At 41.0% G+C, this 71,575-nt stretch overlaps 4 protein-coding genes and 3 long non-coding RNA genes across 10 annotated transcripts in view; 3 read left to right on the top strand and 4 right to left on the bottom strand.

Annotated features, from left to right (window-relative positions):
- LOC131234997 (uncharacterized) overlaps positions 1–1,535 on the bottom strand; it is a 4,852-nt gene extending 3,317 nt beyond the window's left edge. The window contains exon 1 of the long non-coding RNA XR_009165877.1: positions 1,197–1,535. This is a non-coding gene — a long non-coding RNA (uncharacterized LOC131234997). The remainder of the gene's footprint in view (positions 1–1,196) is intronic.
- A 3,424-nt stretch (positions 1,536–4,959) lies between these two features.
- LOC131235249 (germin-like protein 9-3) lies at positions 4,960–6,438 on the bottom strand. The gene has a single exon (XM_058232389.1). It carries the CDS (start codon positions 5,903–5,905, stop codon positions 5,069–5,071), a length of 837 nt encoding a protein of 278 aa, XP_058088372.1. The 5' UTR covers positions 5,906–6,438; the 3' UTR covers positions 4,960–5,068.
- Positions 6,439–21,221: 14,783 nt separating this feature from the next.
- LOC131234555 (uncharacterized) lies at positions 21,222–21,830 on the bottom strand. The gene has a single exon (XM_058231492.1). The coding sequence runs from the start codon at positions 21,828–21,830 to the stop codon at positions 21,222–21,224; it is 609 nt and encodes a 202-aa protein (XP_058087475.1).
- Positions 21,831–28,711: 6,881 nt separating this feature from the next.
- LOC131234975 (uncharacterized) lies at positions 28,712–32,409 on the bottom strand. 3 transcript variants are annotated; one of them, XR_009165867.1, is made up of 6 exons: positions 32,256–32,409; positions 30,378–30,425; positions 30,163–30,259; positions 29,929–29,995; positions 29,454–29,569; positions 28,712–28,898 (listed from the first exon to the last, which is right to left on the bottom strand). It is a non-coding gene; the product is annotated as an uncharacterized LOC131234975 (long non-coding RNA). The 3 variants fall into 3 exon arrangements; XR_009165865.1 differs by having other exon boundaries at positions 28,716–28,898; positions 29,860–29,995; XR_009165866.1 differs by having other exon boundaries at positions 29,454–29,995.
- Positions 32,410–40,862: 8,453 nt separating this feature from the next.
- LOC131234920 (germin-like protein 9-3) lies at positions 40,863–41,790 on the top strand. The gene has a single exon (XM_058231922.1). The coding sequence runs from the start codon at positions 40,951–40,953 to the stop codon at positions 41,584–41,586; it is 636 nt and encodes a 211-aa protein (XP_058087905.1). The 5' UTR covers positions 40,863–40,950; the 3' UTR covers positions 41,587–41,790.
- Positions 41,791–46,577: 4,787 nt separating this feature from the next.
- On the top strand, positions 46,578–47,890 carry LOC131234947 (uncharacterized). 2 transcript variants are annotated; one of them, XR_009165849.1, is made up of 5 exons: positions 46,578–46,819; positions 46,923–46,970; positions 47,104–47,346; positions 47,433–47,619; positions 47,734–47,890. XR_009165849.1 is itself a non-coding variant. In XM_058231958.1 (4 exons), exons 1-4 carry the CDS (start codon positions 46,622–46,624, stop codon positions 47,436–47,438), a joined length of 495 nt encoding a protein of 164 aa, XP_058087941.1. In that variant the 5' UTR covers positions 46,578–46,621; the 3' UTR covers positions 47,439–47,890. The 2 variants fall into 2 exon arrangements, 1 of the variants encoding a protein (XP_058087941.1); XM_058231958.1 differs by having other exon boundaries at positions 47,433–47,890.
- A 196-nt stretch (positions 47,891–48,086) lies between these two features.
- On the top strand, positions 48,087–49,257 carry LOC131234297 (uncharacterized). The gene is made up of 4 exons (XR_009165665.1): positions 48,087–48,159; positions 48,262–48,340; positions 48,496–48,623; positions 49,181–49,257. It is a non-coding gene; the product is annotated as an uncharacterized LOC131234297 (long non-coding RNA).
- The last annotated feature ends 22,318 nt before the right edge of the window (positions 49,258–71,575 follow it).

Here is a 71,575-nt window from a genome sequence, read left to right as displayed (position 1 = left end):
CAAAATCTGCATTTAAAAAAGGAGGAGCCAAGCTAACATTGCAAGGCCCATCACATTTTCACATTTTTTTTTTTACTGAAATTTCTATCCAAGCTGTCCCTAAATCATGTGGTTGGAAAAACTTTTAGGAAACAAGTCATCCATGGGCCTTATAATAGGAACATTTCATAAAGAACTCACATTCAACAAAAAAAAAAAAAGAAGCAAAAAAAGAAAAGCCTATAAAATAGTGGCATGGCTCTGGATCATTTGGGTTTTATGATTTCGGACATATGGAGTATCCACAGTTAGGTATAATAGATGAACGGTTTGGATCTCATACATATGTGTCTTCCGTACTTGACATAACTAAGATATTAGCATCTAGCACTGGATACTTGATGATTCATACAACAATGAAGCACTTTGGCATCTGCAAAAAACAAAATGACAAGTGGAATTCTGCATATTACTGGTTTGCATTGGAACAAATAACCAACCAAATGGACTATACAATGAAAATTAAAGAATAAAACACATTGAAAGAATAAATTTTCATTAGTCAAAGGTTAAAACTTACAATTTCCCAAACAATCTTAATTTGAGGCCCTGCCCCATCTAAAGATGGGCCCCCATGGTTTGAGTTTGGATCAATACATGTATGCCCATGATTTGAGCCTGACTTGTCTTAGGCTGAAGTGTCCTGTTACCTGTTACAAGTGTGGCCAGTAGTTGTGAGATATAAACTTTAATTTGATAAGCTCTGTCAAAGAATATAGAATATAAATATCAATTGTTTAGGAAAAAGATGGACAGTGATTAGATGGTAAGGTACACCCAATTAGATTTGGTTGGGTTATGGCAAAAAGAGAACTTATAAATTCCTAGATGGCCAAAGAGAACTTAGATGGTAAGCTCAATCAGTTTCTCATAAAGAATTTGTTTCTAGAAAATAAATTCTTTAGCAACTTATAAATTCCTAGTTTCCAAACAACCCAAAATACAGATTCGTTACATCACATATGGATAAGGAATAGAAGATTATAACCAACTTATTTGGAAGTGTAAACAAACAGATGCATATGAGTTCTACTGTGTGGTTGTAAGTAATCAGATTACATGCAAAATCATTCATGTTGATAGCTTCCAACATTCTCAATCTGCAAAATCATTCATGTTGATAACTTCCAACATTCTCAATATGATCTAACATGAACCTTGCATGTATTTGGGGTTCTTTCGGAATGGGTCTACTTCCATGTGTGGAATATGTCCATCCAACTGTACGTTAGAGCCATAAATCTAGTAGTAGTGATTTCATACTTGTGTTTTTGTTGCAGCATTTGTATCTAAATCAAATGAATAATACCCCTCATTACTGTTTAAGAAAGAACAGATTTTCACCACTTACAGATGAAAAGTAAGAGGACTCAATAGGAAAGTTTCAGCCCTCAGAAAAGGAGTTCTTAAGACAGAAAAGTATATGCATATATAGTTAAAGCTTTGGAAAAATCTGATCTATAAAATACTATTTTTCAAAATGTATAAGGAATTGAATAAAATGATCCCTCTATGCAGGAGACATGTTTGTGTTCCCCCAAGGGACTAGTGCACTACCAATTCAACTCCAATACTAATGATTCCTCTCAAACGCTTGCAATCTCTGCCTTTGGAAGCGCGAATGCCGGGACGGTGTCGCTTCCGGCAACCATCTTTGCGACGGGCATCGATGATACAATCCTTGCTACATCATTCAAGATGGATGTCACGACTATTCAAAAGCTCAAGGCTGGACTTGCACCCAAACCCTAAAATGATTATGGATATTGGCGTGTTGTTTTTAAGTAAGGGAAGAGAATAAAATTCAATTTGATTTGGTTATGGTAGGCTTAGTTCCTATCTATTTATTGTTATCTTGTGATTTTTATTTTTATTTATTTATTTATTTTTAATTCAAAATCAAGTTTATGCATGTGTTTGGTTGCACCAATCGTGATATTTTGACGTTATGAAACAATTGTTTGTATGAGCATGCATGTTTGGTTCAATATAAACAATTCTATTTCTATTTGCAAATCGAATGGTGTTCTGTGGAATTATAAACTCTTATTTAGAAGAAAATTACTGGGATTATTAGAAAGATTCACCATTTATGGCCTCCCTTTTATGATTGAGTAGATAGAACCACCCATAAAAATTGGGGCTAGATTTTCCGATATGAAATATGTATATGTTTTCCAGTAAAATGATCCAGTGATGATTGTACCTGGTGGAATTATTACGTGTACACACACACACACACACACGCACACTATCCCATCCAAAAATAAAAATATGCTCTGAAATTCAAGTTAAATGCTAGGTCCTGGTGGGGGTAGTACCCAATCTGCAGCCTGTTTCAACACACTCCTTTTTTCTTGTTTTTTTTTTTTTTCACACACACTCACACCCACACACACCACAGTGGGTATTCTAGCCCGTTAGTCTACCATTGAGCCATGAGTAGGGACCCAGCACACCTATCCTTGTCTACTAAGCTGTTGTTTGTCGCCATCTCAATTTATACCGATTGTGGTAACTGTCAGCTCATGTTGCAACCCTGTTACAACACCTTGCTAGTCATTGTTACTAGCTGTCGTTCTTCAAGACTTCACAAATTAAAGAAAATATCATCTTTGTTTATGAGATTTTGAATAAATACACACAGACCTTTCAAGCTCAAGTTATTCTCTCACACCTAGTCGTTGTTCAAGACATTGCGCAAGAAAGTATCTTTATCATTTGTCCTTGGGATTTAACTTTTTTTTTTTTTTTTTAATTATTATTATTTTAATGTGAGATATATTCAACGAAAAAGATGCCGCAAGCGGCTTACAGCTCATGATTCGGGGTGGGCCGATAGCAAAAAGAAAAGAGCCCCCCTATCATATGACTATACAGCTCGAAAACAAAGGAAACAAAGGCTAGGACATCTGCAGATTTCCTAAGCCCATTTTGTCGAGAAAGAGGATGCCCCGGATCGTGGGCGGAAGGGCCTCCCAAGAACGGAAGTCGCGGTCTTTCTAACATTCACTACCTAGCCTGGCCAAGCTATCTGCCACTGAATTAGCCTCTCTGGGCGTATGAGCAATTTGGATCTCCAAGGATTTTTTATTTTTTATTTAAAAAAAAAAAAAAAAAAAAAAAAAAAAAACAGAAGCTTCATTCAGATGAGGAAAATTACAGGGACTGTACTTCGGGTGATCCCGAGTCCACCAAAACAAGGACTGTGACCACCCGCTGGACTCAATTCTCATCATCCAATACCAGATGGACCAGCAGGATCTCTTACTGTTGGATAGGGCCCGAAGATATGACATGATGCCCCCCCTATCAAAGGGTTAGGATTGTCCTATGAGAGACAATTTTAGCCTTTGTCCATATATAGTATAGAACTACAACGGTACAAATTACTTATCTCTGACAAGTTGGAGATGTTATTGTCTTGTGATATTGGAGCAGATTATATGAGACCCGGCCTCACTCAAGATGGTGCAGCCCTTACTGTGGGGCCCATCTTAATGTATCTGTTCTATATACACACCGTCCATTCTTTTTTCTTTTTCTTTTTTCAGATCATTTTAGGGCATGATACAAAAATGAAGCAGATCCAATTATCAGGTGGACCATACCGTAGGAAACAATGATGATTAACCACTAATAAGCCACAAAAGTTTTGGATAAAGCTGATATTTTCTTTCTCCCTCCTCGGAGCTTATGTGACCTTATCAATGGATTGGATGGCAAATAAACACTACCTAAAAATTAAGGTGCACCCTAAGAAGTTTTAAATTGTAGGGCATTCAATAACCACTGTTTCCTAGAGTATGGTCCACATGAAATTTTGATCTTCTTCATTTTAGGATCGTACCATAAAATGATATGGAAAAATGGATGGACGGCATGGATATAGAATAGATGCATCAATGTGGAGTGATATAGAAGAGATGCATCAATGCGGGCCCCAATGTAAGGGTCGCACGTCGAGTCTTGGGTGAGGCCGGGGTCTCACCTAAGCCACTCCCATTTCACATATGAGGTGTTAAGTCCAGCGTATGGAATACAAGTTAAGGTCCACCCAGCTGATAATTTATGATTTATCATCTATATATGTGCAACATCTTTTTATTAGGTTGGTCTCACCATGAAACTTGCCTAGTACAAAAATCAGCCCCATCTACTTATCAAATGAGCCACATTATTGAAAATAATGTATAGCCATTAATGAACAGCACAATACAAGTGTGGTCCACTTGATAAGCGGATGTGTCCGAATTTTGCATGAGCTGATTCTCATTATGAGGCAAACTTATTAGACGGGCTAATTGTCTCACACGCCTGAAGCATATATTGGTAGTTATTTGATGGTAGATCATGACTTGTGGTCCAACCGATTATACTTTAGACCCTTTCTTTATATGTTTATCCTATTTAATAATTTTAAATATTTATAAACATTTCAAATATTTTTCATTTATGCATGACTAGTTTATATCGCAGGTGCAAATGATATCATGGATAGTGACGGTAGAAAGGGAAATGAGTCGAAAATAAACTCCTCAATGTATGTGTAACGTCTACTCCATCTGTTGGTTGGGTTTGATATGTTAGGATTCAAAACTAACTTCACAGGAAACTGTTTTTGAGCCTCCCAAACTTTTGGAGCAACCTCTTATGTTTGTTCCCTTCGTCCTATTGTGACATACCTTATGATAGACAGGATGGTGTATATACCTTGGTAACACATGTGCTGACATGGTACATGTGAGATATGGTCAACCCATGAAATGGTTTTGAAACTCAGGATCGAGACCGTTTATCATTAAGCTTAAGCACTTTTAAGGGATCCCTTTGCATCTTTGTATCATCGAAGCCCAATGTATCTACTCGATCCCATGATCTTTTTTGAAGTATGTATGCAAGCGTTTTGTGGTCCTAAACTTGGAACAATGACCGTTGATCATGTTCCAATAAGATTCATTATTCAATGTAAATAAATAGGTTTATTGTGCTCATAATACAAACATAATGTAAGTAGCCAACTTCAATCTTAGGCCTTGGGTGGTGCAAGTCCAGCCTTGAGCTTTTGAACGGTTGGAATGTCAGTCTTGAAAGCCGTGGCGAGGATCCCATCGTCGATGCCAGTGGCGAAGATGGTGCTAGGGACAGACACTGTCCCAGCATTGGCACTTCCAAAGGCAGAGAGAGCAGTGGCTGGGTCATTGGGGTTGGCATTGTACTGGTAGTGCACTAGTCCTTTGGGGAAGACAAACATGTCCAGCGTGTTGAGTGTTTGGGTGTAGAGCATGTTGGTTGTGTCGATGAATCCCACCTCAAGGCTGCCTTCGATGACGAGAAGTAGTTCGGCTGCGCGGGGATGCGTGTGGGGGGGATTTATGGATAGGGATGGATACTGGAGGAAGGCGTACGAGACGCTCTGGCCATTGAGGGCTGGAAACTGGGCCATGCTTGCTTTTGTGACGTTGAAGGCTTCGGGCCAGTCCACTTGGAATGGAGCACGCATGCCGGAGAAGGTGAAGAAGGTTCCGTCAACGGTACTCTTGTTCTCTGGGATGATGAAATCGGATGTGATGTCTGGGTCACTTGCATGGGAGATGTGATATGTCGCCATGGTGATTACTAGCAAGAACAAGGTGTGATTAAGAATGTTTGAAGCCATGGTTTGATGATCTGATGTGGTATTGTAGTGTGTGATTGAAGGTGGGAGAGAAGGGTGCTTGTGTTGGATTTGTTGCATGGCTATGCATTTTATATTGTTGGTGTGGACGAGCTTTGTGTTTGATGTGGGGCCCATTTTAAACAAGGTAGAGGGCTGGGGTTGAAATTCACTAGGCTGTTTTTGTGTTTTGTTCTTCCTTGGTTTCATGCCGGCCAAATCCACTCACGAGGTTTACAATTGCTATGCGTGGGGTCCACCATGATGTTTGTGTGACATCTAATCCGTCCATCATGTGGACTCCCTCATGTCTTCTTGATGCCCAAAAATCAGGGCGATCCTAAACTTGGGTTTCCATACCACAATAAAATCATGCCCAGCACCTCTGAAGTCATGTGGTGTGGCCCATTGGGTTTTCCAATGGCCGGAGTTTTTGGTTTCCCTTCTGGGTCGATTGATCGGCATATACAAAGATGGTGGGGCCCACTTATCTAAAAGTTGTTTTTTTATGGTGGGAATCTCCTCCACAACTGCTCCGTGTGATGAGGCCCACTTGACTTTTCCACGTGACTCCATTGCATGCCGGCTGGTGGCATCGAGTTTCCCGAGAGGAGGTTGATGTGGACCGTACGTGCTTGCAGATCTATTCTTGACGTAGCGCATAGTGCTACGGCCAAGAGATTTTACAGTACATTTTGGATTTAAGCTCGTGAAGTATTGCCTGGTTTTGGTTAATAATTGTATACGAGTCGAGCTGTTAGCTCCGTCAGCTTGAATAGCCTCAGTTTGAAATTGGATTCAAACTGAATTGAGCTGATTTTTGGAGGTTGAAAAAATTTCGAGCTGTGTTCGAGCTTGAACGTGCTCGACTCAACTCAGACCGAGCAACGACTCAAATTGACTCGAATTGAATCAGCTTAGTTATTTTGATATTGATGCTGCTCACCGGGTGTTTGATAAAATGACTCAAGAACTATTGTTTCAGGGTGGGTACATTCTCCACGAGATCAGTTGGTGGCGAGGAAGGAATGAATACAAAACAAACCACAGGGTGTGTACTTTTCCATGGGATTAGTTAGTGGCAAGGAAGGAATGAATACAAAACAAACTACAAAAAAAATAAAAATAAAAATAAAAATTGCATCATAAAACTACCCGCATATCTTGATTTTGATTTTGAATTTGCTCATGCGTGTTTGATGAAATACCTATAAAGAGTTGTTACTATTTTACATTATGTGAGAAATTGTCCGACAGCGACTCGGTGGTGGAGCGTCTCACTTGCTGGTGGGAACCTCATCCTACTCAAGGGCCTTCTGCCCCTTTCCATTCCCTGATTCCTTGTTTTATTCTTTGGGAGCTCTGAAAGGCGAGGAATGCTTCCAGGTTTGACAACTCCAAATTAAGCACGGGGACCGTTATATCTCGCATCGTTGGTTGGGTGAGTTGGATTATTAATAGATGGGACGTCCCTTCTCACGCAGGAAGTAACATGGCTTTGTTCTCTATGGGAATTTGTGGCCAACCCCGCCTTGATGAGCCAACTCAGGTGGTGTATTCGAGAAAACTGCCAATTGGTTGGTGAAACTCAACGTTGATGGTTTGTCTCGAGGCAATCCAGGGGTGGCCGATGGAGGTGGAGTGTGCAGAGGAGACAAGGGTGAACTCCATTTTTCTTTTTACGCTAGGTATGGTATAGCCTTAAACACTAGGGTTGAGCTGCAAGTCGTCCATGATGGCCTGGTCCTCTGTCTTTAGCATGGGTTGAAGAACATTTTGGTTGAATCCGACTCCCTTCTGGTGGTGCATCTCCTGTTGGGCTCATCTCAATCGGGGTGGAAGTGGAGTTATTGGATGAACAGAATCCGGAATCTTTCTAGGCATTGCCAGGTAATGTTTAGTCATGTTTGTAGAGAAAGCAACGGGCCGGCTGATGGAATGGCCAATTTGGGCAGCAATAAACAAGGTTCGTACCTATTTTCCCCCCTTCCTGACCTTCCTCAGGTGGTTAAGGGCCTCCTGTTCCTTGATAGAGTGGGGCTGGGGGTGGTCAGGAAACGATCGTTAAGGTAGCTCGTCCCCCGGCACCTCTGTCTGTTGGCGTCTACTTTCAGTTTTGGGTCTGTCCCTTTCCTTTGACCCTTGTTTTGGCGCTCTCCTCTCCCTATCTGTTTTAGTTGTTGCATATGATAGGTGTGGCTCGCCCTTTTTTTGTTGGGCCCCACCCGAAGGGTTGTAAATTTTTGTGTTTAATGCAATCCAGGCATATGACATTAAAAAGAAAAGAAAAGAAGATGCATTCAAAGTGTTTAAGAAAAAGTTGCACAGGCTCGAACTGGCCCTAGCTGCTGACCGAGCCGAGCCAGCCAAACAGGCTTGAGGACCGAGCCGTACCGAGTTCAAGCTAGTGTTAGCTAATGGCTGAGCCGAGCCGAGCCACGCTAAGCTCAACTCGGATTGACTTGTGTACAGCTCTAGTATTAGGGATGTCAATGGGTCATGCTTTTGTATCAGCCTTTCTGCGTTGGCCCACCTCAAGCTGAGCTTGTGCTGGTGTATGAAGCTTGAGGGCTAGACTCGGGATTAAAATCCATACCCATTTCTCAATCAAGCCAAGTTTAGACCATGTAGTACAGCCATCATCCCACTTCAGTCCATTAGAGCTTGTAGGAGTAATTTTGTAGCATAACATCTTGTTACAGCTCCAACCTATGCCCCCATCTCTCTTTCTATGCTCCAACCAGACCAACCCATGAGCTTAGGTGTAACGCCCCGACTTTTCAGGACCCGAGTACACGACCCGTTTCCTAAAAACCCGAGTGTTAACCTTAAAGGATGGTCAAATTCGAGTATATATATTTTTTTCCTTTATCAGAGTAAGCAAATGAGCGTAGTGTGGACAAATCGACATAAAGAAAAATTTCATTATCATTCAAATATGCCCATAATGACTTATACAAACCAATGTCTCCAAAATTTACAAATACAAGAATTACATGACCTAATATATGAGAAAATAATAGAAAGCATATAAATATAAGCCGCAAGATCACACAGCTCCTCCAAGCATACAGTCAAGCATTCCTGGTGATCGTACCCTGCTCCTTATCAAGTTTGAACATGCATATCACTTAAGCCACCTGTACTACCTGTACGGTTTTATATTTGATGGATGAGTGACCAACTCAGTATGAATTTCCCTCAAGATTACACATCGCCGCATTAGGTAAGAAATAGTATAAAACATACTGACAACCAAAACAGAGTAAATGCAGTCTTGTTAGATGCATGGATGTATGAATGTAATGATCGACCCGGGTAAAACATCCAGATAGGCAATGTCCCGGGAAAAACATCTGGACGGACATTGGGGTCGTCACCCAGGGATAAGACTGGTCATAAGCGCAACATTCAGCGTAATCGCAGGGCAGAGTGATCCAAGTCAATATCGTCATCGAATGACTGGTCATAAGCGCAACATTCAGCGTAATCGCAGGGCAGAGTGATCCAAGTCATTGAAATATGCCATATATGCATGATTAGCCAAGTCATTATTAATCCATTTACAACCAGCCAATTTAGGTAAGCTCAAAGCTCACTACGGGGAGCACATGGCCCAGCGTAGGCCGACGGCTCGGGCATAGTGTCCCATTGCCACCATCCCCGGCCCATGAGACTACCACCTTAGGATGTTTAATGGAACCCCATCGACTAGTGACCAATCACATTACAATATATGGGGCTTACCATCGCATGGTTGCACAGAATAAAACATTGAACCCATATAGGGAAATACTAGAACAAAGCCACATATGGCGATATCAAAGTAGGCCACATAGGGCCGATATCAAAACCATACGATAAAGACTATCCTTAAAAACCATTGGGCACAACAACCCTGGATGGTAGGCCCACATCAATTGTCCATCTAGACCACCGCTCAATAACCACCAAGTCAAAGGTCCATTACGATCACAACTTGTCAAGTTACATCTCAAGTATGGGTATACATTCATATGTGGGAATTTCCCCCTAATGTACCAGTTTAAGTTCCATAAGCAAACCACAAGCATGAACAGTTATACAGGATAATCATAAAGCATATAATACAACAATTCAATTTCCACTAGTTAACACATGTGATTATAAAGAGAGATATTAATTATGAATTTAAATAACAACTATAACTTAAGCTAATGAAAAGATGGAAAGCTCAAAGGGAAGAATCATCACCTTATACTTTGAACTGCCTACCAGTGTCGTTAAGTGCTTGCGCCCTTAAAATTAAATCCTACCATAGATCATGAGCTTACATCATTAGATCCAAGTTCTACGCACTTCCTAGGTTTAAGATCATATCCTAGGGTTTGAGTCATCTATCTTAGGGTTTTTAATGTGGAATTAGGGTCTTCATCCTAGAGTTTGGGTTTAGGATAGATTTTTAAGGTTAAACCCTAGTAGTGTGTAATTATTTATAATGTTAATTTAATAGTTATAAAATATTTACTAACATTAGTGTTATAGTTAATATTGGTTAATAATTATTATGATGATAATTAATATTATAATATTTTATCTATGATAAGACAACTTATTAATTTTAATTTCTTGTATATAATAACTATCATTAGAATAGATAATTTACTAATGGTCATGCATCTTAATATTTAACAATCCTATTAATAATGGAAATAATAACCATGTTAATTTAATAATTAGAAAATAATTGTTAACATTAGTATTATAATTAATATTAGTTAATGTAGCAAAATAATCATTGTAGTGACACCAACGACTATCCAAAATGAATATTTAAGAATAATAAACAGGATACTAATATTTAATAATTGAAATTTGTTTGTAATAACCAGTTTAGCATAATGGTCTACTAATGGCTAACCATATCTAATATTAATAATCCTAATAACAACAATGGTAACAAATGATAATAGTGCATCGGAACAAGGCTAGAATGGAGAGGAAAGGTTGACTCACCTTGATGACTCGGTTCGAACCGAGTTGACTCGGCCCAACACAACCACTCTTCCCTACATTCTCTCTCCTTCTTCATTTCTGCTTCTGGGAAGTCCAGAGGTAGCTGGACTCGACTCAAGGATGGGCCAACTCAACTCAGGTGAGTCGAGTCGACTCGCTAGCTACACAACTCACTCTCTCACCTTGTCTTCTTCTCTCCCTAACTCTCTCCTCTTCTTTCTCTGTTTTCAATAAGCTGGAAATCAGAAATGTCTGGACTGGGCCAGACGCAAGACTCAGCTCGAGTCGAGCTAGTGCAGCAGCTTGGTGATGGTGCAGCCGCACCTATTCTTTCCCCATTTTTTTTCTTCTTCTTTCTCTGCTCCTTCTTCTCTCTCACTGACTTCTCCTTTTCCTTCCTCCTCCTGGACGTGCAAAGGACCAGTGGTGCCTGGACTGAATCAGTCCCACGTGTGACTCGATCTGGAGTCGGTCCAGATTCGGCCCGGTTTGAGTTGGTTGTGTTGGAGCGGTGCAACAGCCGCACCACTCTCCTTATTCTTTCTTCTTCATTTCTTCCTCTTTTCTTCCTTTCTTTTCTCCAATCTCCTTTCCCAGCACCATCAACAGATGGTGAGAGCCTGAAAACAGCATCCCGAACTGAGTCTGACTCAGTTGGAACGGTGGAGAAGATGGTCGCCATTAATGGCGGATCTCTAATGAATGCTTCTTTCTTCAATCCGACCGCATGGGAGAATTTCTGGGGGTGTAATGGAGCTTGGGGGATAGTCGGAGTGGAGCTCTAACAACGTTTTCTTGGTGGGTTCGAAGGAAGAAGATGGTGGCCGTTTTTGAGTGCGACTACAAGGAATGCATTTGGATCTCATTAGTGCTCAACCCTCCCACTTTTATTTGCTCGCCCTAGCTCCTGGGACCGTCGGATTGACGAAAAACAGTCCGGATTCATTCCGTGGCAGAGAAGAAACAGTTGGCGCATAAAACCGGTCGCGGTTTGGTTTTTGGGCGCTGGTTTTCCACCGAAAACCCAAATCCGTGTGAATAGAAACGAATGGTTAAGATTGTTTACACTGGACAGTCGGGATTGGAGGAGGAAATCTCACGCGGATTGCCAGCGTGGAGACATTCCGTTTTTGGAAGGGAAAGAAACACAATCAGTCCTTTTTCGCCGGCATTTGTGCTCCCACGTGTGTGAGGAATCACATGAAACTAGGTAGGGTTGCACAAGTTTGGGTCCTCTACAACATGGACGGTTTGGATTGAGTGTGGGGTCTAAGATGGTGGGCCACAAAGGTTGCAAACGGACGGTCCTGCGTTCGTTCAAACACGCGCCTGGCGCGGGAGAAGGGAGGGAGAAATCTCTCCTATTTTCGTATATCGGTCAGACCCGATTTGACTGGGTCTCTTAGACCAGTGCACGGCGAGTGCACACATGGGCCGAGCATGCACATCGAAATTGGGGCCCACAGAGTTGGTCCAACAGCAATCCATCCCGTTCATTTGCCTTGATAGGTTAAATTAGGGCCCGACCCAAAGAATGAGGCCAATCCAAGACTTAGGTGGGCCATACTAATAGAATTTAGGTCCTTTATTGTCGATTGCGTCAATCAGCGGCCGGATTAGTTCCATCTCGACCATCAACGGTCAAAATGCCCAAAGGGATCATTTGTGTGCCTAAGGACTCCATCACATCTTACTATTTGAATAGTATATTAAATTTAATTTTTGTTATAATTACCTATAAGTATATATATGTGTTTGTGTGTGTGTGTGTGTGTGTGTGTATTTTTCTTTTACATATACATGTATAAACATTAATTATTCTAAGTGATGTATATTTTATATATATATATATATATGATATAATACAATAATACGTAGTTTAAATTTAAAAATGTAAATATTAGTCAATATACGTAAATTTTATGACAATGTGTGGACATACAATTTATTTTATATATAGTTTAAATAATGTGAAATAAATAGTATACCTAATTTGAATAATTTAAGTAACATATATATTATTACAAATGATTTAAGTAACATATATATTATTACAAATAATTGTAAAATTATTTTGTATTATAATATATACATACAATTATATCCCATTTAAAATGAATTATTTGGTCTTCCTGGTAACACCCAAGTACTGAAAAGTACGGGGTGTTACAATAGGCTAGGATAAGCATTTTGGGCCAAGCTAGACTGTTTTGGCTACTTACAGGGTCATGTCGAGCTTGGGCCTATGTTCAACAATGCAAGCTAACCCATCCCATTAACACCCCAACATGGTATAATGATCCACAACATTATGGAACTGTCGTGAAGAGAAACGTACTAAAAGAAGGATCTAGATGGAAGAAGCATTTCAAAAGGTTTTTGACTACTATGACCGTTTTAGTAATGAAAGAAGGATCTGGAAGAACAAGTTGTAAGAAACTCTATAAATAGCAAAAGAATGTAATAGAGATAAACCTGAATAAGACACCAATCCAACAATTACCAAACAAATCTATCAATTTATTTTTTATCTCACCTTATCATAGGAGTAACCATAATTCTTAGTTATAATATTTAGTTGTAATCCAAATTGTAACGCTGGAAGATCGGCGCCCATGCTTTTAGGCAATCTTGGTTTTTGTGTTTTTTTGTGTTCTTTAAAGTGTGGGGGGTGTGACCTTGATTGTCAGTTTGGAGTCGCCACTAGCCACTTAATCTCAAAATCCTGCAGTCAGCTAGAACCCACGGAATATGTAAGGTTGGAGAAATCTGAAGATTCTCCTACCTTAGATTGACTCCTGGTCTATGATTCAGGATTTCGAGTAAGGGACCTCAGTTACAAAGAAGGAAAGTGTTAGGCACCCTCTATTCCCGTATGAATGTACAGTCTTTACTTAGTGTAGTAAGAAATCTCAAGGGATGAATGATGTGGTCGGAGTAGGACTAGGCACACATGGATTTCTGATGCGGCATGATCTGAGATTTCGACAAGCCATAGAGCATACGTCCAGGGATGTGTCTAGAAGGCGGATGTGATGATGGTTATGCAAAAGTAAAGAAAAGTGGACTAGATCACTAGGAATTTCTGATGTTAGAGGATTCGATGTACAATAAGTCATAAAGCATACGTTCACAAGCGAACTAAAGAAGCAGGGGGGTTAAGAAGGAAAGAGATGTCATGGTGAATGCTTTGTAGATAAAATAAGAAATGATCTTCGGCTTGATCTTGAGTTGGCTAGAACATGGACTACACCATGACCGATCTGAGCTAGACTATGAGGTTGAGATGGTTGAGAGGAAGCTAAGGGGTAGCTGAAAAATTAGATCTTGGAAGCTTAGAGCTCCTTCTCACCCTCACTCTCTTCCTCTCTCTCCCTCTCTCACTTGAAAAAATGAGAAGTCTTCTTCTCCTCTTGGTGTTGTGTGAAATGTGAAGAGGAGAGGGCTATTTATAGCCTTTTGGGATGGCATTGTGGTAATTTCTAGGTTTAGGAGGGGTAAAAGCTGACGTGGTAGCTTGAGATTGGTTGATGAGAGAGGGATGCCATATAGCATGCTCTTATAGGCACTTGGGGGTAGGTAAAATGGTAAATAGGGTGAACTAGAGGAGTAAATCCATATAAAAGTTGACTTTAGGACGGGAGACAACTGTGTGCCCAAAAGGGACACCTGTTTGCTAAGAGGGGTAGTCAGACTACCACAGGCGGTAGTCCGATTACCGCCCGGACTGGGTTTAGTCCGGGCTCTGGCTTATTTAGAAGTCTTCTTTCAGGCTTTTGGACTCAAATGGTCAGGTGTGTTTTTAGGGTTTATACTGATTTGCATTTATGTTCTGGCTTAGACAATGGTTTAGGGTTCAGATTAGGGTTTAAGCTAGGGTTAGGCTAGGTTTAGGCTAAGGTTTAGGCTAGGGTTAGGGTGGTTTAGGGTTTTAGGCTGAGGTTATGGTTTGGACTGGGATTTGGGTTTGGTTCGGATTAGGTTTTTAAGATGTGATTAGCGTTTGGTTTGGATAAGGGTTTTACGCTGGGATTAAGGTTTGGTTTTAGGATATGATCAGGGTTTCTGGATTGTTCTAGTTCTCTCAAGATGCTAGCATGGGTTAGGTGTCTACAGATGCCCCTCTTTAGCCGAGGTTGTGAGTAACCGAGTGCCAAATTGAGTGGACACCTCACCCCTCTGGTCAGAAAAGGTAGTGGTTCGAATCTGTTGTCCGCCAGTATATCATTGTCAGTTGACTGTTTGGAAAAGAGATGACTCGCACATATCATGAGGGTTGAGGAAAACGTTGTGATTGTCCCTTCACGTTCTGTGGCATTACGGGCCACGAATCCCAATCCTTTTACATCAGATTGTTAATAGCATTGGAGGGTGAGTCTGAAAAGTAAGGCCTCTGCACGTCAATGCAGCTTTATGAGGATTCCTGTACTGTTTGGATCTGTTGTTTCATTTTCTACGTAATCACCCTATGATTATTCGTTTCATTTGATCGTTAAAGTGGTTAGTTGCCCTGCGCATTAATGCGGCCTTATGGGGAACTCATTATGCCAACTTAGACTCAATCAAACTTTTCGAACATCCTAAACTAGGTATGTGCAGGTAATCTTTTGTCATGCAGTCTGCTGATTCTAATACTTTGGTTATAATGAATTATCTTCACTTTGAGTTTGATTATTTTATCCAGAGATAGATCAAATCACTTTCACTTGCATTCGACTCGTACGACTGTCTAGATATGGAGATCGGGCCAGTCGTACTTATATCATATAGGGATTTGATCATCCTCTGGGGAGACAGGAAGGGATCAAATCTTATTTTACTATTTGTACTGACCATAACTGGAGAATATGGAAAATTCCTTAGTGTACTGTGCACCACATGCATTTATGAAAATTTTGTTTGAAAACTATTCTCCTCAGAACTTGATTCCTCAAGGATTTTATTGTAAGTATTTTTTGGATTTTTTCAAAAAATATTCGTTCGATCTCCCGGGTGGGTGTCGTTGTTCATTTTTTATTATGCAAGTTAATTAAACAGTCATGTTGCCACCACTGATAAGCTAGTGGGGCTAATGGTTTTTTATTGAAGATATTTTTAAAATTTTCTGAAACATCTGTCCGATCTCGTGAGAGGGTGTCATCATTCTGCTTTTATCGTGTGATTCGATCGAACAGCTGTGTGGCCTCCACTAATGAATTAATGGAGCTTTAACCATGCTTTTTTGCATTTTTATATTTTCTCTCTCTCATTTTTTGTATTTTCGAGCAATTTATCATCTCATTTACCAAGATTCCCAATTTCTCTGAGATTTTACAATTTCTTGCGAGATATTAGGGTCTTCTCATGAGAAGGATCCCCATTTCTCCTTTTTTGGCTTTTGTTCGCCGGTTCTAGTGGTGGTCCGGCCGTCCCATCCTTTCAAAGGGGACAAGCGTGCTGTCCCACGCGAACCTGAGTGCGGGCGGTAGTTGAACGGCCCGGCACCCATTTGTCTGCTGGTCTAGCCCTAGTGTTGGTCTGAGCATGGTGTCCCCTCCCTTATTTTAACTTTTCTTCCAATCCGTCGAGGGACACCATTGTTGCTCCTTGGAAGCTCTTTTGTAGTGGATTTTTGCTCCTTTGTAGCCTTCCCTTACTCCACTTCCTTCATCCTTCTTCTGGGTGGCTGATTGCTCACTGGACTTGATTTTCTTTTGTGTATTTTGCTGGATTATGCTGAATCATGTTGTAGAGTATTTGGAGGGCCCATTCATAGCTTTAGATATTCTTTTTGGACATAGGAGAGTTATGATCGGGACCATTGATCGTGTTGACCGAATTTTCAGCCATCAGATCTTGCTGGGAACTTTTTATTTTTGATAAGGCTGCTGTATTTTTTTGATTTTGTGTATAAGAGTGGGGTATGATAGAAAAGGGGCCCCACTCTTATGATCATTTTTTGTCTTTTGGGTAATTTGTTTTTTATTATTTTTATTTTTTTTATTGTTGGAGACAATCTGGACCATAGGATAGTGGGCCATCATGGTTGATTCGGGGTCCACTTGAGTGTTTCGATGGCATAGATCTTGATGGTGGGCCATCACTTGTGGAGTGGATCGCACTCTTTGTCATGATTTTTGGCCATATGTAGGTTGGATTTCTTAAGTGGGCCCTCGATCATGGATTTGGAAACATGGGCCTGATTTTTGGACATATGGGCTTAAGACAACGGGCCTTAAAGTTGGACTTGTGAAATGGGCCTTGAACAATGGGCTTGGACTTTTGGATTTTGAGATGGGCCATGAGATGTGGACCTTGACATTTGGATATTGAGGTGGGCCTTGAGATGGGCCTTTGATTGAGCTTTGAACAATGGGCCTCGAACGGGCTTTGGACTTGTGGGCCTTGTGGGCTTTTGATAGGGCTTGGAACAATGGGCCTTGAATGGGCTTGGAACAATGGCCTCGAATGGGCTTTTGATTTGTGGGCCTTGTGGGCTTTAATAGGCTTGGAACAGTGGAACTTGTAGGCTTTTGATAGGGCTCTTGATTTGTGGGCCTTATGGGCTTTTGAACAATGGGCCTTGTGGGCTTTTTGATTTGTGGGCCTTATGGGCTTTTGAATAGGCTTTTGAACAATGGGCCTTGTGAGCTTTTTGATATGTGGGCCTCGTGGTGAGAAGGGTACTTAATTGCAAATGTTCTGCTCGTGTAGCATGCCTTGCCATGGTCAAAATGAGGCTGGTCCCTTTCACCATTTTGCTAATCCGTGCTATGTTCCTTGGGTGGGTCGACATTTATCTGACGTGGCCCTTGAGGGAGGCGCTCTTGCAATCTTAAGAGGGCGTGGGGTCCGTACTTGTTGCTTGTAGCCACACAGTATGTGCTTCGAGAGATTGCGTACCTGGATCGAGAGTTTGACGAATTCTGAGTTTTCGAGTTGGGCTCCTTGGGCTTCCGAGAGGTCCTCCATTTTCATCGAGTTCACCTGGATTGGCGACTGTTGAGCGTGGTGTCTTATGATTGGGCTCTAGCGTTGAACCTGTTCTCATTCAATGATTTGGAGTTGGGCCCATCTCTGGAGGAGTTCGCTCGCTTGTCCGGACTTCCTTTTTCTCAAGAGTCGTACGTCCTTTCATCCCATCTGGTTTGTCCTTCCGATCTAGGGCCATGGTTTAGTTTTTCAGCTGCCTTCCCCACTATGGAGAGCAAAGCTGATGAGTTTAACTGCTCGAGGGGGCTCGAGATTTGACTGTCAGCTTTAGGGCTTGAATGCTTTGATCTTCTGTGTCCTGGTGGTGCTGCTTTTTTCTGGGTGGCGACGGTCTTCCTTAGTAGTTTTGTTCGATGTTTTTCACCGCGTCTTGGCGTGTCGGAGCATCATCTCGATTGTGGTAGCAGAGCTATTTTTTGGGTTTGTCCGGGTGTTCACTCGGACAAACTCGCATTCTCAGGGGCTGGTGCACATTCCTTTAGGTATTTTCTGTTGTCTCCCTTTCTTTTCTGCTCTTTTGCCCGTATGTGCCTCATATTTAGGTCATGCTTCTCCTTAGGTATGGCTGTGGGAGCACTTGCACATGACTCCTCTTCTCTCGTGACGAGACTCCCGTCGTGGTGACGTGCTGTCTTTGTTGCCTGACAGCCTTCCTCTCGGTGCTGAGGCTATAGAGTCACTCTATTGCCGCCTGCTCTCTTAGCTCCGAGGATGGAGAATTAGCTGGGAAGCTCCATGGCTCTATTGTACGCCTTTGATTTGTAGCGCAACTCATACTCCTTTGTTGTTGTTGGGCTTCCGAGGGTACCGCTCTTATACATTCCGTGCGATTTCTTTGGTAGTTCGGCTTTTAGCAGGACATTCCGAACTTTGCCTTCTTGGGCTTTGGGCACGCTCCTCTACCTTCAAGCTTGATGGCTCTATATCGTTAAGTTTAGACTTCTTGGTAGGGCTACTTAGATGCAGCAGCTTTGGAGTTCGAGTCTTGGGCTCCTCTAGCGACTGTGCCATACCAGCAGTAAGTGGCGGAGCAATCGCTTTACCGTCAGGTCCCTGGTTAGCATTTGGCGGATGAGGCGGATGATCAACACGTAGTTGGCGATGTTGCTTTGTCCTTGTTGGGAGTAGATGATTCCTTCGAGGCATTCGAGGAGAGACCCTTTATCAACCTGTCGTTGTTGCTTGCTACTCATGACCATCTTATCTCTGAGCTCGTCGTCCTTCGTCATGCATGTGAGGATATGGCACGTCATCTGGCGGTGGGGCGGCGATATGATAAAAGCATGATTGCATCGCGCCGTCTGGAGAGGGACAAGGTCTTCTATCTAAGCATGGAGGTAGAGAGACTCAGGCAGAGACTGTCAGTATGTGAGGGATAAGATAGAGGCTTACCTAGTGATCCCTGATTTCATTGGCTGCTTGTCCTGTATACGCACATATATATATATTGTTTTTTGCTTTTAAAATAAAAGGAAATTGTATGCAAAAGGCTTTTGAAAGGAATGAAAATTTTTTGTTTGTGCCATAGCTTGTCAGTGTTTGCTTGTGTTTGGATTTGTGCGTTGGATGATTAGGATCAGAATATTGAGCTCAGTCCACATTGTGTTCAGTAGTTTGAGTTGTGTACTAGAGATCTTGGTTCTCTGAGAGTGCACATTCGGGGTTGTGCCGTTTGGACTTGTGTAGAGTCTGACACAATTCTGATCTAAGATTGGTCCTTTCTTTGCATCTCTTCATTTCGCTCGTTGCCTTGGCTTCTCCTATACCTGCACTTTTGTATTATATATATATATATATGTTTTATTTCTTGCCGTTTTTGCCTGTAGCGCCCTTTCAAGTTTTCACTACGACTGACTTTCCCGTCATTTTTGCCCGTGTCGTCCCTTCGGATTTTTACTACATCCCGGGTTTTTGTTCCTGCCTGCCCCTTAGCATCTTATGCTTTTTTTATACCATTAGCGCCCTTTTGGGTTTTCACCGAGTCCACTATATGCCCGCTGTTTTTACTCGAGCCGCCTTTTCGGGTTTTCAACTCACCCTTTTTGCTTAGGCATATTTTTTTTTGAAGTGCCGGGAGAAACAGAGAGACTTCCTTCATAGCCGGCTGACTAGTTACCCTCCTATCCTTGTCTTTGATTACAATCGTTTGTTATTTTATTTTGGTCGGATTATTTGGGGATGTGGGTGACTTTATTTTCTTCTCCCTTTTTGTCTTCTTTTTGAGTTTTCTGTCTTTTTCTTCCTTTTTCTTTTTCTTCTTTCTTCTTTCTTCTTTTCTTTTCTTTCTTTTTTCTTCTCTTTGTGGGAGGACTGATTTTCTCCTTTTTTTTGTTAATCTCAGTTTAGCTATTGTAACTATTAACAAAGTTAAGTATGGTTACCGGTGATAGATTTTCACGTTATCGGTGTTGATGGGCTTGGGAAGATCCTCTCCTCTCAAATTGGTGAGTCGAAGGGCGCCTTAAGGGATTATTGTAGGCCCGTGCGATCCTTCTTTGGTAGTATTACGAATGACTCAGCGCACACATGCACTTTTCATCTGCTAGATGCAATTGATCATATCTTGCTTGTTGTCACTCGCCTTCCTCGACTTCGCTTTCCAGCAATATTCAGAGTGATGGGATTTTGATCTCGATTGGTAATACCGCTTTCATTCCGTACCCGAGTTCATAAGGAGTTGTGCCTGTGGCTGACCACATAGACATCTGATAAGCCCGGAGTGCGTATGGGAGCATTTTCGACCAGTCGCGATATGTCTTGACCATTTTCTCCATTATGCGAATGATAGTCTTGTTTACGGCTTCGACCCCACCATTCATTTGAGGACGTTAGGGGCTTGACCAATGACGCTGGATCTTTAACTTGTCGAGGAAATCACCCATCCTTTTATTGACTAACGTAGTCCTATTGTCTGTAATGATGGCCTGAGGAATCTTGTATCGGCTGATGATATTATTCTTCATGAACTTTATCACGTGAGATGCTGTGATGGTCGTATAGGATGCTGCCTCTATTCGTTTAGTGAAGTAATCTACCACCGCTAGCAAGTGTTCAGGCCCGTTTGAAGCTCTGGGGTTGACTTTGCCGATGATGTCAAGTCCCCATATAGAGAAGGGCCATGGTGTTGTCAGGTTGTATAATTCAAAAGCAAGTGTATGGATTTGGTTCACATGCTCTTGACATTTGAAGCACTTCCTGACGTATTTGCAGCAATCCGTCTCCATCGTTAACCAATAATAGCTGAGCCATAGGATCTTCTTTGCCATCATATGTCCGTTCATGTATGGGCCATAAAGTCTTTCATAGATTTCTGACATGATTCGAGTTGCTTCTATTTTATCCACGCAACGAAGAAGGACTTGATTGAAGGATTGCTTGTAGAGGATGCCACAGGTGATCATAACTGGGCTGCTAGCCATTGGATAGTGCGACGATCGATTGATGCCTCTCCTTCTGGGTACTTTTGATGCTCAAGATATTCCTTAATGTCTGTGTACCATGGCTGATCGTTCGAACAGGTTTTCGCTTTGTCAATCTGCAGATAGAACGCAGGTTCCTCCTAGAGTTCGAAGGTGACTTCCCATTCAACAGTTCCTCTCGCGATCTCCGGCATTGAGGCAAGGGTAGTCAGGGTGTCCGTAAATTGATTCTTGGCTTGGGGCATATAAGAGAATGTGATCACTTCAAATTTCTCGGTTAGATTCTCCAGATAGACATGGTAAGGGATTAACTTTTTATCTTTGGTTTTCCAGTCGCCATTTGTCTGATTAATGATGAGTTGTGAGTCCCCGAAGACCTGCAATCTTTTCATGTTGAGGATGATGGCTTCTCGTAGACCGGCAATACATGCTTCATATTCAGCCACGTTGTTGGTGCAATATAATGCTAACCGCCTGGAGATGGGGATTGAGACGTCGTCGAGAGAGTAGAATATTGCTCCTACTCCACTCTCCTTTGAGTTCGCAGCTCCGTTGAAGAAGAGTGTCCACTCTCCTGCCTTTCTTTCTTCTTTTTCCTCGATTAGGAGGATGTCCTCGTCAGGGAAGAAGGTCTTCAGTAGTTGATAATTAGGCAGAGAATATACCACTAAATGACGACTAGTACTTGTCCCTTGATTACTTTTTGAGTGACATAAGTGATGTCGAACTCGGAAAGCAGCAGTTGCCATTTTGCGATCCTGCCCGTTAGTGCTGGTTTCTCGAATAAGTACTTTAATAGGTCCATGCAAGCAAGTAGAAGGATTAGATGAGCGATCATGTATTATTGTAGCCGTTATGTCATCCAAACCAGGGCGAGACACGTGTTCTCTAAGCTAGAATATTTGGCCTCGTAGCTTGTGAACCGTTAGCTTAGATAGTAGATCGCTCACTCCTTTCTTCATGTATCGTCGTGTTGGCTGAGGATGCATCTGATTGCTTATACTGCGATAGAAACGTATAATAGTAGTGGCCTACATGGTGTAGGTGGCCTGAGCACTAGAGGGTTTAACAAGTACTTCTTGATCTTGTCATAGGTCGCTTGATAGTCGTCATTCCATTCCTTTGACGAGTTCTTCCTTAGAAGCTTAAATATGGGCTCACAAATATGTGTGAGCTGTGTGATGAATTGGTTGATGTAATGGATCCTTCCAAGTAAACCCCGAATCTCTTTTTCGATTTTGGGAGGCTGCATCTCGATGATTGCTTTAGTCTTAGTCTCGTCCACTCGAATGCCATCTTTGCGACGATGAAGCCTAGAGCTTGCCTCCGGTTGCGCCGAAGACGTTTTTTTACGGGTTAAGGCGGAGCTTGAACTTTTGTAGCTTGTCAAAGAGATTTTTGAGGTTTTCAAAATGCCCTTCGATTATGCGAGATTTGACGATCATGTCATCCACATAGACTTCCATTTCCTTGTCTATCATGTCATGTAACAAGGTAGTCATGGCTCGTTGATATGTAGCTCCCGCGTTCTTCAGGCTGAAGGGCATAACCCAATAACATAAAGTTTCCCACAGTGTGATGAAAGATGTCTTCTCACAGTCTTCGACGGCCATCTTGATTTGATTATAGCCAGAGAAGCCGTCCATGAATGAGAAGATCTTATGTCCATCTGTATTATCTACCAGTGTACCAATGTAAGGCAGAGGAAAATCATCTTTAGGATTTGCTTTGTTGAGGTCCTTAAAGTCGATGCACATACTAACTTTGCGGTCCTTCTTTGAAACTAGTACAATATTTGCGACCCATTCCGGGTAGTTGGAGACTACCAGAAACCTACATTGTATTGCTTGATGACTTCATCACAAACCTTTAGGGCCCATTCTGGCTTCATTCTCTGGAGCTTCTGCTTGAGAGGCTTCATGTTTGGTTTTGTTGGCAAGTGGTGTATCACCAATTCTTTATCGAGTCCTGACATGTCTTCGTAAGAGAAAGCAAAGTTGGATAACCTTGGCTTCAAGAATTTCATCATCTTCTACTTATATTCCGGAGGCAGTGATCTAATGACGCGCACTTCTCTAGGGAGTTCCAACGATCCCAAGTTTACAATTTTGAAATCGTCTGCCACGACATTGGCATTTGTTTCGAACCTTTTGAGGGAATCCTCAAGTTCGAGAGCCAGATCATCATTTCCCTCATCATAGGCTTCATCCAAAGCCATAAATTCAAAATCTAACTCTAGATTGAAATCATATGAGTCGACCTCGAACTCTGGTGCTGTGTGTGGTATGTTTGGTACATCGCAATTTTCTATTTTTTTTATTTTGGAAGATTTTCTGATGTTTTGTGATTTTGAGAAATATTTGATGTTTTTGTATTTTTGGAATATTTACTGTTTTTGTGTTTTGAGGTTTTTTATATTTTTTTTGTGTCGCCAAGGGATCCTAAACAGGATAGTGTTACAAACCATGATTGATCCTGTCCTGACTCGGGATGCTAACCGCTATTTACATTGACATTTTTTAAAGACCCGTATCCGTGGATGGCTTACCGGCCAATTCGATCATTAGGGGGATAGCTAACAAGTTCGCTTCTTTCCCCCTTTCGATCTTATTGCCCTGATCTGTTTATGTCTGTGGGTCATCCGTCTCGATGACCATGATGTCTGCTGGATCGGGTTCAGAGTCTGTGTCTGACCCGATCTCCTCATGTAAGAGTTAGAGCTCTTCTGGCTCCTCTGATCCACACTTTGGTGAGATTCTGATGTCCGTCTAGTCAAGGGAAGTCCATTTCCCTTTCTCGATCTAATGGAGGGGTTGTTTTTGCCCTTTGTGATGCTGAGCTATTAGCGGGAGTATCTCCCCTTGGCTGTTGGTGGGGATGGGTGCCTCTCTGCTCCTGTCTATCAGTTTGTCTTGTAGTGGGCACCTCTGGCCCTGGGTCCTCCGTGGGTGGTCCTGCATCCATGCCCCTAGCTTCATTCGATGGGTCCAGGGGTTTTGCCCCTGGCATTGGATGTGCTTCTGAAGCTCTGAGGATCTTGTCCTATTGTATTGACAGCGAAATGGACTCCTGCCTGGAGTGTTCTATTAGCATAAGCCTTTGGAGGTGGTCCTCGAGAGAGGTCATCGTGTCACTGCAAACCGTCCCATACTTACAAACTTGATGGGTGTGCATTTGAACGGTTGTCTCTTTTTAGGCCTTACAGGTCGATCCTCCGGCGTCGGTTGATACCCTAGTCCCTGTCTTTGCTCATTGGCACGAGCTTGCTTCACTATCATACCTTTTTCATGGAACTTAGTATGGTAGTTCAGGATTAGGCGTTTAGCTAGGGGAATGACATATTCGACAGCAAGCGGGTAAGGGTTGGTGATGGAGTTCATAATTTCGAACTCGAAACTGTGATATGGTATGTCACCCTCAGTGTGCTGGACGTCAATCACTAGAATGTCAGGTTCTGGGATTGTAACATCCTAGATTTTCACTGTTTTGGATTTTCAAAAAAATTCTTAAATTTTTTTATAATTAACTTATACTATCACTTACTGACCATTAGCACTTAATGTTAGTATATACACGGGTGGAACTAGTAAAGAACTGCACAAGTCCGATTAATCAACCGTAGGAAGCCAACGAATTCACCGATCACTTGAACATCAAGTTTAGCCTCATGATCTACTCACGTAGGGCCCAAAATCTAACCGACCTATCGCTAACTAATCAAGACAATCATAACTAAATTAAAAATCTAACCGACCGAGTCAGATAAGACCCGGATCTTGACTAATAGGTCAAATCAACCACGTTACTCTTTAAGCCTAAAACTGATGGTTTAGAGTAATTATGACCAAATCTCTACTTTCACTAATTATAAATAGGCCACACTATGAACATAGTTAATCCAAACCCTAATCATTGCTTATGAGAAATCTCAATACCTAATTCATTCCAGAAATGCCCCGATTTTTCGAACAAGCTCTAAACCACTCATTGGTGGGTCACTAGTTTCAAAACTATAAAATAATGTTCGTCTTACTGGCTCGACATCCATCGCGGGAGTCGGACCTGGGTATTGTCCAGAACCACTCAACTTGAGCCAAAGGATGAGTGCATAAGAAGTGCAAATACCCTAAAGGAAGAAGCTAAAACTTAAGTGAATTGGGTTGTCCACTCTTATGTAAAGTTGAGGATTTTGGGACCGTCAGTTTACGACCAAACTTCACACGTGGAGTAAGGATATTTTCCTTCTCATATCTGTATAGTCGCGGCCTCGATCGACCTTCGGTGACCATTGAACAGACTTCTAATCATATCTGTCGATCGACGCATCCAAATGGCGGGTCGATCATGTCCATACGTAGATCATCATTAGGGCTAACTATCCTATGATGTATATCGTCATGTACGCCCCATAGTGGGCCCTAAAGGTTAAAAAGATCCTCTCATAGGACTAGTATAGTAAAAACCTAGTCCTTGGGGCCATTTACACCAAATCTAACCCTATATAAGGGCTTTATTTGGGCACCCCTCTCCCCATACGAATTTACCCTAGAAGAAAGACAGAGAGAGAGAGAGAGTGAAAGAGAAGAAAAAAAGATAAGAAGGAGAGAAGGGAGAGAAAGGAGAGAAAGAAGAAGGGGGAGATGGTGAGCCGTAGTTGAAGGTGGGGCCCAAGGGAGGTAGAGTCTTGCAACTTCTTCCCTCTTCCTTAAGAAATCCCTCACCTACAACCACAAGAACAACTCTCCACCGATTGGAAAGGTAATCACTCTTCTTCTTTAGAAACCTATTATGTTAAGCTAGGCCTTGCATGTATTCTAACATGCAAGTATGTTTGACTTAAGATCTCTACAAATCGACCTGCAAGTTCGGCAACCCTAGGTCGATTCCTCAAGCTCTCAATGATCTGTAGGTGCAGACTATCATTCTTAGCTGGCCTAGAACTAATTTTAGTATGGATTTAATGATTATGAATGTTTGGGTAATGTGCTTGAAAAATCTAGAGAGAACCTAGCCAAGACCCTACACGATAAGTCCTCCCAAATTTCATGAAATGATTGAACATTGTTTCTTTGTTCTTCAACATGATTGGGCTTGATTTTAGTGTGGCATGTTCATCTCATATATGATTCTAGCATAACCTTCCTTGTGGCATGCATGATAGTATAAATCCTTATTGTATGTTTGTGCTAGCATTCATCATTGTTGTACGTTTGTGCCATGTATCATGTATAACTCTTGATCAATCTCTTCGTTAACCCCACACAACACACATACACATTTATTTCATATTATTATTAGTAGTTACAATTGTAGAAAAATATGAATTTATATGTTTGATGTATGAATGCATGACATCACTTGTGTTAGATGATGAATTCTAATTCGTTGAAGTGTTGTTGAATACCATCAAATCCTTAGGTTGGTCAGAAAACTGAGGTGGGAGAAGATGGTCTCGTTTGTAGGACCATCCTGCAGTTAAACCAGCAGATTTGGGCGGATACGAAAGGGCGACAATAGTTGGACTACATGGGTCGCTTGTACTCGATGTGGTCCGTCACGTACTCGCCTGAACTCGCACGGTCTAGTTTGCTTACTGACCAACCATGTTTGTTAGCCATGTCACTACAAGAAAAACAGGCAAAGGCTATAGTAAAAAACTGTAGTTAAAGACCTTTTGCTACGGATCTAGTCCATAGTACGTCCGTCATTATTGGTGGGGTTGCTAAAGGTCAAAAACCGATGGCCACGGATTATATCCGTAGCAATAGATATCAGTTGCTACGGACAAAAGCCGTAGCTATAATTTCTGTAGCGAAATGTAGTTATGCCTACAGATTGAATCCGTAGCAATGGATATCAATAGCTACAGATACAGGTCGTAGCTTCTGTAGCGAAATGTACCTACGGTTACAAATAATAGCTACAGTTTTTAGAACAATAGCTACGGCTAAAATCCATAGCTATTTTTTGAAAAATTTAAAAAATATATATAATAATGGTGCCTATTTCCATTGTAAGAACTTGTTGTGATTGATAACTCATCTAAGCTAATATAATTAATGCTGATAGGAATACTACCTAAAATGCAATCAGGAAAAAAAATGATGCATTTATTACAAATAGTAATCAAATCATAAAATGCATCCCATAGCAATTAAATCATAAAATTCACATTTCTAAATAAACAATACTTCACTTTGCTCAACCTATCATAAGAATTACAAAAAAGGAACTTTTTCGAACTTTAGCTTCGAGTCCATCTGCAAATACTTCATATGAAGTTCTTCCATATCCCATTGCATTTGAGTAACTCTTTCTCTTTCAATTAAGATGGCTTGTTGCAGGTTTTGTTTACTTTTCTTCTTAGTACTTCCAAGTTCCACATCCAAATCTTTCACCTGGGTAGGCATGTTACCATGTAAAAGGGTTTGAATGACATGGCAAGGAGTCTTGGAATCTAATGGATAATATATGTAAAGTTTTAATTAATTAGAAGGCCTAGATTCTGGAGTTATATATGTCAAAGAAGCTTGATTTACAAGAAACTTTGAAGCTATATCTTTATATTGTCAAAAAAAAATATATCATAAAATATTTAAATCCTTAAGAGTATCAGATAATAAATCCAAGTAAAAAATCCAAACCACCTGTAGCATGTGATCCTTGTTGGCTTGTGCCTCCCCTTTTAGTTTTTCCATATCTTCCTTTGCTTTCTGCATGTCCTCAATAAGCTATTACATATATAACTAACAAAATTGGAACATACTTGTAGAAACATTACATAGTAAAAGAGAAAGACATATGAGTAAGATAGGTTTAGGTTTAGGTTTAGGTTAAGTTTATAGGTTATAGGTTTAGGTTTAGGTTTAGGTTTAGATTATAGGTTTAGGTTTAGGTGTAGGTTATAAGTAGGTTATAGGTTATAGGTTTAGGGCCTGTTTGGCCAGGTGGATTGGAAGGGATTGAATGGTATTAGGGTGGATGGCATGGATTTCAAGGTAATGATGGTGTTGTCAGTGGATTGTCTTAAGATCCATGGGATTGCTATATCCCGAGATTACTATATCGAGTCTGTTTGGCATGCTTGGCCAATCTCAGGATTAAACCTTCACATCCCTTCCAATCCCTCGAACTAAACACGTCCCAGGCAAATTTGAACAGATTAGGGTGGATTGGATGAGATTTAAAGGTAATGATGGTGTTGTCAATGGATTTTCTTAAGATCCATGGGATTGCTATATCCCGGGATCAGGTCACCTAGTCTGTTTGGCACGCCCGATCAATCCTAGGATTTAACTTCCAATCCCTTCCAATACCATCCAATCCCTTCCAATCTGCCCAGCCAAACGGGCCCTTAGGTTTAGGTTTAGGTTATAAGTTATAGGTTTAGGAATTCGGGTTTGGGTTTGGGTTCGGGTTTAGGTTTAGGTTTGAGAATAGATTTAGGTTTAGGTTTAGGTTTGAGAATAGATTTAGGTTTAGGGATTTGAGAACAGATTTAGGTTTAGGCTTGATAAAACACATACATAATGGTGGGGCCAATAGAACTACAACAACATAGATTATCGACATCAGTGTTGTCTGCTACACTAAAGCAATCCTAGTCAACAAATATGCTGGGACATGAAAAACCATCTCCATCTAGCCTTTATATGGGCTAGAATATCAGTTGAGAGCCTTCATGGAACCGATTAGGCAAAATAACGTAAATTTTTAGTTTAATAGATTTACCCAAACGGACTCTTTTTTCATCTAATTTTGAGATAGCTTCAATTGTATTGCTTTCCTCGCGTGGCGGATGATCCTTCCATGCACCACTGCCACAGAAGAAGTGGAACATAAATTTTGAACATGCACCTTACCTATCTATTATAGTCAGATCCTGATTAACCAAACTATCGTCGAACATCAAACACTTTGTAGTTGTCCACTCCCTATCTATTATATCCAGGTTAACCAAATAAGAAGAAGTGGGAATAGAAATTTTCAGTTTTTGACAACTACCATGAACCAGAGGGGAAATCCTCAACAGTATACAGAAACAAAAAAAAAGAAAAAAAAGAAAAGGAAAGAACAAAGTGACAACAGTATCCTCAGGCATATAAGAAAGGATGAGAAACAATAAACTAGAGGATTGAAACACTCTCAATGGGGTAAGTTTTAACTTACACAACAATAATTACAGGATTTACACTTCTACAACAAACGAGAAGAGGTAACTATTGTAGTAAAGAGGTGATGGGAAATCAAATTGTCAATTAACATTAAATTCTAGTTAAGTAGTGCATTCTAATTTAGTTTAGCATGGTACACCATGTCATGAATTGTTACCAGCATGGTATACCATCTAAAAAGTTCAGTCGAATACTTACCTTGAGCCTCATGACAGCATCTACAACTAGTTTAGCAAAATGCTCCTTGTCCTGGGAAAGTATTTTTGAACTTAAAGTGGTCATAGCTATCTTCATCAAGTCTGATTTAAACTTCTCTGCATTACAACAATGGCGGTATGCATTAGAGACATACTAGTCTGCACCATTTTTCAAGAGTGACCCACCCAAGGAGCTGCCCAGATAATAGACTGCAGTGCCACCTCCAATTTGACTGCAATGTAATACTATAGCAAATGGAAGCAAAAAAAAGAAAAAAAAGAAAGAAAGATTGGCCATCATCATCATGGTCTCATCCCAGCTATGCTAGAGTGGTACTGATATGTGGCACCCACTTGATGTATGAAGGCCATCAACCCTATCTATCAGATGTATCACCACACATTACCTAAATCCACCTGATCCAACAGTCAAGTGGGCCACAACACAAGCGAACAATGTGAGAGGGGATGCTTACCCTTGATTTAAATAGGGCCACACCAGAAATATGAAACGGCTTGTTTTAAATGAAGTTGCAGCAACACCTACCAATAAAAAAAAAAAAGAAAATTCCAAGTTACACATCAAACAAAGTTGGAGGGAGATACCAGCAATAAAAAAGAAAGTCCTAGTTTGTAGGAAGAGCATATCAAATAAAGTTCAAGGAGATCCCAATAATTACTGTGAAGAATTTCATTGCAGCATGAGTTACTTGATTGTGAGGCCCGACATTCTTGTGGTGCTCACCTGAATGTGTGTGGATTGTACATCCCCTGTTCATATTGTCAAATATAGGGGCGAGACCCCTCCTTTTGAAAAAAAAACAAAAAAAAAAGGTCTATTAAGAAGAGGACTAGATAGTTTTCACAAGCGGCTCAATGAGGAAATTCAACATGGAATTGACAAGGTAGGTAATAGATGAAATACCCCAACATGATTGTATTTCCAAAGCTTATGAACTCCATAATCAATTACCTGTAGCCAAAAACCAGCTCATGTCAACCAACAACTCTACACATCATTTTTTGAATAAGCATCCATGTAAAAATCAAAAAGAGATTGTTTAGGCCATGCTTAGATATTGCTAGTTACTAAAAACAAAATTGCAAGAAACCTACAGCTAAATGTTGCAAATAACTGTACACAAGCACAAGGCCTTAGAGGTTTGCAATCCACTCCTAGTCATCTCTACACGAATAGACATGCCAACCTGGCACATGCACAGGAGATCCAATCCAGTTTATCAGGTGAAACCATCATTAGATCATTGGACCAAAACAATTACGCTGCCCAAGGGTATGCCAATGTCAATCTTTAAAATAAAGTTGAAAAAAAAAACCACTTGCAATCAAGAGTCCATTTTTTTGTACAGATTGACCACCTGATAGTTAACTGCTTTAAAGGCAAATCATCTGAACTAGGTTGGTTTAAGCCTAGATTTTTAACTAGCTGGAGGCTGTGACGAGCCCACTGACAATCCTGGGCTAACTGGGTTTTCTCTATCCTTGATGTAGAATTTCACCAGCCATATCTTATCCTCAATGTAGCAGTTAGGAAGCAGAGTCAATTCCTGAAGGGAGGAATGTTAGTGAATATGAAAACAACATGTGCTTGGTCAAGCATAAATTGTCTATTTGAAAGAAAAAAAAAAGGAAGAGAAAATGTACCCATTTAAATAGATATCCATGGTTTAGATTCCATGTATATGTGAGATTCACGCCAAAGATCCCGACAACCAATGAATAAATAGAGAGGCAAATAGTTCCTGAGCTAAGAAAGATCTTTAACTGCAATGGAATAGAAGAAAAGGTAAATATATCCCCAAACAGTGCACCGCAATTTAAATGGGTGATTGAGGGGCTGTTTGGAAGGGCTGTGATTGTGGGGCCCACCTTCAAATGGGTGAACGGTCCACCTGCATGACCTGATCATCTTCATCCATTTTTCACTTTCTTTATTTGATCAAGCTCTTCATTGATGCGAGAAAACAACGGCCGTTAAGCCAGGGCATCATGGGCGACATGAACCTGAGAATCAAATGTCTTTGGATCAATCAATCAAGGAATCCTACCACACATGGAAGATAGTTATCAGGACCCATAGGACCATTAAGCTAGGGCATCATGATAAGCTACACAGATCATCTCTGTTTTGAGCAAACTGTTGCTTTTGCAGGCCACTGATTGGTTGGCTTCTTGTGGACTATTTGATTATTATCAACACTTCCCATGGAGTTTTTAATTCAAAGTTCTCAGATTTTGAAATGATTAAGTCGCACAAATCATTGCACTCCACACGATCAAATCCCTCTTAAGAATTTCATCAAACACCCCACATGCACACCCAATCTCTTCATATTTCGCATAGAAATTCAACAGCCTGGTCTGCACAAGCGGTCTCAGTCGAGTCTGTGGAGGAAAACATGTGAATGGATTTGCAGGACTTCTTCAAGTTTTTGAAAGACCCATGTTATGTGCTTGATTTAGTTTCTTAGTAAATAAAAAAAAAAGGAGAAGCCTAAATACTCCTTAGAAACCACCACCAAAAATGTGAAATATCCTTAAAAATCTCCTCTAAAAGTAGCAAATGTGAAACCTAAGCAAAAAATATACACAGCAGCACATCCCAATCTGATTTGAAAAGAACTTCCTATAAAAACCCTCAGAAATCCCAAGCAAGAAGCAAAGTCATCAGAAAATAAACAAAATCCATGTTAGATTGCAAAAAAAAAAAAAAAAACAAAACGAAATCCTCTCCTCAAATCATTGTAAATAGAGATCGACGAAATTAGGGCACGAAAATTACCTTTCGAGATCTGCTATAGAGATAGAGAGAGATGCTTCACTTCTCAGTGTTGACGCCATGCTAGATCCAACATTCAATGCCCCACGCGCGCATGAGAGAGAGAGAGAGAGAGAGAGAGAGCAGTGGAAAATAGGGTAGGGAAGGAAGAGGGTGAGAGAGATGAAAAGTTTTGGACGCACTCTCGGCGCGACTGTGTTTTTGAGAGCGCGCCCAATTTTTGGGCGTGATCGACCATAGACAGTCCGGGCAAGGGCTCCATGGGGCCCACCATGATGTACTTGGTTCATCCATTCCGACTATTAATTTTAACAAATTATTTTAATTCTTGATACCAAAATTAAAGTATATTGAAGGTCCAAGTGAACCACACCATAGGAAGAAATTTTGAATTACTCTTCATGTTTCCTATCGTGTGGTCCACTTGAGCCTTCGATCTAACTGATGTTTGATTTCATGTCATAAAATAATAATTCAAAATAGATGAACGGCTTAGATAAAACACATATTTTTTTAGGCCCAATAGATCCCCTTACACCATCTTTAATTATTAATGGTGTGATAACTTTTTAGCTACGAATTAAAACCGTAGTAACTATACCTACAGTTTATATCCATAGCAAAAAGCTAACGCGGTCTGTATCCTTCGGTCATTTTTTTTGGTAGTGTGCCTGCTCAAGCTTGTATGGAACTTAGAACACCCTTCAACCACAGAAGCCTATTGCTAACCATTTGAAACCAATCTACTGACTCGAGAGCCGGGCATGGTGGAATGGGACACTATGTCCGAGCCGTCGGCCTACGCTGGGGTGACGAGCCTCCTCTTAGTGACTGCGAGTGATCCCTCTTCTCAGCACTCCTCATATGCTTAAAATCGGGGATGGGGAACCCGATGGGATCAAGGATCGCAAGGTCATGGCCTCGCACGTTGAGGGGCCTTAGCTTTGCAACCAGTTGAGGGAAATAATATGTGGGGTGTACTAATTTCCCCAATCTACTAGATGAATGAAATTAATTAAAAACTCGGCTAACACGATCACGATCGTATCGCACTAGTTAGGCTAGCAACTCGGCAGTTGAGGTCGCAATGAGGGAGTGTTGGTCATGCGAGATTGTTAGACGAAGTCGCTCGAGGGAGTGTTGTTGCGAGGTCATGTATCATATCATAATACATGCATATGCATTAACAAGACTATTTAGGGATCTGTGAATGTATGCCTTTCATTAAATTTATCATATAATTGATGCTTGTTGTAACTTAAGGCTAATAGTAACCACTAAGTTAGCTACTCACTCACACTCTTGGACGGTGTTTTAAAACACCAACCTAACCCTTTACTAGATGCAGGTGAAGTCAAGCTCGACAAACCGAGCGAGGTGAGCATGGATAGGGAAGAGGAGCTTTCCTACGTCCAGCTTATGGGTGGATCACCATAGACTATGCAGGTTGTTTAGGAGTTGTTGAGTAGGGATTTAATACACCATTTCTTTTGGGCATTTCTTATATAAATTTTATCGAGCGATGCCTAGTGCGACCTGTTTGATATTCTTATAGACTTGTATTTCTTAGTCGCATTTATTTCAGTAGATTAGTTGTGGTTGTGGTTTATGTTCCAGCTGATTCCTTTATTGCTTATTTAAACTGATTTATGTACAAATCACCATAATTAGGATATAAGTGACACCCGGGAATTTGGAGGCCGAGTTCCTACACGGGCCCTGAAAACCCGGGGTGTTACGGGGATGTTGACTGCTGCCGGTAGAATGATCTCCGGTTTGGCCAGTACAAAGATAATTTGATTTCCCAAAGGAAATTTAACACTTTGATGGAGAGTGGATGGGATGGCTCTAACAGCATGAAGTCAAGGTCGTTTCAACAGAAGGTTAAATGAGGCAGAGATGTTAAGGATCTGGAATGTGATAAGGGTCACATCTGGTCTAATTTTATCTCAATGTCTATCTTTGCCTCTACCAGCCTTCGAGAATTATCAAATTCTTTGATGCTCATAGTACTAGGCCTAAAGGAAGATGGTTCAATCCCAAACGCTCGGCAATCCTCAGGGGGCAAACGTTTAGGCTCAATCCGTTATCAATGAGCATGAGTGGGACCTTGAGATCCCTGTAACAGACAACTATATTGAGTAAGCGCTCATGCTTGCGGTCCTCAGGTGGTAATTTGTCATAAAAAAATGTGATGGCTTGCGGTGCGAGGAGTTGTCCAATCATGTTTGCTACCATTTCGGGTGGTACGTTAGGAGAGATATGTGTATCATTCAAAGTTTTTGCAAAGATTTCTCGATGTGATCTTGATGTAAATAAGAGTTTCCAGATGGAAATTTGTGCGGGAATGGATTTAAGCTGAGCTGTTACATCGTAGGAAGCATCAGCTTTGTGGGTTGTTCTCGAAAACGTTTCTCAGGTTTCTTTCTGATTTTGATTTTCCCTCTTGAAGTACCGGCCATTGTTGCCTATTTCGGCACAATCTAGGTAGTGCCATGGGACTACCTTTGTGTTGTAAGGAGGGATTGTCCTCCCTTCCAAATATACCAGTTCTTGAGACTGCGGTCTTAGCATGGTTTGTGGTAAGCTCGAGGACCTCCCTTAGAGTACGACTAAATCCTCGTAGGGTTTCGACCGTTCTACGTTGGGACTCTCCTCCCTTCTTTAGTAGGCATTTTATGAGGGAGGGATCCTTTGGGTATGTGCCAATTGGCAGGGTAAGAGGAGGAAGCTCAGAGATTGGATTGGAGGTGCCCCTTGCATGGTTAGCAGGGCTAGATCGGGGAGGCCTACTGGTAGAACGAGAGATTCCGAGTTTGACCTGTTTGGATATGCAGGAGATTATGCTGGAGGTGCCCCTTGGAGAATGAGAGGCTGAGAGTTTGATATGTTGGATGCTGGTGGCGCTCCTTGCAGAACCAGAGGCTGAGAGTTTGACCTATTGGATGTCGGAGATGCTCCTTGGAGGAAGAGAGGTTGTACTGTCAGTGCTACTTCGAGGAATACCTGTTGTTCAGGTGGAGGCGGCTATCGGTATCCCCATGTCTGATTTATCGTATCGAGCATAATTACTTGTATGGAATGATGTGAGAAGGAGTACATGGGACGTCCTTCCTCAATGTTGTTGATGGTAGAGGTGCCGGATGTGTTGGGCCCTACTTGGTGCGAATGCAGGGGATTCTGGAGGATGTTGGCCTGAGCCGTAGTGTTAGCCTATGGGGTGATCGCAATCTTCTGGCTTTCGATCAAATCCTAGACCGCGTGTTTCAAGGCGAAATAATGGTCGGTTGGATGGCATCGAGATTGATGATATGTATAATACTCGTTCTCGTTATAGCTTGCAGACAAGGGATTTGGCGGAGGTCGAGGTTGGAGTGGTGTTAGAAGTAGCTTTTGCACCAACATTGTCATGATCTAATAGTATGTTTGTGTCATTAGGGTGAACTTCCTACCCAACATTACTTGCTTGTATGGGTATTATGCATTTTCTCCAGATTGTTTTTGTTGTTGCTAAGGCGGCTATACCTGATATCCTTGTTGGGTTTGTTGTGGTTGGTACTGCCTATTTTGATGTTGCTACAGTTGCGGAGCGTACTGATTGCCTTGAGCATTTATGATGATGTTGTTGACTTTTGTAGCACGTTGTGCAGGAGTAGTGTCGTTTCCATTCCCATATCCAATGGGCTTCCCATTGACTTTGCTTCTTTTGATTGAGGGGGCCTAATGTGGCCATGGGGAGATGGTTCCGGCTCTTATCCCGGCTTATACCTATTCTCCGGCTTGGATGAGCTTGGGGAAGTTCACATATGGGTATGAAATCAGACATCCGGTGATGTTCGGATTTGTTGAATGGACGATCATAGATACTTGCTCCTCATCGTCGATAGGGTTTCTCATCTGGGCGGCCATGACTTGTCATCGTCCCACATATACAAACAATGACTCGTCATTTTCTGCCTCGAGGCAACCAGATATGCTCTTCTCAGAGCTATGTTCAGATTATAGGAGAATCTGTCAATTAATGCCTGGGAAAATCTTTTTCAGGTCCTGATTTGATGGTTGTCAAGTGATGTGTACCAGTCCAAAGCATCGCTCTTGAGGGATTTTTAAAAAAGTCATATCAAGGCCCCATCATTCCCTGCTATCGGGTTGAGTTCCCCACAAAAGGCTTTCAGATGTGCTGTGGGGCACCCACTACCATCGTATCTTTTGAACTTGGGCACCTAAAAGTTTTGAGGTACCCTAGCATCTGGAAAGGGACATAAGTCCCTGAATTTAATGGATGGGTGATCCACTCCTTGCTGCCTTTGTAGCTGATTTTGCACCATTTACAGCTGTTTATGTTGCTCCTTGATTTTTGATTTGTTAGGTTGCAGGTATCCTGCCCCTTGTTGTAAAGCTTGGGCTGCTTCTTCCTCATAAGGGTCAATTTCTTTGATCATCTGTTTTCCAAGAATGGGGGTTGTTGGAAAGAAGATGGACTCCCAGTGGTGAGAGGTAACTGAAATTAAACTCCGCTCTCTTTTGGGGGAGGGTGTGATTTAAGGAAATGGCTCCTGCCTGGGGTATCTGACAAATCCGGAATGTGACTCCTGTTAGGGGGAGTAAGTTGCACTTAAAACTGGCCCCTTTTGTGGGCATCTGCCAGTTCTTGTATGTGACTCCTGTTAGGGGGAGTCTGAGCTATGATTTGATTGTTGTTCCTGTTTTCGAGGATATGTGTGGGAGGGTTGCTCTCGTTTGTATGTTTGTGTTGATCTTGTGCTGATTCTGGAGGGAAAGGAAGAACAGGATTTGCTGGAGGAATAAGAAAGAAAGCAAAGGGAGTTTGCGTGATTGAGCTGTTTTGAACACTAGGCTGTGTTGCCTGCGTGCTTGGTATATATGGCTTCTGGTACCATGCGAAACAATAACTCTTGCAATGTCTTGAAATTTTGAGCCATCTCATTCATGACTGCAGTAGCTGGTGAGTGGGAGTTACAAGAGGTGTCGGCGCCGGTACCGGTGCCGATGTTGATGCTTCAGGATCTAGCGAAGTTGCCGGCTCTTCTTCATGGGTAGTCATGGCTTCATGGGATCGAGTAGTCATAGCTCGAATTGATGTCCAAACAAGTATAAGCCAAAGATTGATTTTTATTTTTATTTTTTATTTTTGTTTGTTTTATGAATGCAATGTATGAAAAATGTCCCCTGAGATTGGTATACCACACACTTTCGAGTCGGGTCTCAGCTAGTACGCTCTAGCAAGTCCCCACTGGAGTCGCCATTCTATGAACGCTGGAAGATTAGCGCCCACGCTTTTATGTGATCTTGGTTTTTGTGTTTTTTTGTGTTCTTTAAAGTGTGGGGAGTGTGACCTTGATTGTCAGTTTGGAGTCGCCACTAGCCACTTAATCTCAAAATCCCGCAGTCGACTAGAACCCACAAAATATGTTAAGGTTAGAAAAATTCAAAAATTCTCCTACCTTAGATTGACTCCTAGTCTGCAATCCGAGATTCCGAGTAAGAGACCTCGGTTACAAAGAGGGAAGGTGTTAGGCACCCTCTTTACCTGTACAAATGTACGGTCTCTACTTGCTGTGGTAAGAAATCTCAAGAGATGAATAATGGGGTCGAGAAGGACTAGGCACACGCGGATTTTTGATGCAGTAGGATCCGAGATTTTGGTAAGCCACATAGCATACGTCCAGGGATGTGTCTAGAAGGCAGATGTGATGATGCTTATGCAAAAGTAAAGAAAAGTGGACTAGATCATTAAGAATTTTTGATGTGACAAGATCCAATGTACGGCAAGTCACAATGCATACGTTCACAAGCGCACTAGAGAAGCTAGGGGGTTGAGAAGGGAAGAGATGTCATGATAAATGCTTATAGATAAAAAAATGAAATGATCTTTGACTTGATCTTAAGTTGGATAGAACATGGACTACACTATGACCAATCCGAGCTAGATTATGGGGTTGAGATGGTTGGGAGGAGGCTAAGGGGTAGTTGAAAAATCGGATCTTGAAGGCTTGAAGCTCTTTCTCACCCTCACTCTCTTCATTTCTCTCCCTCTCTCACTTGAAAAAATGAGAAGTCTTCTTCTCCTCTTGGTGTTGTGTGAAATGTGAAAAGAACAGGGTTATTTATAGCCTTTTGGGATGGCATTGTAGTAATTTCTGAATTTAGGAGGGGCAAAAGCTGACATATCAGCTTGGGATTAGTTGAAGAGAAAGGAATGCCATGTGGCATGCTCTTATAGGCTCTTGGGGGTAGGTAAAATGGTACATAGGGTGAACTAGAGGGGTAAATCTATATGAAAGTTGACTTTGGGACAGGAGACAGCCGTGTGCCCAGAGGGGACACCTGTCCGTTAAGGGGCGGCAGTCGGATTACCGCCGGAGGTAGTCCGACTACCGCCCAGGCTGGGTTTGGTCCGGGCTCTGGTCAGTGGGCTTTCTTCATTGCTCTGGCTCGTTCGAAGGTCTTCTTTTGGGCTTTTGGGCTCAAATGGTCAGGTTGTTTTTAGGGTTTGTACTGATTCGCATGTATGCTCTAGCTTGGGTGATGGTTTAGGGTTCGGATTAGGGTTTAAGCTAGTGTTAGGTTGAGTTTAGGGTTTATGCTGAGGTTTGGGCTAGGGTTAGGGTGGGTTTAGGGTTTTAGGCTGAGGTTATGGTTTTGATTGTGATTAGGGTTTGGTTCGGATTAGGGTTTTAGGCTGGGATTAGGGTTTGGTTTGGATTAGGGTTTGAGGTTGGGATTAGGGTTTGGCTTTAGGATATGATCAGAGTTTCCGGATTGTTCTAGTTCTCTCAAGATGCTAGCCTGGGTGGAGTGTCTACACAAATCTATGCTCATATGTTGGATTCGTTCTCTATCCAATATCACACATCCTTTTAAGAAAAACATTCTTGCAGTTGCTCCTAGTAACTGATTATGAGTTTTTCCTTTTGTTTGAATATAATGGTATTCTAAAAGTCAATTCTTATGAAATACACAAAGTAACCCATCTTTAGAGAAAGAACACAACAATTTTTTATTATCACCTAATCATTATAAACTTTTGCAAGTGATTGAGTAAACGACCGATTGTTTCGAGTCATTGTATTAATTTTACCAGCTCACATAATAGAAAACAATCCAAGCGACCCTCAGGTAGGACTAGTCATGGATGATTTAAGTACCAAAAACACCCTCGGGTTTGAATATCCAAGCCATAAAATATTTGGCATTTTATTGATTGAATAGTTTAGCTCACCGTACACAACTCTAGATCCAATGGCTATCCCTCGGAGGTATCCAATGCTAGTATGCCGAGATATATCATAGTAAAACTCCCATGTCAACCAATCGGATCACTGAAACAGCCTAAGAACTCAAAAAAATAAAAATAAATAATAATAATAATAATAATAATAATAATAATAAATCGATTGGATTCAATATCCAATTGGGTTAGGTTGACTCAGAGACCCAATTTGACTCGGCTCTGTATTTCATAATTAAATTAGAAGAAATGTCTCACTAATAAAATATAATTAGAAAATCATGAATATGAAAATAGGCAAACTAATTAATAATAATAGCTTGCATAGTACTTGCACAAAAATTTGCCAGCCCTATAAACCAGGCGAGTGACTCAGTTCAAGTCATGCCGAGTTGCATCTAATCAACCAAGTCAAAAAACCGACTTGCGCATGTCGAGTCTGAACCGAGTCAAGCACCCCAGTGACTTAATTTCTAGTCAAGTTTCGTGTCGAGCCACTCCTTTTAAGTGGTTGTTTGGGTGTTCTACAAAATGAGAGTGGAGTTGAATGCACTTCAACCTATGCGTAAATGCTCCAATACATCTGGACAAATTACATACAATTGGTTGCATGGTACACTTCTTTTATTCTTTTTGACTTGGATTTTTTTTTTTTTTTTTGGGTCAATTTCCCCCCTTCAATACAACTGTTAGAATGATAAAATCAAGGAGAGGTGTGTCATTTTCCAATCATTTTCCTTCCATCGGTATCATCCAAACTGCCTAAGGAACACCGTGCCATGAGAGACATGATAAGTGCATTTATCCCTGCCCTTTCCTTTGTATAGTCTGTTCTCAGCAATGGAAAGTTCTCTTTTTAAAAATAAAAAATTAAAAAAAATTAAAAAAAAACAAGAGAAAGAAAAAGAAAAAGTGCATTTATCCTTAGTTCCCATCGTTAGAACTTTGGAGCCGGCCCAGCTGAGTGCCCCTGAGAGAGTGAACTTTTGAGGTGCTCGGCATTCGCACAAGTGGGAATATGACCCACATGTGCAAGATCAAAGCCGATCATCATGTGGGCCCACCAAATAAGCATTACGAGCCCTAAGAATAAAGTTTGGTTGGTGCTTGTATCATGGGCCATGCCCGAACAGAAGAAACAGAAAGGCAAAAGAATTTGACTAGATCTACATCTAACTTGTATGGCCTACCAGCTGAATTTTTTTAATTTTTTATTTTACATGGCATCTACATGGTGGGACCTACGCGATGATCAGCTTGGATTTTATACGTGTGTTCCGTTTCCCCTCAGAAGTGGTAAACAAAAAATGTACACTCACATTTCATGCAAACTCTTCAATACTCAAGCAGCTATTTCTTACAATCTCTCTATAAATATATGTGGGCTAAGCTTGCTAACCATCTAAGCAAACCAGCCCATTACATACACCTATCAAGCTATCTAGCATGGCCCACGAGACACTCAGGCATGGCCTCTGGCTACTATTAGTGGCCTTAGCAATTGCTCATATGGCTAATGCCGGCGATGCCGACATCACCTCCGATTTCATTATTCCCCCAGACCTAAAAGTCGTTGATGGCCGCTTCTTCACCTCCACCAGCTTTCGGGCACTAGCCAACTCAACAAAACCAACAACGTTTAAAGTCACAAAAGCGAGCATGGTCGAATTTCCAGCACTCAATGGACAGAGCGTGTCGTATGCTGCCCTACAATATCCACCGGGGACTGCCAATCCACCTCACACCCACCCTCGATCAGCAGAGCTCTTGCTGGTCATGTCTGGGTCGCTCGAAGTCGGATTTGTCGACACGACGAACAAGCTCTACACCCGGACCCTCTATGCAGGAGACATGTTTGTGTTCCCTAAGGGACTAGTGCACTACCAATTCAACCCCAATAATACTAGCTATTCCTCTCAAACGCTTGCGATCTCCGCCTTTGGAAGCGCAAATGCCGGGACGGTGTCGCTTCCGGCAACCATCTTTGCAACAGGCATCGATGATACAATCCTTGCTACATCATTCAAGACAGATGTCGCGACTGTTCAAATGCTCAAGGCTGGACTTGCACCCAAACCCTAAAACGATTATTGATATTGGCGTGTTGTTTTTAAATAAGGAAAGAGAATAAAATTCAATTTGATTTGGTTATGGTAGGCTTAGTGCCTATCTATTTATTGTTGTCTTGTGATCTTCTTTTTTAAATTCAAATTAAATCAAGCTTATGTATGTGTTTGGTTGCACCAATCGTGATATTTTGACGTTAGGAAACAATTGTTTGTATGAGTATGCATGTTTGGTTCAATATAAAAAAATTCTATTTCTATTTGCATATCCAAAGAGTTCTATGGAATTATAAACTCTTATTTAGAAGAAAATTACTGGGATTATTAGAAAGATTCACCATTTATGGCTCCCTTTTATGGTTGAGTAGATTGAACCACCCATCTAAATTGGCGCTAGATTTTCCGATATGAAATATGTATATGTTTTCCAGTAAAATGATCCAGTTATGATTGTACTTGGTGGAATTATTATGTATCTGAGATAGGTGGGGTCTCTCTCTTTTTCTGGTGTATGTCGGAATGATTATATATCTTGTCACACATCAATGAAATTATAGACAGTATGCTCCCACCTTTCTGATATATATATATATATATATATATATATATATATATATATATATATATAGGAGACTATCCCATACAAAGCCAATAAATCCGTTCGCATATTTACAGTAGTATGATACTTTTTTAAAGGGTACGTCATTTAATAAAACACATTTTCCGAACTTGCCACTAACATTTGATATTTTCGATGATTTTCACTGATTTAGCTTGTTTGACAAACCCAACTTATTAAATGCATAAATTAATTTTCAGTGAAAATAAGGTTTGTTTTTCTAGCTCCCCTCCCTTCATGAAGATGCAGTTTGATATATAAATTAAAAATATGCCCTGAAACTCAAGTTAAGTGCTAGGTCCTGGTGAGGGTAGTACCCAATCTGCACCCTGTTTCAGCAAACTTCTTTTTTTTTTTTTTTTTACACACACTCACACTCACACACTCCACAGTGGGTATTCCAGCCCGCTAGTCTACCATTGAGCCATGAGTAGGGACCCCGTACACCCATCCTTGTCGGCTAAGCTGTTGTTTGTCACCATCTCAATTTATGCTGATTGTGGTATCTGTCAGCGCATTTTGAAACCCTGTTACAACACTTTGCTAGTCATTGTTACTGGCTGTCGTTGTTCAAGACTTCACAAAGAAAATATCATGTTTGTTTTTGAGATTTTGAATAAATACATACAGACCTTTCAAACTCAAGTTATTCTCTCACACGATGTTGTTATTCACACTACAACAAAAACAGGTATACACAACATTTGAGCTTCTCTTTCATCAGCGCTATGTAAGACCTACCCGACGGATATCTTAGCATATATATATATATATAACCCTACCGCCCCAGCGCGACTCTCTCCTATTCTCTCTCTCTCTCTCTCTCTCTCTCTCTCTCTCTCTCTCTCTGCAACTCCATGACTCTCTCCTTCTCTCTCTCCTCTTTCTCTCTCACGGCTGCTTTGGGATCTCTCTCACCACTTGAATGGTGGCTTCAAAACGAGGGTAGTAGAGATCTACTTACATGATCTGCTTGGGATCTGCTTTTGGATCTATTTTCTGCACTTTGCAAGGTTTTTTGACTGGTTATGGTGGGGATTTACTAGATCTAGAACTAGGATTTGGATTTCAGAAAATTCAAGTGAGAAGATGCTTTTTCTTTTTCCATTTTTCATCTGTGGATTTCTTGTGTATTTTTCAGGACTTTCTCCTCTCGTGAGCTGAGAGAGTAAAAAGACAGATCCGGATCTCATTCCACGCCCTTCCATCTCCAATTTAAGATACTGCCCTTTTCCAACTCACGCACTCATTTCAAAACCCTAGATTTCAAAACTCAAATCCAAACTAATGCAGGAGCATTTTCACACTGGGCTCGAGTGGGGTCACTTGTGGGATGCGGGGACACACTCGAGGTGGGCGGCCCATGTGATTTGGGGCCCACGAAAGGGGTTCGGCCGAGGTCCTAACCCATGAGATGTGGAGCCTGGGCTATAAGATAAAAGGATTAATTCGCCATACTCTAACAGTTCGAGCTTTTAGAGCAAGTGGTTAATTGTCCTGCATCAAATTGGTATCAGAGCGGGAGGTCTCGGGTTCGAGACTCCTCACCGGGGGTGATTAATGCAGGAGCATTTTCACACTGGGCTCGAGTGGGGTCGCTTGTGGGATGCAGGGGCACACTCGAGGTGGGTGCGGCCCACGGAGGAGTTCTCGTGTTCGAGACTCCTCACCAGGAGTGATTAATGCGCATTTCACACTGGGCTCGAGTGGGGTAGCCCGTGAGATGCGGGGACACACTCGGGGTGGGCGGCCCATGTGATTTAGGGCCCATGAAAGGGGTTCGGCCGAGGTCCTAACCCATGAGATGTGGGGCCTGGGCTATAAGATAAAAGGATTAATTCGCCATACTCTAACAGTTCGAGCTTTTAGAGCAAGTGGTTAATTGTCCTGCATCACAAACGCTCTCAGATTCTCCCAATACATATAGATCTATACCTAATGAACGAGGAAAGAGAATCTGAGAGTGTTTGGGATTTGGAATTTTGATGCAATTCTCGCTGCTTCAGTTTTCGTTGTCGCGGTTTTTTTTTTTTATTCCCATTTCTGTTAAAGCAGACGCTTCCTCCTCTCTTTGAAGTTCTTAGCTCACTGTCCTTCTCCTCCCTTTGATTCCACAAGTAATTCTCGTTTCCCTTCTTTTGTCTTCTCATTTTTTTATAAAAAATCTTTATTTTAAATTATTCATTTGATTAAGATTTTCCTAAAATTCTATTAATTGAATTCATGTGATTGTTTCTTACATTTGTTGGGACCAAATGATCAGTCTCTCCTATTGATTTTCCTTCCTATGTTGCTAATGGCAATTGACTGACTTTGATTTGAATTTTGCGTGTTCCACCCATTCATGCTAACAGAGTCGAGGGTTTATTAATAGATTCTTTAGGTGGCTTTTTATGATGACATGATTTTGCAATTTTTCCTGTTTGTAGGAAATTGCAAACGTGGACACTTGTTGCTTTTGTCATGTGTTTATCGTGTGTTACTGTCAGTTTTGCTTCATAGCTCCATGCCAGTGTATTTCCAAGAGTAGGGGTTTCATACTTTCCTTATGCTTGCCCTATTCTTTTGTTGGAGACCCTGGTTTTTTCATTGTGTCCTTATATTACATTGTATAGAGCATGTTCTATTATAGGTTCATGTGCTCCCTAGCTTAAGTGTTTATTTCAACTTTATAGATACAATGACAGGTGGTGTGTGCTCCCACTTTCTTTGAAAAAGAAAAAACATGAAGGAATTGTTAATGTGAAGCTTTCATCAGGTATCTGGGTTTAAGCCTAACTAATCCTTCTGGAGTGCCATCTGTTCGAGGAGCTATACCTATGGAAGGGAATGCTGCCATCCCAAATGTAATTTCTTAGTTTCCTTCTCCTGTAGAAATTTTCTTAACCATGAGGTCTTCTCCTTTGTCTTGGATTTGATTGAGATCCATGCACTGCTGATGGTTCCACTCAATTCCTGGTGGAACTTTGTTCACTGGATTGATTTTTGGGCAAGCAGAACTTTTTATACTTTTTGTACCTTTCTAATACCAAAAGTAGAAAAAAGGTGCCTGCATTAAAAACACAGGCTGTAAATCCTTTATATTTAAGAAAGTCTTTCTAATAATTAAGGAAGGTAAGTAGCAATTTGTGTAGGAAGGCTTTTTCTTTTTCTCATTTGTGGGACACTTCTGCAATTCGAATTTATTTATATGAAGCATAATTGTGAATATTTCAAAGTCTTGGTTGAGTTTGTGACCTGTAAGTTTAGTTCTAATTAATAAGATATAAATTGGCTATCACTCTCAGTTGTTTAGGCAGTTTTGGTTGGATTTGTGACTTTACTATGGTTCTGGTTGATAAGATATAAATTGGTTATCCCTCTCAGCAGTTCAGGCCTTGATTGTTCCCAGTTTTATGACCTTGTAAGAATTACAACCCAAGTGCAGTATGGCGATGTAATGATAGATGTTGTTTCTTTATTACAGGCCCCTGTTTACATGTAATCACATTCACGTACATGTTTGGATTTTTATTTTATTTTATTTTTTTATTTGAAATTAAGAATGCTGGATTTATTTAAATTTTACACTTTAACTACTTTTAGGCTCTTGTAACCCAAAGCACTTTAGGGCCCACCATGATGTTCGTATAACATCCACTCTGTCTATCAGTGTTGTCAGTTCACTTCTGTTTTCTTGTTGTGTATGTTGAGATTCCTGAAAATATATTGTTCTAAACATTTGAACTCTTTTAACATGTCGATAGTTTGATTCTGCTTGCATATCAGACTAGATTGCTTAGGGTATTCTAACAATGAATTTACTGTTGGATTCTGTAGTTTTCCATTTGCTGACGATTCCTTAGGGTCTTCCATGTACAGTTTTTAAGATTCTATCCAAAGATGCTAGTTGAGGATCCAAGCTACTATTATTGGATATATTATGTTATGAATTATGATGCCCCATTGAACACAACTTTTTTTTTTTTGCTTGGCTAAGAAACTATATGGGTGGTGCCCTTATGGTGATCTAGAAAGTTCATTTGTTGGGCCCATCATTGACAGATGATGCTTTGGAAGTCTAATTAGTGACATGGAAATGGTGGTTTAGCCAATGGTTCACATTCAATGACCAAAAAAAAAAAAAAAAAACAAGAAACTATCTAGCATATGGATAGTTTTTTTTTTTGCTTCCAATGATGGATGAGATATTTGGGATATGCTCATTTAAGATGAGTCACATTTGATGAACCTCTTGGATTGTAGAAAGATCAATTTGCCTGTATGGTTGCTTGTCAAAACAAATGTTGTTTAGTCTAGTCAAACATTGTATAGTTCACGTTCTTCTCTTTACCTCCCTACGAGATGCCTTGTACTAGGCTTGGTTTATATAGCTGATATAGTCTCTCTTAAAGAAAATATAGCTGTACTCTCATCCTCAAGAGAAGCTGAAATGTCATCCCTTAAAGAAACTATGGTTGAAATCTCATCCGCAAGAGATGCTGAAATTTCTTCCTTAAAAGAAACTCTGATGAAATTGATAGCCACTATAAATAATGCAAACAATAACCCACCCACAGTATTCGGTGCTACAGTTAGTTCTAACATGAACCAACCGTCCTTATCATCAAGCTATTGGGTGACCTCTCGGGTAATTATATTATATACATGTATTTATTTACATATGTACTATGTCCTAGATTATATATAGTTTAGTTGGTATATAATGATTGATATTGATTTATCATTTGCAGAAACACTTGACGAATGAGGGGAAGACCATGAGTTGCACTAGTGCTGGGGTAATTCTTTATACCAAGTGAATAGTTCTTTCATTATATTTTGATGTTATTGTGTTCTTAATTATATGTGGTATACAGATGAGTATTTATTCAATACAATATAGTTTGTCAAGTAGTGAATTTTATTTTGTAGGATATGACTAGAGTTCTTCTTACAAGTATCGTCAAACCCGGGGTTACTATTGCTAAGGGAATTGTTTTGAGCAAGGATCCGCTCATAAAAGTAAGGGGGCATGAACTTGGAATTGGTTTTTGGGAAGTATTAATTCATGTGGCAATAGTACGGGAGAAGGTTTTGATAAGACCTTATGAACAATATAAAACAATTGGGGATGCTATTGGAACAAGTATTGTTTGGCCCTCTATTATGTGTAAGGTCAAATTTTTTTTCCCATATACAATAGAATTTCTTGTACAAGAATGCGAGTACTAACCAATTCTTTTTATTGTTTTGTTTTGTAGGTTTAAGGAGAGATGGATTTAGCTAAATGAAAGGATCTCTCTCTCTCTCTCTCTCTCTCTCTCTCTCCTGTAAATGTTTTATGTTTTATGCATGGGTTTAGGACTGATGTGTGATTGGTTTTGGATAGAAAGTGTTTAACTCTAATTTTGCAATTTGGATTGACTTAAGATCCAATGCATATGATAGGTTGGGTAACTAAATCAACAAGTTAGCCAACATGATTTACTCTTGTTCTTATCAATTTTCTTTTTAACTCAATGCAACTCTTGTTCTTTCCATATTTCTTTACAACATTAATAGGAGGGCGTTTACCTTTTTTAGCGTGTTTTTTGAGGCAGTGTTAGATGATGGAAGCCAAGCGAAGGAAAACAACTACATTTATGTAAGTATTATAAGTCTTAAGCTCCATTTAGTCATCACATCAATCTTTATGAATATAATTTTTTATCAAACCAAATGGATCTTAAGCCTCTTTTTTAACTCCGCCAATGCAACTACTTGCATTTAAAGGAGGAGGGAGAAAGGCTTGAGCGACGCAAAGTCAATAGCAGAGGAAGCTTAGTTGATTTTGTTGATCATCACGCCCCTCAAGCTGTCTAGAGCGAAGATGGGGAGTCGTATGTCTAAAAAAAGGAAAATTGCTTTATTCCTTTTACTTAGGACCATCTGCAAATATTCAATATTGAGATGAAGGCCAAAGTGAAATCTTATCAGATGCCTGAGCAGGTAATTATATATACCTAGTCTTATTGCAGTCTAATTTAACTTAGGATTTATTTTCTTTCAGTTTATAGTTCAGAACTGAAGGTGGTGTAGTGATCTATGCAGGTTGTGTTTTGGAAGTGGATCACTCCAAAATTGTTGGGATTAGTTACATAAACCTCGGTATATCATTGGTCCATAGAAGGTAAGTTGGAAGATGTTATCTGCTGTTTATATTATTCCTGATGGCGTATGCCCTTTTTTACCTATTGACGCTCCAGTTTTGTTATCTCTTTGAAAACATGTCCTTTAGAATTTTCTGTGTAAAGAGGTTACAATCCATGCCACTGTAACTTGCAGGTGACATTGAGCCTGTGAAAATGTTTGAGCGAACGACAAATATGTTGAACAATCAAATCATCAATTACTGTTATGATCCTTCCGAGAAATGGCTTGTTTTGATTGGCATTGCTCCTGGTGCACCTGAGGTATGTCTGTGAAGAATGTGTTATTTATGTAATCCTGTTGAGAATGCTATAGTAGGAAAAGATTTCTCTCTCAGTTCATGATGTGTGGTCTGAAATTTGGTTTTTATCCCCTCCAAAGTAGGCATGTGATATAGAGAACTTTGATATTAATATGTATGGGCCATCAAAGGTGGGTCCACATGATGGACTGTCCACATCAATGCTTAGATCTCTAGTTTCTAGCATACTCAATGTGTACTGCCTATTTTCTTAACTACTAACCTAATGGCTAGGTTTGTCTACTCAAAGTGAAATGGATGGGTGCCATGTGATGGTTTGTACACATCAATGCTATACTTTATGTGGATCTTTGACCGACCATTTCCTAAGCCATGAATCTTATGCGTCGGATCATCTATTTTTTATGTTGAGCATGTAATGAATGGAATCATCTCCGACCATTTCCTAAGACACATCAATGCTATACTCTATGGTCTTTTATGTTGCTCTTTGTGATCTGTAAGCTATGCTGTTGAAGCGGCACTTATGATTATTCTGTGGAATATTTGTATGTCCAGAGGCCACAACTTATTAAGTGGAACATGCAATTATTTTCCGTAGACCAACAACGTAGTCAAGCTTTAGAAGCACATGCTGTAGCCTTTACAATGTTTAAAGTGAGTTTCACAAATATCCCTTTACATTTAAAAATATACATCTGAACAACCTCTTTCACTTGGTTCACGATTATACATGTTGCACATGTTGCTATATACTTTTAATATTATCCCTTTACATTTCATAAATATACATGCTGCACATGCTGTTATATACTTTTAATATTATCACTTGTCCCCATGTAGGTTGCTGGAAATGAGAATCCTTATACTCTTATTTGCTTTGCATTAAAGACCATGAATGCCGGTCAAATTATTTAGAAGTTGTGGCACAAGTGACAGTTCTATGGAAGAATCAATCAGTGCAGTGCTAGGAGTACTTGAGAAGCCGCCTCTAGATGAGAGCTTAACTGCTTCAAGAATTATGGAAACTGTTAAACATCTCGTTGGCATAGGAGCTTGAAAGTCCAGGAGAGGGCAAGAACTTTGTTTGATAGATGGATTTGTTTTTATTTATTAATTTATATTCAAAACCATTTTCAATTTATTGTAATAAATATTTTATATATATATATATATATATATATATATATATATATATATATATATTTTACTGTCTAGTAATATAAATTTTATTTAATATTCAGTTTTATTTGTATGGCATCATTTTTATGTTTCAAATATTTAAAAAATACAGGTTTTGATTGAATTATATATAATAAAAAAAATCACTGGCATGCTAGGGCCTCTCAAGTCTATTACCAAAGCTTTTATCGGTGCTTGTGTAGAAAATTTGACAGCACTTTTTCATGAGAAAAAGTGTTCAGAAACCACGTTTACCCGCGCTCGGAGCAACTTTTACTGGCGCTTATTTGCGTCGGGAAAACCAATAACTACCGGCACTCAAACAAGCGCCGGTAAAACTCACCTAGCGCCACCAATACTTTTCCTGACATACCCATTTAGCGGCGTTTGGTTAGTGCTGCTATTACAAGTGCCGGCGCTTTTAGGGGCTTTTAGCGGCGCTTATGAGTGCTGGTAAAAGTCCCATTTCTTGTAGTGTCAAGACATCCCGTGAGAAAGTATATTTATCATTTGTCTTTGGGATTTAATTTGAACATGTATATTTAGACCTTTCAAGCTCAAGTTATTCTCTCACATCACCTTGAATTTAAAGTGTCATTAAGGGATAGCTAAGTTCATACGTGCGGCAATAATGCTCTTGTATGCAACACTTATGCACGAGCATGCCACGATAGGTCTAATATCCAATCCATTCATCATAATGGCATGACTATATTAATTCTCTAAGCTTGAGAATTGGGTTGACACACTGATCAAGTGGATCAGTTAGCAAAATATATATACTATTGGACACTAAAATCCCTTAATAGGTGCAGAAGCAACCTTAGACAAACTCTAGCACATAATAAATAACAACAAAGAACAAGAAATCACAAAGAACACAATTATTTATGTGGAAAACACTTGCGGGAAAAAATCATGACACAAATCAACAATGAATCCACTGTATCAGAAGAATTACAATAGATGGAACAATTTACAAATGAAAAACCCTAAATCCCTTCAAAATCCTTAGTTTTTAAGCTCTTTCATCTTGCTTAACCCTTTCACGTAATTAAAAAGGTATTTATACACCCCATACACAATTAGAAATAAAACCTACACTTATGTAAACTTGCGAGCACAATCAATCTGACTGTTGATTGAATTGACAATACTCGACAAACCATTGATTGAATCAATGCCTCTGTCGTTCGAATCAACGATGTCCAAAAACATCTAGCGAGTAAATATGATTTTTTAAGAATATTTCTATCGAATTGACAGTCTATCGATCAAATCGAAAACTCTGTTATCGTACTGGATTGAAAGCACTTGATCAAGAATCCTCATTATGGCTTCTACCCTCCATCTCCACTACTTTAAGTTCTATCACCATCTCTAATTTTCAATAATAATACCATCATCCTCATTTCTGGTGCACACTTCATCTTCATTTCTTCTTTGCCAAGTCCAGAAGTCGAGTAAAATTTAAACTTTATCTGCAAGAACAACCTTCGTAAGCTTGTCCACTGGATTCTCATTAGTGTGAATCTTCTCAAAAGTAACACCACCTTATTCTAGCATCTGTCAGATAAAATGATGACGAACTTCAATGTGTTTAGTTTAGGAATGATATACTGAGTTCTTCCCCAAATTGATAGGTTCCTGTTAAAATCTCAACTCATTCATCATCCCTTTCAACCAAACAACTTCTTTAATGTTTTTGTTACTGCCATATATTCAGATTTGATTATCAAAAGAGCAACCACAGACTAAAGCTTTGACCCAACTAATAGGTCCACCCACTAACATAAGCGAGTAACCAGAAGTCGATCTTTTATTGTCCACATTCCTTACATAATCTGCATCCACATAGCTTGCAAGTTTCTCTTTAGAATTTCTAAATGTTAAGGCATAGTTTGTAGTACATTATATGTACTAAAATAACCATTTCACTACTTTCTAGTGTTGTTTGTCGGGGTTTGGCATATATCTACTCTTAACACCCACCACACGTGAAATATTTAGTCTATTATAGACTATGGCGTACATAAAACTATCAATTGCGCTTGAGTAGGGCGCATGAGACATATACCATTTTTCTTCATTTGACGAATGATATTACTTCGAAGAAAGCTGAAAGTGAGTAGCGTAGGGTGTGTTACCCGATTTAGCATTTTTTAGTCTAAACAGGACCAAAACCTTTTCAAGATACTCATCCTGAGATAACTATAGCATTATTTTCATGTCTTTATATATATTGATATCAAGAATCTTCTTTGCAGCCCCCAAATCTTTCATTTCAAATGTCTTGGATAATCGAACCTTCAATATGTTTATTTCAGATATGTTATCGCTGACAATAAGCACATTGTCAACATACAATACTAGAATAAGTGATCTAAAATAGACACAATGATTGAATTCACTTTTTATAAATTATAGACTTAACATGAAATAATCAAACTTCTTATACTACTACCTAAGCAAATTTTTCATATCGTATAACAATATCTTTATACTACAAACCATATTTTCATTTTCCTACACCTTGAACTCTTTAGGTTGCTTCATGCAAATCTGCTATTCTAGTTCCCACGTAGATACGCAGTCTTCGGTTCTAATTGTTCTAATTTCAGATTGCATTGGGCAACTAACAGCAATACAAATCTTATAGATACCTCCTTTAATTACCACAGGAATGAATATCTCACTGAAGTCAACACTCTCCTTCTAAGCGTAACCCTCCACAAGTAATTTAGCCTTGTACCCATTTAGTTTCTTTCAGTAAATTCACTTATAACTGATCACTTTCCATGCAATGGATAGCTCCAACAACTCCAATATTTTATTCTTATATAGAGAGTCTATCTCATCATGAATCACTGCCATGCACTTCCAATTATTTCTATCTTCAAATGCTTCCTAAAAATTATACGGATCTCCCTCATCTACAATGAGAGAAAACACAAGATTTAAGTCATTCATGTATCTCAACAGTGCCCTACGATCCCTCGGTTGATTTCTCCTGACAGGTGGTGGCACCACCTCTTCCTATACCTCTATCTATGACTCAAGTTCTTCAAGTGTTTCACCTTTATCTATTTTAACATCAATCACTAATTTTCATTTCCTTGTACCCATTGTTTCGAAACAGGGAACCTTTATCAAACTTTACATCCCGATTAAATATGACTTTTCATGAAATCCAGTCATACAATATGTATCATTTCACCCCATCACCGTAACTGACAAAAGTACACTTCTTATCTATTTAGTCTATCTTGTCTCTCTCAACTAATTAAGCAATGCGATCCTTTCGGCATGTGCCCTACCTAACTCCATGCTCGGCAATGTACACATGCACCCTATTTGGAGAGAGAGAGAGAGAGAGAGAGAGAGAGAGAGAGAGAGATTTTTCTAGGGTAAGAGGTGAAGATCTTCTAGGGAATGAGAGGATGTCTGAGAGGACGCTCGAGGGATCACTCTCTCTCTCTCTCTCTCTCTCTCTCTCTCTCTCTCGGGTAGGGGGGGTGCAAGGGAGCTACAGAAATCGAAGGAAGGAGTTTGAAAAGGGAAAGAGCCTCTTTGTCAGCAACCTCCCCTTCGACTGTTACATAGAGGATTTTTTTAAAATCTTCCAAAATTATGGTCAGATTACGGAGGTCTTTGTTTCACGATTCTCAGGAACAAGTAAATTTAGGGGATATGCATTCCTCCGGTACATGTATGAAGACAATGCACATGCAGCTAAGGGAGTACTTAATAGGAAGAGGACAGACGGCATGATAGTGGCAGTCAGGGATGCTCGGCCCAAAACAACTCTTTGTCTTAGGACTTCTGAAGACCTTAGTGCGGATCCAAGGATTTATTCTGATGTCAGAACCCTAGTGGCTCCTAACCTTGGGGAAGATGTACAACATGACAGAGAGTGGGAAAGAACGGCAACACACCTAAATAAAATGCATCCAGTGTGGGGTTTGAAGACTGTAGACCCTGCAACAGTTTCCTGGAAATAGATCTTGGTGGGCGTTATTGGAGATAAGATGGTCTCCATTTTACGGCTGATAGATGGGTTTAGGGCCTCTAGGTTTAGGGCTTCTACCATTGATGTTGCAAGGATGCCGAAATTCCATTTTCTCATTATCTTCAAATCTAGAGCGGAACTTGTGGATTTTATAACAGATACCCCCTTCTGGAAAAATCTTGGGATGGTAGAGGTGTCCCCTTGGTTTCCAGAGGTATACCCTATTTGTGAGGAAGCTTGGATCCGCCTGTACGAGATCCCTACCCATGCTTGGATGGAATCTATCATTAGAGATTTGGTAAGGTGACCCAGATTGATACTTGTACCTGGTTTAGGATATTTCAAATGTTTACGAGGGTGAAGGTGAGGATGGTTTTGGGGTCGTTTTCTAGCTCGTCCCAAATCTTGGGAGTGGCTGATAAAATTTTCAGAATCTGGGCTCGTTTAGAAGAAAGGCAAGAAGCTTGCAATAACTCGCTGGCCAGAGTGACTGAGAAGGGAGTTTCTGCAGCTCCAAACAATACCAAAGCTTGTCTTATTAGCAAATTTAAGGATAGTAGTCTCTCCATAGAGGACCGCCCAGTAGCTGTTTGTGGAAATGATGACCCTAATGGGAAGAAAGATTCATGCGAGCAAACTATATGTACAAAGGCTAATGACAAGTTCTGCTCCCCTAAATCCCATCCTACCCGTATATGTGCTAGTAAGGAACATACCTCACCCTGTGTTCGGTCTGAAGAGGAAGACTTCCAAAATGTTACCATCCAATGTGTGCCAGTTGAGGGTGTTCTCTCATATGTAGGGCAACTCCACATCAGGAACTCTCTCCATCCTCTAGAAGTTCAAAGACCAATTAACCATCAACAAAGATTTGCCTGCATCTAATCTTCAAGTGGAGGCCCCACTCTTTGAAAAGATCCCAGAATCAGTTCAAAGACATCCAACGACATTGGATCAAGGATGCTCCAATGCTACGAGGAGTCAGGATCCTGGAGCCAAGTAAAGTAATGATTCTTTACCTGGACTACACCTCACAGAGCAGTTGCACCTCGAAGAGTAGCTACAACCTGGAGTGCACCTCGAAGAGCAACCACATCATGGAGTGTACCTCGAGAAGTAGTTGCACTCAGCTTCTGCATATTTAGAAGATCTCCCATCCACTTTGGGTACTCTAGCTCCTCAACAGGTGCGCAATATTACAGATTATTCCACTGCTACTGAATTAGTTCCATTTTGTCTCCCCAGAGATACCAAAATGTGTGGCTCTCCTCCTCGGGCTAGACCTATTAAGAATGAGAGATACATTCCGGCTAGCTCTAGATCAGTTGGGGACTCTCCTATTAGTCCTTTGGGAGATAGAGATGTTGAGAGAGTGAATAGTAATGCATATCCCCTTCTCATACCCCCTGGCTCCATGTTGTGGCTGAGGGCATTTCCCCGTCTCACAGCGGTCTTACAGACGGATGCATCGCAAAGCAGCTTGATCTCTCTATTGATCTAGTTCCTTATAATCTATCCCAAAGTGATGTAGGGCATCACTTCAATAGAGGTCAGAAGGACCAAGGGGTGGCTAATTCTAGATCAGGCAAGGCTTCAGATCAGGATGATAGTGCCCCCAATGCAGATGGGAACTCTCATTTTTTAGGAAATAAGGACCCTCCTCATGAAGTCTCTGCGCTCCCCAGTTCGTCCAGCCATTGCCCTATTGACCTATTCGATCATGCCCTCCAAAAGGGGAGATGTTGATGAAAGATAAGCAAGGAAGGAATTTGGGGGTTCACTTAAATAATGGTGATTAGAAGAGAAGACTTAAAAGACTAAAGCAGAGGGCTATTATCTCAGGGAATGTGTCTGATGGATAACGTCCTTATCTGGAATGCCTGGGGTATGGCTAATACGGCCACGATTCGGACTACCAGAAGGATTATTCGGGGACATAATCTATTAATTTTAGCCATCCTAGAACCAATGGCTAGAGATAGAGGGTGAGCATAAGCTTAAAGCTTGGTTTTCATTCTTCCATTTCCAATGAAGTTAAAGGGGGTAAAATCTGGATATACTACAGAAATGCACTTTCTATTTCTGTTATTAGCATGTCTAACCAAATTGTCTGTCTTCATAATCAACCTGCCGCTTGTAGGCTTTCCTTCGTGTATGCGAAGTGTTCCAGTTCAACAGAAGATTCCTCTAGGAAGTCAGGGAATCCCTCACCTCAACCATGGTTGGTCCTTGGGCAGTCAGTGGTGACTTCAATGTGGAGGATATGGTTAGTGTTGTTGAATTCAGAGAAGCGATCGATAAGGTCAGGCTGCTGGATGCTGGGTTTGAAGGTAACAAATTCACATGGTGTAATAATCATGCTGGGAATTCTAGAGTTTGGGCTAGGCTGGATAGGGTGCTTTGAAATGGGGACTGGGTTAACATTTTCCCAGGTTTCCTAGTTAAGCATTTGCCTAGGATGAGCTCAGACCATGCCCCTCTACTTTTACGCTTTCCCAGCCCCATCTCTCAAGTTGTTAGGCCCTTCTGCTTTTAAAGGATGTGGTTGCCTGATAGCTCTCTCTCAGCTGATCGAGGCAGCTTGAAGCTAAGACTTGTAGATCAACCCATGATTAATCTCCTGCTGAAAACCAAGAAAGTTAAGCAGCGACTAAAAATTTAGAACAGAGATGTGTTTGGGAACATATTTCAGAATGTTAAAACCACAGAGTAGGGGTTGATTCAACTGGAAGATAGAGCTCAATCCCTCGATTCGGTGGTCAGTCCTGAAGAGATTAGCGAAGCAAAATTTCAGCTTGGTCAGATGGAGCTTGTGAAAGAATTTTTTTAGAAACAAAAGGCCCGCAATAACTGGCTTGAAGAAGGAGATAGGAATATTAAATTCTTTCACCTATCTGCCTCTGATAAAATTAGAAGATCTGAGATCCATGGATCCAATTAGACTCAGGAGAATCTACGTTAGACCAAGCTATTGTTTAAAAGGAAGCTGTCTCCTTTCTTTATTCCTTGCTCTCCTCTGAAGCTTCCCTAGTCACTTCCTCGGTGGGAGTGGACTTTTTGGGCTGCATCCATCCCCTCATCTCGGATGAGGACAATACTCTTCTCATGAGAATCCCCTCCTTAAAGGAGGTCAGGTTATCAGTGTTCACCCTTCCCAAGGATGGCGCCCCGAGCTCAGAAAGTTTCTCTAGTGCTTTTTTTGTTGGTTGCTGGAACATAATTGAGAATGATATCCACAAAGCAGTTGTGGATTTCTTCCCAGGAGGCACTCTTCCTAGAGCCTTCACATCCACCCTCGTATGCTTAGTCCCTTAAGCGGCGGGCCCCAAATCTTTTACAGATTTTTGCCCTATTAATCTGTGCAACTGTTTATATAAAATATTTGCCAAGATTATCATCAACAGACTTGGCCAAGAAATATTCAGAGATATAAATAGAAAGGTTCAGTGTGGGGGGGGGGGGGGAGAGAGAGAGAGAGAGAGAGAGAGAGAGAGACTTAGTATTGAAGCTTGACATAGAGAAAACTTATGATAAAGTTGATTAGAGTTTCCTGAAGCAGGTTCTCATTAAATTTGGGTTTAATTCCAGCCGGGTCAAGATGGTGGAGTCTTGTTGGAACAACAACTGGTTCTCGGTCCTAATTAATGGTGAGAGTTGTAGTTTCTTCCAATTCTCCAGGGGCTTAAGGCAAGGTGACCCTCCTTATCCCAGTCTCTTCATTCTCATGGCCAAAGTTTTTAGCAGGGGGTTCTCTAAGCTAGTAGCTAACGGGTTGTGTAAACCATTTAAACTTAAATAGGGATGTATTCAGGTTTCTCATTTGCTTTACCTAGATGACACAATTCTTTTCCTTAATAGCTCCCATAAATCACTAGAGGTGATGTGTGATTTCATCACTGATTATCAGCCCATATCGAGGCAGAAAGTGAACATTAGGAAGAGCTCATTCCATTATTTTGACAAGCTGCCTATTGATAGGATCAGGGACATCGAAAGAACTCTAGGTGTCGTAAAATCTACTGGTGGCTTCTTGTATCTGGGAGTCCCTATTGTGAAGGGGAGAGTTAAGAGAAGTGTATTTAGCCCTCTGATTGATAAAATGGCAACCAAGGTCCAAGGTTGGAATGCTAGAATCCTGTCCTAGGCTGGGAGGTTGGCCCTGATATTGTCGGTCCTCAGCGGCATACTGATCCACACCATAGCTGCTACGATGATCCCAGCAAAAGTGATTAAAACGATGGAAACTCATTTGCAAACTTCTTTTGGGGTTGGCATGATGGCAAGAAGAAGCTGCATTGGAAAAAAAATGGAGCGTTATTTTCATGCCTAAGGATGAGGGGGGGTTAGGAATCAGGAAATTGAAGGAGGTGATGAAAGTTCTTCACTTGAAGATGGCGTAGGGGGCAAGATTTGGAAAAGAAGGCAGCTTGTGGGCAAATTTCATGCACTCAAAGTACCCAAATTCCACTGCTTTTGCTGGTAGCAGAATTATCCCTACCTCTGCCTCCCCAATCTGAAAATTTCTGATGGGCCTATTTGCATCTCTGGATAGGTTTGTCCAGTGGGAAGTGGGCATTAGCTCCTACAATATGTGGCAATGCAACTGGACCAGTCTAGGCCCCTTAAATGTGATCCCCTCTGTTCACATCGCATCAGATCTCAGGGAGCTGCAGGGTTTCAGATTTCCTTAGTGAAGATTGCCTGAAGTCGACCACTCCTATGGTTCTTCCAGTTTGGATCCAAGCCCATATTCAGCAGGTTGGGTTCTGCACATCAGAAGATGAAGACCTTCGCTTCCTGCCTTTCGACCATGCAGGTAAATTCTTAGTCAAATCTGCTTGGGCCGTTTGTAGAGATAGCGAGCTGAAGAAGTCCTGGGCCGAGTGGGTGTGGCACCCCAAGATCTCGCCTAAGATCTCCACATTCATGTGGAGGTTACTTCAGGGGTCCATCCCAATTGATGTAAACATCCAAAAGAAAGGTATTCAACTAGCCTCAAGATGTGAGTGTTATGGGGACAATCTAGCTATCGGACCTCAAATAGAATCACTTTCGCATCTCTTAAAGGACGGGGCTCTTGCAGATAGGATCTGGGCTCAGCTTGCTAATCTTTTAGGAATTTCCCTATCTCACCATCCTATGGTCCAGGAACGGCTTAATTGGTGGTGACTAAGGCATCTTACTCACAAGAGTGACTCTATTCTCATTTGTCTAGCCCTTACTTTTATTCTATGGGAAATCTGGAGGGCCAGGAACATGGCTAGATTTGAAGGTCGGGCCATCTCAGTCCCAGGAGTTTTTATCAGAGCTAAATGGTGGTTGGTTTCCTTATTCGTTCGTAATCAGGTCAGTCCAGTTCAGTTGCTATTTGTCCCCTTAGTTCTTGCGGCTTTTCATCACACCGGTCTGCCTCACGCGGCTCCAAATTTTGATGTGGTCAAATGGATCAGGCCCAAAGTGGGCTGTTTTAAAGTGATTGTAGATGGGTTGGCGATTACAAACCCAAGGCCAGCCGGTGGTGGAGGTTTATGTAGGGACAACTATGGGCATTTGATCTTCACTTTTGTTAGCGGTTATGGCACCACCTTTGACAGTAGGGTGCGGTTGCGGGCAATGTTCGATGGCATGAATTTTTACATCTCTCTTGGCCTAAACAGAGTGTTAATTGAATCTAGTTCTAAATGGGTGGTAGAGTGCATTAGTGGGAAATCCTCTAGTGCTTGGAGATGGAAATACTGGCTTACCAGAATTCGGAGACTAAGTACAAGGGGTACTTTTCGGATCTCCCTAATCCCTAAAGAAGCTAATGGCCCAGCTGATGGTTTGGTAAAATAAGGTAGCTCGTCACAATCCAACCAATTCTTCCGAGAAGTGTCCAATCTCCCAAGGATAGTCAAGGGTCGTGTTCTTTTGAGATATTATGGGGATGGGCTCTATTAAAAAGATTAAACGAAATTCCCCTGTATAGAATATGATAGGCGGACCAGAGTTTGTTTCTGGTAGCCGCTCGAAAAATGTAGCTCTATACATTGGTAGTATTAATGAAATGCTTGTTTTTGAAAAAAAATCCCTCAACTAATGGTACATGAGAGTAAGCGTTATAACAAAATATCAACAGCCCCAAGTAATCAATTACTTGATAACTCCATAATTCTTTCAGAATTTTACAATCAATAGGTGTAGATGGATATTGATTCACTAAATAAAAATCATAGAGATGGCCTCAGCCTATCACTCATTGCCCAATGCAATATTATTCAACATACTTCGAGCTCTTTCAAAAAGAATCTGATTCATACATTCAGCCACACCATTATGTTCTGGTGTATGCCTCACTATCTCCTCATTCTTATAATATTAATTAAATTTTCTATAAGTAAATTCTTCGTCATTATATCCTCATAATTTTCACTTTTCGCCCCATATATTTTTCAACTATCACTTTTTAGGTCTTGAAAGTGGCAAACACACTGGATTTATGTTTCATAAAATAGACCCAAATCTTTTTAGAGAAATTATTAATGAATGTAACAAAAAAATAAAGACTCTCCTTCAAAAACAATGGTCGATGACGCCCACACATTTGAATGCACATAATCCAACTAACATGTTTTTCAATTTTAAAATTTAACCTTGAATTTTTTTTTCATATATGCAATGCTCATATATATCTAAATCAAAACTTTTAAAATGAGGAATTAACAAACGATCAAGTACTTTCATACTGTGATTACTCATGTAGCATAGTCATGGATGCCATAAATATGCCGATGTGGATTCCACTGCCATCATTACAGCTCTACCTGATATAATATTCCCAATCAACCTATAAAGGTTTTTGGTCCTTTGTGCCTTCATAATTATGAGTGTCCATTTTATAACCTTTAAGACGCCTTCATAAAATCAGATTCTCCTTTAAATATGAAACATGCCTTTATAACCATGAGTGTCCCTTTTGAAACGTTTAGGACACCTTTATATTTACGAACTTGCGCCCGAGTCATCTAAAGCTCCCAAAGAATTCAGATTCTCCTCTAAATATGAAACATGCCTCATATTAGTCAGAGTTCACCTCATCAAACATCCTAATGCAAATGAACTAATCATGATCACTTTACAGGCATGATCATTACCTATAAGAACCAGGCCACCATCATAGTTGTTATATGTGGTGAACTAACTCCAATAAGGACACATATAGTCTGATGCCCCCATATCCAAAATCCACTCATTATATAAGTGATCAACCTTAGACATTGACAACACGTCATGACTACTTGTTCCTTCATCAAATTCTGTTGAACTGGCTTTTGTTGGTGAATCATCTAATTTCTTCTCTTTTTGAGTTTTTAGTATTTTAACACTTCTTCTTCATATATCTCATCTTCTCACAATTTCAACACTTTAACTTGCATTTGCCCTTCGACTTGAATTTATATCGTGACTTCCCCTTCTCTTGGTTAGGCTGTCTTCCCGAAATAAACAATGCATTCGTAAAAGTACATTTACATCCTCTCTTCCTGCTCAAGTGCTTAGACTTAAGGGCTAAGATAACGGTCTTAACGTCCAAGGTATCCCTACCATATCATAGAGTATCCACCAAATACTCGTACAACTCCAAGAGAGACGTTAACAAGATTAGGGTTTTGTATTCTTCATCGATCTTCACTTACACGCATGTCAGTTTGCAAACTAGTTTATTGAATATGTTAATATGCTCAGGTAGATCTGACCCTTTCTCCATCTTCAAGTATAGAACAATCTCGTATTTTATCCCAAGCCGGGAGAGTGGTCCTCATGAAGAACGTACTATCAGGTATTCCGATTCACTGATGGCGGTGGTCCATACTCCTTCTCAAGTGCTAAAATTAATTGAGAAGCACATGGCAAATTTTTTCTGGGGTTGGTCTAAAGGAAAGTAGAAGTGTCATGGGAAGAATTGGCACACACTGACAATACCAAAAGATGAGCGGGGCATCAGTTTTAGAAAACTAGTGAACATTATGAAAGCTTTCAGATGTAAAATGGCATGGTCCTTAAAGTTTGGGTGGCAGGACAACGTTTGAAAATCCTTCATGGTAGCCAAGTACCATCATGAGTTGTCTACTAAGGTAGATAATCGGCCTAGGCAGTTAGCTTCCCCCCTGTGGAAGAGAATTAGGGAGCTCATTCTGATGGTGGAATCCTGAGTTCAATGGAAAATAGGTGCCGGTTATTGCAATTTTTAGAGGGTGAACTGGACCAACCTGGGCCCTCTAAAGCAGTTGGCTAAAGCAGAGGTGCAAATGAGCTTATAGGATCTACAAGTGCGTCAAGTACTCGGTCCGAGTGGTCCTCTCCCTCCCTCAACAGCCTTACTCCTCCTTCCTCAATGAGTTATTGATCATGTGTTCTAGGCAGGATATCGCATATCAGAAGACGCTAACGCCCTATTTTAGTCATTCATGAGTTTAGGTGAATTCTCAGTTAAATCAGCTTGGTCGTTGAGTAGGAATCTGAGCCCAGGTCGGAGCTAGTCAAAATGGGTGTGGCATGCAAAGTTGCCTCCCAAGATCTTGCTTCTTATCTGGAGGGTGGTACAAAACGTAGTCCCGATTGACAGTGCAGTTTAATCCTGAGGCATCCACATTGCTTCTAGCTGTGTGTGTTGTACCATGCATGCTGCTCAGCCCCATCATATTGAGACTCTGCTTCACCTTTTCGTCAACAGCAGTGTAGCTCGATATGTTTGGCACACGGTGGGAAGATGGTTAGGAATTAATGTAATGGAAGCTTTATCAGTTGAAGCTCGGCTAATGCAGTGGTGGGCAGCGGTCTCTTCCATGCAGAATAACTTGGTGAGTCAAATGCTCCTTCCCTATATTGTTATATGGGAGATCTGGAAAGCACGTAATGGTGCAGTTTTTGATGGAGTGCCGATTTCATCAGATCGAGTTCTTGTTAAGATCAGGTGGTGAGACGATTTGCTTAATAGTTCTAAGGCTGATAGGTGCGCGTCTGGCTCTGGGTGGACCAAGAACATTAGGGGATGGGCTGTCACCTCTCTTGATTCTACACCAGCCGGCAGAACAGTTTTGATTAGATGGGAGCGGCCATCGCCTGGATGGGTTAAAATTAATGTCGATGGGTCCTCCAGAGGTAATCCGGGCAGTTCGGGCGGTGGTGGAATAGGCAGAGGGGAGATAGGTAATTTTCTTTTCGCTTTTTCTGTAGGTTATGGGGTCAGTTCAAACTCGACTGCAGAATTACGGGCAGTGTATGATGGCTTAGCAATCAAAATTCAAAGAGGTTACAGCCAAATCATTTTAGAATCAGATTCTAGACAGGTTGTTGATATGCTCAATGGAGTGGCAAAGCTGGGTTGGAAATGGAAGGCATAGGTACATAGGATTCATCGGCTTCAAAGTAGAGGTCGAATTAGCTTTGTACATGTTCTGAGGGAAGGGAACTTGCTGGTGGATTTTTTGGCCTGGTTAGGGAGTGCTTCTCAAACTAATGCTGAGTTCGACCATTTTTCGGAACTTTCTTTGCAGGTTAGAGGCTCTGTCTTCCTTGATAAGGTTGGTTTAGGATCTATTAAGATGGTATGTTGAGCTTTCTGAGTTTTTTTTTTTTAGGAAAATTTTTTATTTATATAAAGCTGGCTGCAAATACAGATTTCATGGATCCCTGGGAGAAAAAGGACCTGGGGAAGCCTATCATATCAAAACACCAAAAGGAGAAGACGATGAAAAGGACAACCGACTAATACGCATGGGGATGCTCTCTAATCGTCCCCAGCCCTAATTTGTCAAGGAAAAGGAGACCGCGATCCCTGGGAGAGAGATCCGCTAGGTGCTCAAAGATGGAGGAACTCTAAAAATCACTGCCCTGCCTAGCCAAACTATCCATAGGAGCATTTCCTTCCCTGTAAATATGAGAGAATTTGATCCAACCTCTGTTCTTCAAAGAGTTAATTCTGTTAATCTAATAGATCCAACGCCATCCCGGCTTAGCTAAACCATTTAGCACCTTCACAACCAACAGTGAATAGGATTCAAGAATGATCTGATTAAGGCGTCTGGCAAGACAAAGATTCAACTCATCAAACACCGCCTGAAGCTCGGAATAGGTGTTGGAGCCGACACCGTACCCGAAGGACAAGGCGAACAGGAATTGGCCGCTGTCACCTCTACAAATGCCACCACCTCCTGCTACACCCGAATTGGATTTGGAGGATCCGTCAATGTTAACTTTGACCCAGTTGTAGCAGGGTCTTACCCATTTCATCACCTCGACTGAGCTGGCGGGCGACGATCTAGTAAATGAGAAAGACGAACTGCCCCCACCTCTGATTTGGTGTCTCCTCTACTGATCAGAAAACGGCACCTGAGGCAGCCCCTGCAGAGTGTTTTGAAGCTGGGGAGCGCTGTTGCACAGCCACTATTGAACTCGGCGGATAACCAAGCCCACGGAGGGGGGCTTGCCTTCAAACTAGGCAGAATTCTGAGCCTTCCAAAGCACCCACAATAAGAAAGCCGGAGCGAGAATACAGCTGATCCTGGAACTTCTCCTCCCTTGCCCTGCTCCCCACCACTGCAGCTGCCTCACCTCAACCGACTGAGCTGGGAAAATGCTAATGTCGAACTGAGCAGCAAGCCATGCCCATGATTGGTTTGCAAGGGCACTTTCTAATAGAAGGTGGGGAAAAGATTCAACCGCAGAAACATCAGCTTGCCTAGATCTCCAACACTCACATTTTGAAGCGAGATGGACACCACGTTTCTGGACCACCTCATCCACAGGAATTGCCGAATTTAGAGCCTTCCAAAGGAAAACTGAAATCCTGGGAGGCAAATTGATATGCCAGATCCACTGAGCCCACCGAGGATTATCTCAAGAAGCCCTGCTCATCACCCAAGCAGAGGACACCGAAAAGGAACCTGACGGGATGAAAGGCTAAATCAGAACATTTAGACCATTAGAGGTACAAAAACCTTGCTAGAAGAGGAGATCGATGACAGATTGCGGAAGAAGCTAGAATACCGCAAAGGGGGGCATCGGACCAGCCCTCTCCAGGAAAGCATTTACCTTCAACGCAGCAAGCGAGGCTGGGATCGGGGTGGAAATCAGACTCTAGAGGGGGTCGAGACCCATCCAGTTTGCGGTCCAAAGGTTGCAGTTGCCTTGACCGAGACTCCACTAAACATTAGCTTGGAGGAAAGGAAACATTTTATAGATTTCCTTCCAAAAATACAAAGCCACGGAGGCTGACCTCTGGGCAGGGAAATCATCCAGATCCGAAGTGTGTTTTGCGGCCATAAACAAGCCCCTGAGGGATTTTCTATCATTGAAACGAAAGATCTAAGACAATTTAATGCGGAATGCCTTTAAAGTTTTTGATAATTTCTGAATTCCCAAACCTCCCTCATGTTTGGAGAGGACCACTGCATTCCAACTGCACTAGTGAAGCTTCTTTTTACCATTAGTCCAGCCCCAAAAGAAATCAGCAAAGCGTTTCTTAAGATTGGAGATCACCTGCACCGGGATGTGCAACGCTGCGAGAGTGTGGACCAGGATACTCTCCAACACATGTTTCAGGAGAACCAATCTGCTAGCTTGAGATAAGCATCTGGCTTGCCAACCACTTATACGGCCTTTTTTTTACACGTACGCCACACATCTTTTTTTTTAACTGATGCCATGATTTCATTACTCACAAAATATTACAGACCTTCGGGAGTGCCAAAAAAAGGGTGGGCCCCACCTATCATGAGACCTGGACAGGACTTTTGACATATCTTCTCTTTTTTTAGAGAAACCCACGTATACCACTAATGCACATCTAAACATAAAACCAAGGGGGCAACCAGGACAAAGACGTTAAATACAAAAGAAAACCAAAACAATCAACCAACCGTCAATAATGAACCTAAGCCAACCTTATCGAGGAACACTAAGCCTCTAACCTGAGGAGGAAGATCTGAAAGATGGTCGAACTTAGAAATAGTTTGAGAAGCGCTCCCTAACCAAGCTAAAAAATCTGCCGTCGACTTCCCTTCCCTCCGAACATGTACAAAGCTGATACGACCTCTCCTTTACATCCGTAGGATCCTATTAACTAACGCCTTCCATTTCCAACCAGGATTCGCTTCTCCATTGAGCATATCCACAACCTGCCTAGAATCAGACTCCAAAATGATTTGTTCATAACCCCTTTGTATAGCCAGAAGCAGTCCTTCATACACCGCCCGTAATTCTGCAGTCAAGTTTGTGTTGACCCTGTAACTAGCAGAAAAGGCAAAAAGAAAATTACCCATCTCCCATCTACCGATACCACCACCTCCCGAATTATCTGGGTTGCCTCTGGAGGAGCCATCAATGTTTATTTTAACCCATCCATGTGTTGGCCGCTCCCATCGAATCAGAGCAACGTGGAATGTAGGAGAAGAACCAGAAATCGAGGTCACCCCACCCCCATGATTGACGATTTGTCCAGACACAGTCCCACAGCTGGCAACGTTGAACAAATTAAGCAGGTCGATTTACCATCTGATCCTGCCAAGAACGTGAGCTGCGAAAACAATCTGCCCATTAAACACTGCCCTGTTCCGCACTTTTCATATCTCCCATAAGACAATGCAGGGGAGGATCATACTAACCACCGAGTAGCTCCGCGTGGCTGAGACCGCCGCCCACCACTGCATTAGCCGAGATTCAACTCCCACCGTGTGCCAAATAGATTGAGCGACGTTGCTATAGACGAATAAGTGAAGCTGAGACTCAATATTATGGGGCTGAGCTGCATTCATAGCACAACAAACACACCTGGAAGCGATGTGAATGCCTTTGAACTGAACTGTACAATCTACCGGGATTGCGTGATGCAACACCTTCCAGATGATGGCAGCTTTGCATGCCACACCCATCTAGACCAGCTCCGCCTAGGGCTCGAAGTCCTGCACAAAGACCATGCTGATTTAACTGAGAATGCACCTGAACTCGTGAACGGCCAAAAGGGGACTTCCACACCTTCCGAACAGCAATAGCCTACTTGAAAGATATGATCTATAACTCATTGAGGAAGAAGGAGGAAGGCAGTTGAGGGGGGGGAGGGGGCCACATGGTCCGATCACATGACGCACTTGCAGGTCCTTCAAGCATTTAGGTACCTCTACTTCCGCCAATTGGTCTAGAGGGCCTAGCGAAGTCCAGTTGTGAAAAGGCCTAGCTATATGTCCTAGAGGGGGGGTGAATAGGACAATGCCAAATAAAACTTATAACAGCGGAATTAAAGAATATGATAGCCAAAATAAATCACAATGCAAGAAAGTAAAATAACCTCAAAATTCAGATCTTGAGAGGTTAATACAAATGTTGTTCTAAGGACAACCTTACACCAAAAACCAGAGTTTATGGTAGGACAACCTTATTTCTAGAAAGATCTTTATATCAAATCTCAAACCGAAAAGGAATACAGAAATAAATAAAAATTGAATTAAAATAAATTGTAATCATAAATGTATTGTTTTAGGGACAGCCATACACCATAAAAATGGCAGGGCAACCTTGCTGGAACAACTTTTAAAGGAAATTGAATATCAAGCTGATAAAGGAATAGTAGAAAATAAATTCTAAACTATTACAAAATTCTCACAATGCTTGAATTAAATGATTACAACATTCACCACCATACATACATCCCACAAAAGAATAATTAAAGATCAGAAGTATAAATCATTCAACCACAACACAAGGGATTATAGTGGTTCGCCTGTGTGTTCACCAACTGTTAAACAACAGCCACACAGAATGCTACTCCACTCCTAATATCCTCACACAGGGGATATTAGCGTTCACTAACAAAATAGGTTTTCCCAGGTTCACCCAAAACCTTTACAATTGTGTCTTTGTCTATGGGCTTACACAATTAAAAACTCCACTTCGAGTTTTCTGGCTCTCCTCGGATAACCAATACAATAAGATTTTTCGCAAATCTTAAAAGAAACCAAAACAGAAAGGAATTTATAATTAAATTTAAAATACCGATTATCTCCTTCGTTGTAGCGGCCCGGTAGACCAAATCAGAGTAGATGATTAAATGTCCAAGTTCAATGTCCAATACTCAATTACAATGGTTCTAATTCTAATAGATTTTAAATTAAACCAAATAGGGCTTGCCTTAATTGATTTTGATTCCAAAGAAAGGGAATAACAATTCCTCTTATCAAATTAGATTGGAATAGCAGAAACAAAATCAATTAAATAAAGCCAAGGAAAGAGAATATTAAATAAGCACACTTAGCTTAGATGGAGCACAGAATTATCTCTTAGAAGTTCGATGAAGATTGGCTTGGATGGATTAATTAATTCGATGATTTCTTCTGAGATTCGTGCATTATTTATAGGTGAGCAGATCGCGTCTTCGACTGGTCTAGGGAGCTCTTCGACTAGTCAAAGTAATAACAGATATTTGAAAAATCAGGCGCGATAAGCTTTGACCATTCTACAACTGGTCGAAGGTCCCTGGTCGTAGGTCACCTTCGACGTCGAAGAACCTGAAAGTCGAAGAACCTGAAAAATATCGCTGGATTTTGAGTCGAAGATTTTCGATTGGTCGATGCGTCGACACTGCCTTCGATATCATCGAACTGATTCCTGGACTAGTCGAAGCCTAACAGATTTTATCCGAAATTTATAACAAACTCATGACTGATCGAGAAATTTCTTAGACTGGTCGAAGCAACTCTAGGACTAGTTAAAGAAGGCCTAGGACTAGTCGAAGAACAGACCAAACTTATGTAAAATAAACATTCGATTTATGTAACCAAAGTGACCTACTTCTAAGGTCAACCTAAGGTTAGTCAAACCTCAACCATGAAGTAAGGACATTGAAACATTAGGAACTAGTGACCTTGAAGTATGAGCCTTGAAGTCTTGATGTAGTTCAATCTTGAAAGTGTCTTGAGTTCTTTACAAATTGCCTTGTACTCTTCTTGAAGTCTTGCAGCTTGAGTCTTGTCTTGTGAGCAGTTCTTGCATTCAAGATTGATCCTTGTACTTGTGAGCTTTGCTTGTTGTGAGCTTAGCTTGTTTATGAATGTTGATCCTTGAGAGAGCTTCACTTATGCAAGTTATATAGAACAATGATTTTGGCACCACAAATTTGACAACAGACAGGGATATAAACTATAGCACTTACAAGTTGGCCCTCCAGAAATTGCACTCTCCCTCACTTATTTGCCACTGAACTCAGGCCTCCACCATCTAAAAAAGCTCTCGGATTTTCTTCCATAGGGGGGAAGCTAAACGTCTTAACCGATTTGCAACCGTAGAATTTCGCTCAAGATGGTACTTAGCAGTCATGTAGGATTTCCAAACATTATCCTCCCGCCCAAACTTTATGGACAATGCCATCTTACATCTAAACGCTTCCATAATGTCCACCATCTTTCTAACCCCAATGCCAACGTGTTCCAATTCCTCCAGTAACACTTCTGCTTACCTTCTGACCAGCCCCAGAAAAAATTTACCATATGCCTCTCTATTGATTTCAACACCCAAGAAGGAATATGAACCGCCGCCATCAATTGCACCGGAATACCTGACAAGACACTCTTCACGAGGACCATCCTCCCGACCTGGGATAAAATACGGGCTTTCCACCCATTGATTTTACCCACAACTCTATCTACTAAAGGGTTAAAGGCACTCGCTTTGAGCCTCTTAATTGCCATTGAAACTCCCAGATATGTTAGAGAAGAAGCAGGTGCAAAGCCAAGGAAGGCCTCAAGTTGCCTGATTCTCGCACTTGACAGCTTATTTGAGCAGATAAAGCAACTCTTCATCGAATTAATGCTTTGCCCTGAGGATGCTTAGAAGGAGAGAAGGAAATGCTTAATTTGAGCCAACGTGAATTTGCAGCCATTCGAAAAAATTAACGTGTCATCAGCATAAAGCAGGAGCGAGATCGATGGGCACCCTCTGCCCACTATGAAGGGACGACAAATTTGACGGCTAAACAGTCTTTTTAGACCTCTGCTAAGAACCTCAGCTGAAAGAATGAACAAGCAAGGAGAAATCGAGTCTCCTTGCCTCAGCCCCCTTGACGATTTGAAGAAACCCGCCAGCTCACCATTTACGAGAACTGAAAACTAACTATTTGCCCAACATTTTTCCAACAATTCAATCCAAGCCTTGCTGAAACCGAACCGAATCAAAACTTGCTTCAAGAAGTCCCAGCTTACCCTATCATAAGCCTTATCCATATCTAACTTCTAGATTATGTTGCCCCCACGAACCGGTTGATTTAAATCCCTGAAAAGCTCTTGAGATAAGGTAATATTTTCCACCATAGAACGGCCTTGAACAAACGCCCCCTGCTCTGGCGATATCAACAAAGGCATAACCTGACTCAACCTAGCAGCTACTATCTTGGAGAAGATTTTATACAGGCAGTTACATAAACTAATCAGACAAAAATCAGAAAAACGCTTAGGAGAGGCTGATTTAGGAATTAAGCAAATAATCAAAGCAGTGACAGACCTAGGAATTTTACCTCCTTGGAAAATAAAGACTATCGCGCGATGAATGTCCTGCCCCACCACGTCCCAGCAAGTCTGGAAAAAACTAGCAAAAAAGCCATTTGGGCCAGCCGCACTGTCCAAAGGGATAGACTGCACCACCGCACAGACCTCCAACAACGAGGGAATCGCCAAAAGCTGGTCATTGTGAGCCTAATCAAGTAACTGAGGGATACATTGCAGCAGGTCCTGGTCAAGTTGGCAAGGAGCTGCGGTGAACAATTGCTAGAAATGATCAACTGCAACTGCCGCTAACGCTGATTGACCCCGCACGACTTGGCCAGAACCCAACTCCACCCGAGAAATCAGAGCTCTCCTTTGCCTTTCCATAACCGAAGCATAAAAAAATGTGTATTCATGTCCCCTTCTGTTAACCAGGCCACCATCAACTTCTGTTTTCAAAAAATTTCCTCCTTCAATTCCAATGACGCTAACCTGGATGCAGTTGAATTGAGCTGTTGCTGTAAGCTAGAAACCTCCTCGATTGCCCCAGAGAAAGATTGAATACGGTCCTCCAGCTCGACCACAAGATTCTCTGCTTGCCTAATCTGCTCAAAGATATTACTAAAAACCTCTTTGTTCTAAACTTTGAGGTCTTGCTTCACCTGCTTAAGCTTCGAGAGCACATTGTAGACCGGATGAGTGGAATCCACCTTGTTCCATGCCATCCTAACAACACTCATAAAGCCATCATGAAGAGTCCACATTCGTTGAAAACGAAACGGTTTAGGCCCAAAAGTCATCGGCCGAGGAAAAGAGAGAAGCAACGGCGCATGGTTCGAATGAGTACGCGGTAAATGGGTAACTTGGAAATGGGGGAAATAGGTGGACCAGAGAGCATTTAGTGTTCACTCCCCAAGTATAGGATTGTGATGTAGTAATAAACTTGGTGAGACCGAGGTCGAATCCCAAGGGACTGAAACCTATATGTAATCTGAAACTAAATAGCACTAGAACTAGAATAAGATGAAATCTAAATCGAATAGAATTTAAGGAATAATGGTGAAATATTAATTTAAAACTTAAAGAATTCAGGGAAAAGACACTAGGGATTCAGAGGATCCACTTGTAGAAATCAGGGAGATCTTATGCCTGTTTCAAGAATTCAACTGGACTTAGAGTCCTATCTTCATCCAGTTGAAAGGTGTAACCATCAAACTGAACTTCCTTTGATATAGTTTTCAAGAGATGAAAGGTATA

Source organism: Magnolia sinica, chromosome 19 (genome assembly GCF_029962835.1).
Source record: "Magnolia sinica isolate HGM2019 chromosome 19, MsV1, whole genome shotgun sequence".
NCBI lineage: Eukaryota > Viridiplantae > Streptophyta > Magnoliopsida > Magnoliales > Magnoliaceae > Magnolia > Magnolia sinica.
This window is presented reverse-complemented; position numbering and strand designations above follow the sequence as displayed.

What these genes read in the sequence shown, in the direction of transcription:
- LOC131234555 (XM_058231492.1), bottom strand. Translation starts at nt 21,830, where the DNA reads ATGGCAACTGCTGCTTTCCGAGTTCGACATCACTTATGTCACTCAAAA.
- LOC131234947 (XM_058231958.1), top strand. Translation starts at nt 46,622, where the DNA reads ATGTCATCCCTTAAAGAAACTATGGTTGAAATCTCATCCGCAAGAGAT. An exon ending in GCTATTGGGTGACCTCTCGG is followed by an intron (nt 46,820 to 46,922) that starts GTAATTATATTA and finishes TATCATTTGCAG; the next exon opens with AAACACTTGACGAATGAGGG. An exon ending in TGAGTTGCACTAGTGCTGGG is followed by an intron (nt 46,971 to 47,103) that starts GTAATTCTTTAT and finishes TTTATTTTGTAG; the next exon opens with GATATGACTAGAGTTCTTCT.
- LOC131235249 (XM_058232389.1), bottom strand. Translation starts at nt 5,905, where the DNA reads ATGAAACCAAGGAAGAACAAAACACAAAAACAGCCTAGTGAATTTCAA.
- LOC131234920 (XM_058231922.1), top strand. Translation starts at nt 40,951, where the DNA reads ATGGCCCACGAGACACTCAGGCATGGCCTCTGGCTACTATTAGTGGCC.